The sequence below is a fragment of the Callospermophilus lateralis genome, chromosome 16 (assembly GCF_048772815.1).
Source record: "Callospermophilus lateralis isolate mCalLat2 chromosome 16, mCalLat2.hap1, whole genome shotgun sequence".
Lineage (NCBI taxonomy): Eukaryota > Metazoa > Chordata > Mammalia > Rodentia > Sciuridae > Callospermophilus > Callospermophilus lateralis.
The window spans coordinates 76115221-76187309 of record NC_135320.1 but is presented as its reverse complement, the minus strand read 5'-3'; the positions used below and the strand labels follow the sequence as shown (position 1 = coordinate 76187309).

General features: G+C 35.5%; 1 protein-coding gene across 2 annotated transcripts; it reads left to right on the top strand.

Annotated features, from left to right (window-relative positions):
• Positions 1 to 16535: 16535 nt before the first annotated feature.
• On the top strand, positions 16536 to 70135 carry Tmem65 (transmembrane protein 65). 2 transcript variants are annotated; one of them, XM_076835603.2, is made up of 8 exons: positions 16536 to 16918; positions 32043 to 32123; positions 46090 to 46134; positions 49091 to 49158; positions 53665 to 53719; positions 54584 to 54626; positions 59253 to 59358; positions 62678 to 70135. In XM_076835603.2, exons 1-8 carry the CDS (start codon positions 16627 to 16629, stop codon positions 62786 to 62788), a joined length of 801 nt encoding a protein of 266 aa, XP_076691718.2. In that variant the 5' UTR covers positions 16536 to 16626; the 3' UTR covers positions 62789 to 70135. The 2 variants fall into 2 exon arrangements, with proteins under 2 accessions (XP_076691718.2, XP_076691719.2); XM_076835604.2 differs by lacking the exon at positions 32043 to 32123.
• Positions 70136 to 72089: the final 1954 nt, after the last annotated feature.

The window sequence follows — 72089 nt, the reverse complement described above, 5'->3', positions numbered from 1 at the left end:
TTTCCTGAAATAAATTGAAGAGTATAGGTATTAGTTTTTCTTTAAAGGTCTTGTAGAACTTGGCCCTGTATCCATCCAGTCCTGGGCTTTTCTTGCTTGGTAGACTTTTGATGGCATCTTCTATTTCGTCACTTAAAATTGATCTGTTTAAATTGTGTATATCATCCTGATTCAATTTGGAAAAATCATATGACTCTAGAAATTTGTCAATTCCTCAATATTTTCTATTTTATTGGAGTATAAGTTTTCAAAAGAATTTCTAATTATCTTCTGTATTTCTGTAGTGTCTGTCATGATATTTCCTTTTTCATCATGTATGTTATTAATTTGAGTTTCTCTCTCCTCTTCATTAGCATGGCTAAGGGTCTGTCAATTTTATTTATTTTTTTAAAGAACCAAATTTTTGTTCTGTCAATTTTTAAATTTTTTTTATTTCAATTTTACTGATTTCAGGTCTGATTTTAATCCTTTCCTGTTTTCTACTGCTTTTGGTGTTGATTTGTTGTTCTTTTTCTAAAACTTTGAGATGTAATGTTAAGTCATTTATTTGTTGACTTTTTCTCCTTTTAATGAATGAACTCCATGCAATGAACTTTCCTCTTAGAACTGCTTTCATAGTGTCCCAGAGAATTCAATATATTGTATCTGTGTTCTCATTCACCTCTAAAATTTTTTAATCTCCTCCTTGATGTTTTCTGCAACCCGTTGTTCATTCAGTAGCATATTATTTAGACTCCATGTGTTGGAGTGGATTTTATTTCTTATTTTATCATTGACTTCTAATTTTATTCCATTATGATCTGATAGAATGCAGGGTAGTATCTCTACATTTTTATATTTGTGAAGAGTTACTTTGTGGCATAGTATATGGTCTGTTTTAGAGAAGGATCCATGTGCTGCTTTACTGAAGGATGAAATATTCTATATATGTCAGTTAAGTCTAAGTTACTGATTATATTATTGAGTTGTATGGTTTCTTTGTTTAGATTTTGTTTGGAAGATCTATCTAGTGATAAAAGAGGTGTGTTAAAGTCATCCAAAATTATTGTGTTGTGGTCTTTTGACTTGAACTTGAGAAGAGTTTGTTTGATGAATGTAGATGTTCCATTGTTTGGGGCATACATATTTATAATTGTTAAGTCTTGTTGGAATATGGTTCCCTTGAGCAGTATGTAGTGTCCTTATTTATCCTTTTTAATTGACTTTAGTTTGAAGTCTACTTTATTTGATTTGAGAATGGAAAACCTTGCTTGCTTCCGCAGTCTATGTGAGTGATATGATTTTTCCCAACCTTTCACCTTCAGTCTGTGGATGTCTTTTCCTATGAGATGAGTCTCTTGGAGGCAGCATATTGTTGGGTATTTTTTTTGGATCCAATCTGCTAGTCTATGTCTTTTGATTGATGAGTTTATTATTGAGACATGATTTGTATTCCCAGCCATTTTTGTTTATTTTTGCTATTTAATGTGACTTGATTTCTCCTCTGATTAGATTTTCCTTTAGTGTAATACCTCCCTCTGCTGATTTTCATCATTGTTTTTCATTTCCTCTTCTTGGAATATTTTGCTGAGGATGTTCTATAGTGCAAGCTTTCTAGTTGTAAATTCTTTTAACTTTTGTTTATCATGGAAGGTTTTATTTCACCTTCAAATCTAAAGTTTAGTTTTGCTGGATATAAGATTCTTGGTTGGCATCCATTTTCTGTTTTCTTTTTTATCTTTAATTAATTAACTTTTTTGTGGTGCTGAGGCTCGAACCTAGCGCCTCCCATGTGCTAGGCAAGCACTCTACCGCTGAGCCACAACCCCAGCCTGGCATCCATTTTCTTTCAGACCTTGGTATGTGTTGTTCCATGATCTCCTGGCTTTGAGGTTCTAGGTCGAAAAATCTGCTGAGATACGAATTGGTCTCCCCCTATATGTGATCTGATTCCTCTCTTGTGGCTTTTAAGATTCTATCCTTATTCTGTATGCCAGGTATTTTCATTATGATGTGCCTTGGTGTAGATCTGTTGTAGTTTTGTACATTTGGTATCCTGTAAGCCTCTTGTGTTTGGTTTTCCAATTCCTTCTTCATGCTTGGGAAATTTTCTGATGCTATTTCATTGAAGGGATTGTGCATTCCTTTGGTTTGAAACTCTGTGCTTTCCTCTATCCAATAACTCAGAGTTTTTTTTTTTGATGCTGTCCCATAATTCTTGGATGTTCTGTTCATGATTTCTTACTATTTTCACCATGTAATCAACTTTATTTTTCCAGATTGTATACTTGGTCTTCATTATCTGATGTTCTTTCTTCCAAGTGTTCTAGTCTGTTGGTGACACTTTCTATTGAGTTTTTCATTTGGTTTATTGTTTCCTTCATTTCAAGGATTTCTGACTGTTTTTTTTTTTTCAGAGTCTCTATCTCTTTGTTGAACTAATCTTGTTACCTGTATTTGCTCTCTTATCTGTTTGTTGGAGTGATCAATTTTTGCCTGTATTTGCTCAGTTAGGTCATTCTTTAATTCACAGATCATTTTAATTATGAACCTTATGAACTCATTCTCTGACATTTCATCAACTTTGCTGTCCATGGATTCTGTTATTATAGTATCCTGGTTTGTCTGGGGCACTTTCCTCCCTTGTTTTCTCATGTTGTCTATGTGTCTTCCTTGCTTGCAGTGTGGATCTGAGATATTACAGTTTCTTCCCTATATTCTTGTAGTACACATGAAGATTGTCTGCACCTCACCTTGATGTTGGGCTTCCAGACCCTACTGGTGTCCCTAAATGGATGCTACTGCATCTAAAGGTGGTGGCCGCAATAGTGAGATAACTCGAAATAATAGTTAAGGTGCCCCAAGATGGAGGCAAAGTCTTATAGAGATTGGGCTGAAAGGGTGGGCCTCACACTCCCTTTGGATGCCTGATCTGAGATGCAGCTGCTTCTAGGAGCTGTCTGTTGTCAAAAAGTTAGGGGCTACTGTGTGGGGAGGCTATGGCGATCACACAGAATCCCAAGATGTTAGTGGGTTAGGCTTAAGTTCCCAGGTGTGTTGATGGGGGCGCAAACTTGAACCTACCCTGGACATGGATCCTGTGCAAGTTGGTGTGGATGGATCTGAGCTGGGCCTGGGATCCTGGGGTAGTCTGCTCTTGGGAAGAGGAGGTCTTATGCCAGAGGCTGGGCTCTGGAGGTTGTCTTCTGGTGGAGGGGTGGACCCAGCCTATTGTGAGCCTGGGTCCCGCACAGCTGGTGTGGTTGGATCTGGGCTGTCAGGCTTGACCTCCTGGGGTAGTCTGCTTGTTGGAAGAGGCTCGTGTTTTCTTTTTAAATTATACCACATCTTTGTTCATCATGATGTCAACTTTCTGAATTCCCTGTTGTGGAGAGTGAATTCAGGGGAAATGGTGTGTGTATCTGTGTGTGTGTGTTGGGGGGGAGTTGTCTGGGAGATAAGAGTTGGAAAGAAATTCCTTGCTCCAGGATTCAGAAGCAGAGTCAGTCATGCTTGTAGTGAGGACTGGGCCAATTCAGAAAACATTTCAACGTGCTGCAAAGGCCCAAAATGCTGGGTCAGAGGCACACACTGAACCTGTGGTTCAGAGACGGGAACCTGATAGCCAAAAACAACAGGGCTGAGGAACATGGGTTGTGAATAAATGGAACTTGGTCTGGGGATCCTGCCTGAGAAGTCACGGCTCTCTTGAGTGTGCTTTTCTGTCCCAGCAGAGGTCATCAAAGTTCATGAGTGCCTGTATAATTAGGGGCTTCACAATGGCCTTTGGTCATTCCAGATGGCAAACAAGTGTAGTCTCTAGAGCAAATGTATTCCCTAGGAGCTTCTCTCTGTGGGATGGCCTTTGGGTTTGTTCTGACTCTTCCATTTGCACACTGGCATTTTTTATCCTGTCTCCCAACCCAGTCCTGTCTTTTACGATTATGGAAATAAGCCTCATACTTCCAATGGACTGCAAACTTCTTCAAGGAAAGAATGCTGTATATTTTATTGATATTCTTCATTTATTCATGTGTGTGACATTTATCGAGGTCAGAATTGAGACATGTTCTGGGGGCATAGCTCAAAGACTTTGGGGGGGCATTTATATATAAGAATAAAAAAAAGAGTGGGTCAAAAGGTAACTCCTTGAGCTATATCCCTAGCCCCATAGGCTTTATTTTTAATAGCTTTGTTGACGTATGCTTCATATACCTTAACATTCATTCATGCAGTATTCAATTCATTGTTGTAGGAGTTGGGATTTAGCTGTGAGCAAGACAGAGAAGATTTCTGCTCTCACAACACATCTCAGGAGGAGGAAAGAGTCCATAAGAATGTACCAATAAATAAACAAGATAATTCTGATGATGAAAATTGCTATGAAGAATGGAATCACATGATTGAGAATAAAGTGGAAGGGGCAATGAAGGTGGTTTGAAAAGGTGTGAAGAACAAAACAGTTGTGGGGAGGCGGCAGGAACAGTGGGCAAGGCCTGGGACAGGAATATGTCTGAGGGGAGCGGCAGTGGGTGTGTGTGACCGAGGTGCAGAGTAACGGGGAGGGTATAAGAAGATGGGGCCTCAGGTGTGGACAGGGCCAGGTAGTCACATGAAGCCAGGAGGACTTTATGAGTCTGGATTTCATTGAAAGTGTGGAGGAATATAAGTGTGAATGAGGCTCTAGTGGAAGTAAAGAGAACAGCTAGGCTGTCGTGACTGTGTGGACAAGACAGACATTTGTGCACCAAGATGTTTCAATGCCCAGCACAATGACAAAAAAACAAACAACAACAACAACAACAACAACAACAACAACAAAAACCACAACACAAAAGACCATGTATTCTGTGACCCCATTAATATAAAATGTCTGGAATAGGGAATCCAACAGAACCAGGAAGCAGGTTGGTAGTGGGGGGAGGCAGCTGAGGTCACCAGAGTGGCACAGCAGCAGTCAGAATTGAGACAGGTTCTGGAGGACAGCTCAAAGACTTTGGGGGGGATTTATATATAATAATTAAAAAAAAGAGTGGGTTAAAAGGTAACTCCTAGGTTTTATTTTTAGTGGCTTTGTTGACATATACTTTATATACCTTAATATTCATTCATGCGGTATTCATTGACTTCTAGTATATTTAAAGATTTGTGTCCCTATCAACGTGATCTAAGTTTTAGAACATTTTACCACCTCAAAGAAACCTCCTACCTATTGCAGTCATCCCATTCCAACCTGGGGCTTTCATAACAAATTACCCCACATTTTGTGGCATAAAACAACAGAAATCTTATTCTCTCGGAGTTGGAGGCCAGAGCCAAAAATTGAGGTGTTGGCAGGGCCTCACTCTCTCAGAAGGCTCCAGGGGAGATTCCTCCTCCTTTTCAAGCTTCTAGTGACTCCCATCACTCCTGGGCTTGTGGCTAAATAGGTCTAATCTCTGCTTCTACCTTTTCATGGCAGCCTTCTCTTCTCCTGTGTCTCCTCTGAGTATCTCTGATGAGGACACTTGTTACTGGATCTAGGGCCCACCTGGGTAAATGGGATGACCTCATCTCCAGATCCTTAACCTAATCACATCTTCAAATTCCCTTTCTCCGAATAAGATCATAGTCATGGATTCCTGGGGTTAGGATATGGCCATATTTTAAGGGGGGGCATCATTCAGCCCTGTACACCTATGCCATTACTAATCTATTTTCTATCTCTGTTGGTTGACCTGGTCTAGGACAGTTCACCTCTGGGATTGTGACCAAGAACTTGAGTGGATGTTAGTACCACTAACCTAGGGTTGGACTGAGGGTGACTGGTGCAGAATCAGGAGTTCTTCGCCGGTGTCATATTTGAAATGCATATTGGACATCCAAGTGAAGAAGTCAAGTAAATAGCTGGAGATGTGAATATGGACACATTAGCCTGGAGATGAAGATTCAGGAATCATTGGCCCAGAGGTGATATCTACAGCTGTGGGGCTGAACGGAATCACCTAACGTGAAAGTGTAAGTAGAAAGAGAAGCTGGCTGAGCATCAGTTTCTGGAACCCCAGGATGATGCAGAAGAACATTTAAACAAAACTTGGAAGAAGGAGCCATCAATGAGACAGTAGGGAAGCTAGAAGACTGTTTTCTTAGATGTCAACAAACAAACAAAAAAAAAGTATTTACAGAATGAGGAATAATTCACTATTTGAAAACTACCTCTTATACCTTTGAGACTTGGAGGAAAATCATAAAAGATAAATAAATACTGTGTTTGGCAATTGTATTAGTCAGGCTTCTCTAGAGAAACAAAGCCAATGGGTTGAAATTAATTATGAGAACTGGATCATGTAGAGACCAAGTCCACAGTACACTGGCTGCAAGATGGAGGATCAGGAGAACCACTGGTTTAATTCAGCTGAGTCTAGTTGACAGGTAACATTAACCATCTCAGCATCATAGCCCTCATTAACAGCCTTATAATAACAATTCCTGGAGAGGTTGGGGTAGAAGCCCAACTCAGTGGGTTACAGAGTATTGGGAGAAGAGGAAGTAGAAATGCTGATATTAAACCTGAAGGTTTTGCCCTGAAGAGAAACAGAAAAATGAGGCGTTAGCTGTATGAGATTTTTTTTAAAGGTGGAAGACAATGGAAAATACTTTTATGCTTATGGGGATGTTCAATAGAGAGATCTTGAAGAAGCAAGAAACAGGGTTAATTCTAGGAGGGATTTCCTGAGCAGACAAGATTGAAAGAGGGAGCATTTGGTATCAAGCTGTTGTAAAAGGAGAGAAGGCCCACAGGGGTAAGAAAGTTGAGCTAAAGTGATTGAGATGTTCTCCAGCCATAATTTATTGCTCAGAAGCAAGTCCATGAATATTCAAATTTAATCAGAGTTGATATTTTGCCAAACAAATAGGAAGGAGAGAGAGAGGAGAGAGAGAGAGAGAGAGAGAGAGAGAGAGACACGGACGGAGGGAGGAGGACAAATAAGTTAATATGTTTCAAAGGGAGGAATTATGAGGTCATGGGATTTGAGTTGAGTTTAACAAGGCCTAATGGATAAAGAGAAAGTGGTAGTCAATGGATTAGAGGTTATGATAGGGAAAACAATTATAGGTGATAAGGCCTAGGATAAGTGATCCAGAGGGGAAGGAAGTGATGGTCAGAGTGGATAAAAACTGAAGGTGTTGAAATGATTTGTGATGATCTGGCCATGTATGACCTCAGTAGCTGAGAAGAGGGAGAAAGATGAGTGCACCCAGAACCAGACTAGGCAGAGGGAAGGTCCCCAGTAGACAGTCACAAGTTACCAAGATCAAGATCCATTAATCCTTTCTAATACTTATTGTGTTTTGGTTGATCTTAATGAAACCTCTATTTGCTGTATTATCTTTATTTTTTTTTCCTAAAAATTATTGTCTAATGCTTCAGGGACAATATTACATGAAGAAATCATTTGAAATAGTTAAAAAAGGGCAATGATTAGGGGAAATCCAAACTGGAGATTAATCAAGTTTTAAATATGAAGCTAGTCAGGCAACAGAAAAGTTATTGAGTAAAGTTATTGAGTTGCCACTGGTGCTTTCAAAAGGAAAATTAGTCTTTTAAATTTGAGAGGCCTTGAAACTCATCCAAAGACAAGGTCATGGTAACTATGTCTCCCAGCTTTAAGGTCAAGGTGTCTGTGCCTGAACTTGGCTGGGCTTTTGAGGGGGAAAACATGAACTCTGGAGCCACAGAGACCAAAGGTTTGAATTTTCTCCATCATTTATTAGCTGTGTAACCTTGGGCAAGTTAGTTAACCTGTGTGTACCTCTAGTTTCTCATCAAAAAATGGAGGTTAAAAATAATTCCAACCTAATAAGGTTATACATGAAGATAAAGAGAGGTAATTTATATTAGGGATAGAATACAGTAGCTGCAATGATAAGCACACAATAATGGTGAGCTATTATTATCACCATTGTTATTATCTATAAACTGGAGATAATAAAAGGTACTTTGCAAGCCTCAAGAGGATTAAATGAGATGAATTATGCAAAGTACCTAGAGGTGGTATCTGTCATGCCTTGAATACTAAACAGTGGTTAGCTATTACTTGTGACTGGATCAGGAGACTTAATCATCTAACTCTTGCTAGTAACTAAGAAGTGATGGAGGGAGTAAGCAAAGCTCTTCCTTTCTTGAACCCCTGGTAAATACTTGTCTTTGGTGGGCTTTCCAAAGATGGAACAGAGACTCATGGTGATAGAATCAGGAAATGGTGGTCCTGATTGGGTGTGGAGAAGGTGATGAAGACTGAAGCAAGCCTGCCTTCATTGAGCCACATTCTGTTTGGGATTCTACAACTGCTGTCTGCTTGTGGTCAAGATATGGACCTTTACCCAAATAACTTTTTTTTTTTTTTTAATAATAAGCACTCGCTCCCTAGCTAATTTTCTTGTTCTTACTTGATTTTGTTGCTGCACTTGAAACTTTAGACCATTAGACCATTCTAGAAACTTTATCATCCTTGGCTGCTGTGGCCACAGTATTTTTTTTTTCCCTCTTGCCGTATCATTTAACATTCTTTCCCTGGTTCTTTCTTCCTCTGTGGCTGTGTGTCCTTTAAATGTTGTTATTTTCGAGTTCTCTCTCTTAAGTTCTCTTTTGCTTCTATTTACACATTTTCCACAGGCAATGTCACCCACTTGCATGGATTGAACCTCTTCCTTAGTGATGTCAACTCCCAATCTATGTCTGTGGCTCCATACTTACATAAAGCTGAGAAAGCAGACAGAGGAAAGAGGGCCCTGCCTTCCTATTCCTCAATCAGGCAGCAAAAAAATTTTGAGACCAAAACAGGTTGCCTTTTATATTAAGGATATGGCAAGAAAGAAGGAAAGCATTCAACTTAAAAGTAACAAAGGGAGCCCTGCAGGACCTGTATCAATCATGATAGGTGAAGTTTAGCTACAGTAACAAGCAATCCCAAACACAAATCCAACAACATAGAGTTTATTTCTCTCAGAGAGAATCTGCTGTTGATGAGCCAACTTGCCAGGTAGCTGTTTTTCTGAATTGGATCACCATTCAAGGTCTCTTCAATTTCATGGAAATTGAATTTCAACACAGGTTGTGAATCTCACCATGGTAGAAGAGGAGAGAGCCACAAAGTTGAGCATAAGCACCTAGAGGGACAAAATTCAGGTCTCTGTTCATTATCCACATTTTGGGCCCTGAGAATTGAATACCATTGGATAGCAGTAATTTATAGCATCAACAATATTTGCCCTTAAATAGAAAATTTGACCCTAAACACAGTATCTTTTAATTTTTGTACTCCCAGTACTTGCTTGATGACTGTTTCAGAGTGAGCATCAATATGTGGAATTCAGGTATATGTTAGGAGAAGATTTAACAAGTCTCTTTGAAAAGCTGTTCAGAGAAGTCTGAATTGGTATCTTACTTTCCTTTTCAAACAAGCAGAAACATTCAAAAACCTTCTTATGACCTTTCTTCTGGGGCAAAAGTTAGAATCATTTTTCAAAAATGTTCTTATGGTATCTAAATATTTGGAGCCCAAGACTTTGAGCTTAATGTTTGAAGAGAAGGCATTTCTTAGCCTTCTTGTTTATATTTACCTGGATCAAAATCCCTCCCCGGCTCCAAATTTGAAGGGCAGACTGAATGGGGGAAAAAGTTACAAAATATTGTGCTGAAAAAGTCAGGGAGGGCTGGGTGTGGTGGTGCTCATCTGTAATCCCAGCAACGAAATTCAGGAGGCTGAGGCAGGAGGATTCCAAGTTCAAGGCCAGCCTCAGCAACTTAGTGAGGCCCAAGGCAACTTAGTGAGACCCTGTCTCAGCACCTCTGGGTTCAATTCCTGGTACCTGCCCCCAACCAAAAAAGAAAAAAGGAAGGTAGGTATGTTTGTTTGTCTGTCTGTGTCTTTGTGTGAATGTGTCCTTTTTTTTTTTTTCTTTTGGTACAGGGGATTGAACTCAAGGTCTCACTGGGTTGTTGGTGCCTCGTCTTTGCTGAGTCTGGCTTTGAACTTGCGATCCTCCTGTCTTAGCCTCCCAAGCCACTGGGATTATAGGCATGCACCACGGCACCCAGCGTGAATGTGTGCTTTTTTATGTTTGATCATGGGTTAGTCACAGTCTTGTTTATTTACAGGCAGACAAATATGAGCCCCGTGAAGTTTGAAATGGGGCATGATGGATCTGAGCTCCAGTTGATAGCCCATTTCTTACATTTTTCATCTTACTTCCATGAGATACTATTTCTAGCCCTGTGATTGGCACTTTCCAACATGTAGATTAAATCTTTAGAAACACAGTGCCACAGAGGTAGTGGTATTACCACAGAATCAATACTGAGTGATTGATGTAGAGGAAATGCAAGTTCAAGATTTATTTAGGATTCTTAGGTTCGCACACCAAAAGCATTCCATAATGCCTTTCTTTAGAGTAAAGGTTTTGTTCAAATCATAAACACTTACTATGAACAATCCAAGCCAGGGAGATAAGTGCAAAGGAGGAAGTTGTAAAAATCATTTAATATCCCCACTATAAAATGAGGTGAGTTACACAAGGTGAGTTACACATCACTCCAACATATGAACAAAGAGGACAGTGAGCACTGTTCTCCTCTGATTCCCCCTACCTTGCTGCCTCGTATGTCTCTTGAAATTTCTCCTTGGTGAAAAGTACCAGAGTCAGACCCAGAACCTCCCATCAGCTCCTCTTTAATGATACCTTTAAATGATATCTGGATGCTGATGATAGTCAGGTCTATATAGCAGGTCTCATTTCTGGATAAACTGATCAGCTTAATTGCAAGAAGTTGGATCTCAGTTGGTTTCTCTTAGCTTTGAAGTTATAAGACACTTCTAGATATACTGTTCACTGCTAATACTTAATTCCTTAATCTTAATGACTTTTAATTTTACCTATCATTTGGTTAGCATGTACTACGTGTTAGGTAGCACATCGTGTTTTATATATGTTGTCTTATTCTATCCTCATGTGGGATAGATTTTAAGAAAACCAAACAATCCAAATAACCACGGCTTAGCTCGATAAGCAACTTGTCCAAATTGACACAGCTGCCAGGTGCAGTGGCACATGCCTGTAATCCCAGTGGCTCTGGAGGCTGAGGCAGGAGGATTGCAAGTTTAAAGCCAGCCTCAGCAATAGCAAACACACTAAGCAATTCAGTGAGACACTGTCTCTATTAATACAAAATGGGATGGGGATGTGGCTCAGTGGTTGAGTGCCTCAAGTTCAGTCCCTGGTAATTACCACCCCCCCGAAAAAAACGCAACCAAATTGATACAGCTAGTAGAGGTTAGAGTTAGGATTTGAACTCAGGGATCTGTGCTCTTTCTGATGTGCTTCATCCATTGGCATCTCAATATGAATTTTAGTATTAGTTTGACAATTTACATGCACACAGAAACACACAAACCCAGCTGCTTTGATTGTTATTGCCCTGACATTATAGATTTTTTGGAATGATGGCTAATTTTAATGTGTCAGCCTTATTGGGCACATCATTCCTGATTCTCAGGAACTTTGGACTTGGGCTTGGAACAATGTCAATAGTTTTTGAAGGCTTCCAGCTTGCAAACCACAGAGAGTGGGACTTCTCAGCTTCCATAAATCACTGTAATCCCAGTGGCTCTGAAGGCTGGGGCAGAAGGATTGCAAGTTTAAAGCCAGCCTCAGTCAATCCCTCACAGTACGTCTTTCTATATATCCTGTCTGTTTCTCAGGAGAACACTGACTAATATACCTGGGGAGAATTGACATACTATTGAGTTTTCCAAACTATTTCCTTCCAGTTATCAAAATCTTATTTAATTTCTATAATAAAATTTCATCATTTTCATTGTGAAGCAGTGATTTATTCACCATAACTCAAATGGGTTAGGGGCCTTCTGGGCCAGACATAGTGGGGCAAGAACTTACTGAGGGGTGTAATGAAGAAGCTGAAAGTTCAGAAGTGATGAAAGATTCCACTAAGTAAAGTAAGAGTTTCAAGAGTTTTATAGCGGGCAGCAATAGCCTGGTGCATAGCATCATAAGTGATAGACAGTAAGTAGCCTTGTGCCCAGCAGCAGGGATGCCAGGGATCTGCAGAGTGTTGCTGTGCTGCAGCCTACCATGTGATGATTATTCAGCAGCAATTGTTCATGAGGTCCTCCTCATGTGACTATTACTAAAGCATGATGTTGTCATCTTTAAATGTGAAAAGTGCATTGGGTCTGAACCCAGGCCAACTTCACCTTCTAGGCCATCCCTCTTTTCCTCCCTCTTCCATTTCTGGAAACTTCTCCAGCCTGCTAGCATGCCTTTTCAGCACCTTCACATTTAGTCAGAACCTCCTCTTGCCATCCACATCTAGACCTGCCTTATCCTATACTTCTCCATAGTACCATAAAAGAACCTCAAATCCTCCTCCTTCCCATTTCCTTCCTTTATTCTTACTTAGAGTATTTAGGTGTTCAGAAGAAGTGGATAGAGGATTCAGTCCATATCTAATAGTTAGGTAAGTATTTCTCAAATTAGGGGTGAAACATATAATCCTAGAGGTTTGAGAGGTCTATGGGAATTATATAATGATTGTTGATATTTATTGAGCACTTACTATGTGTCAGGTGCTATTTGGAAAGTTTTACTCATTGCCTTCACTATAAGCCTATAAAGCAGATGCCCCAATCTCCATTTAACAGATTAGTAAACTGAGCAACGTGTCCTTATCCCTATCAAACAGCTGAGCAATCACGGAAATAATGATTTATTGGCCCAATGTTGGACAATTAATAAATGATAGTGTAAGGACCCCTATCCAGGCAGCCTGTGTCTAGAGTTAATGCTTTCAATTACTTTGTCATGTTGTCATTTGAGGCTTGATTGGAGATGGATGGTTCAAGATGATCTCGTGCATATATCTGGCAGTTACTGGAAGATGTTGTATGGGACCTCCTCCTCCAAGTGGTCTTTCCAGCAGGCTATTTCAGATTTTTATATGGCAGCTGGATTCCAAGAGGGTAAATGTTATGTGGAAAAGTATCTTGATGCAATAACCGTACCACCAGTCTGGCTGTCCCAAAGGCCACAGAACAGATAGGTACATAGACCTAATTAAGATGCTTGAATCATATTATCTATACAGCAATTTTAAAACATGCCTTCACATTATTTGGCATTGTTCCCATTGAGAGGTAGGACTATATTCCTTTTCCTTGAGTCTGGGCTGGCCTTAGTGGCTTGCTTTGTAGCCAACAGAATACAATGAAAAGTAATGCTGAATGATTTCCAAGGATAGGTCAGAAAATGTCCATGAGCCTGGTTCTTTTCAGACTCTGGGGAGAAGCCAGTTGTCAGGTGAGAAATTTGCCATGCTAAAGAGGCTATGTGAAGGAACTTTGTATTTCCAGCCAGTTCATATTAACTGTCAGACACATGAGTGAGCCTTTGTATATGTCCAGCCCAGTTGAACCTCAGTTAATGTCTGATTGCCACTATATGAGAGACTTCAGTAAAGAACTGCCCAAAACAAGCCCTTCCCAGCTTTCTGAGCCACAAAATCATGAGCAAAATAAACTGGTTATTTAATCTGCAAAATGTTGTTGTAATATGTTCAGAGCAATAATAGTAATCAGAACAGTTACACACCAGTGTGTAAGAAGAAGTGCAGATTAACTCCAGTAAACATGGAGGGGGATTTCAAAGACAAAGAGTTCTTGTACTGCAAGAACTATAATACCTAAATTATGTTTTATGCAGACATCATATGTCTTGTCCTTCTCTGGTCTTCCAGCAAGCTGGGTTTTTGTTTCTGGAGAGTTGGAGAGTGGGCAAGGAGGTTCAGCAGATTAAAGGGCCTGGACCCAACATACATCTGTTCTGTGGAAGAGATGAGCAAGTGTGTCTGGCCATAACTGTAGCTGACCATTAGCTCAACTGTTTCTCTGCCTTTTTTTTTTTTTGTACTCACTGGCATTTAACTACTGAGCCACATCCCCAACCCTTTTTAAATTTTATTTAGAGACACAGTCTCACTGAGCTGCTTAGTGAGACTTGAGCTTAGCCTCATTTTTGCTAAGGCTGGCTTTGAACTCGGGATCCTCCTGTCTCAGCCTCCCAAGCCACTAGGATTACAGGTGTGCATCACTGTGCCTGACAGTCTGTGCCTTCTTAATAATTAAAGACCACTCACCTTTCTACTCCTTTCTGTAAAGCAGCACTCTCATCTGCTCCATTCTTTTTATCTATGCTCAACACATATTCATTTATTCTAGGTAAAACATTGCATAAATAACTTGCTTCTAAATTTTAGTTTTCTCACTGCTTTACAACAGAATGGAATATTCTTAAATAATGCAACAAAGGCATTGGAGTAAGCATGTGCTTATCAGATAAGGTTCATGATGTCTCATTTATTGGTCAAAGCAAGTCATGTAAGTTGACAGTTAATGTGGAAATGGACTACACAAGGGAGTTGATAACAGCACGTGGAATTCATTAATTCATCGGGAATTACTATTGTTCACAATCTACTATTAACACATGGCTAGGCAATGGATGTTCCAAGGATCAAATTTTCAGCAATCTGTCTCTGGACTCCACACCCTAACCCGATGTCCTACAGGCTGCTGGGAATGAGTTCTCACAGAGAAGCTTTTTCAAGCCTTACTCTCCAGGCCCCAACCCAAATCCAATGAATCAGAATCTCTTAGGCATATGGGGTATTTTTAGGTTGGATGAGGTGATAATCTCAGGTACCTGAGACAAAAATAACAGCAGAAGATCCAGTAAACATGGAGGGGGATTGCAAAGACAAAGAGTTCTTGTACTCAAAAAGCCATCCTTTTCTATAGAGTGCATTCATAATTATCATTATTACATAATGGAAGTGAAATTTTAAAAATTTGCTTTGCATGGTTTAGAGCAGTTCTCAAACTTTGGTGTGCATCAGTTTTACCTCAAGCATTTGTTAAAATACAGTGACTGAACTAGCCTACATACTTCAGATCATCTCTAGATTACACATAATACCAAATATGTGTAAATAGTTGTTATGCTGTATTGTTAAGGAAATGACAAGAATAAAAGTCTATATACATGCTCAGTGCTTTCTGATGCATCTCTTTCCAAATATTTTTTTCTGAGGTTGGTTGAATCTACAGATTCAGAACCCCAGATAGAGGCTGGCTGTATTGCACCTACATGTTTATAGCACATCTACTACACATATGGGCTGGGAGCATAGTGGATAAGGATGGGATTTAGATCTACATTACACTTGAGCAGATTTATTGTCTAAGTGGATTTATGCTCTAAGACAGGGTGCCTAAGTATCATTAGAAGCGATCTTCTCTTTCCCTGTAAGAGATAAGGCAAAGCTCCACGGAGCAGCAGACCCTTTGAAACAGGCCTTGAAGTTGCCTAGGACTCATGGAAATCATAGAGAATCACAGAATTCTTTCAGTCCTGGCATGGAGAGAGGGAAAAATCACAATCAACCACCCAAAACAGGTCTGTGACATTCTTGCCTCAGGCTCCAGCATTGGCAATCCTCAAGCAGCCCGCTGTCGTCAGACCAGGGAAGAGCGTTCTTCGCCTCAAGGTCTCCGGGCTCAAGCCCTCCTGGGGAACGGGTAGAACCGGCCTTGCCTTCTCTAGGGAGCACTCGGCAGTTGCCTCAGCGCCCTGCTGTCTGGCCGCGGTGGGCGCTGACCCGAAGAAGGGCGCGGCTCGGACGTTTCATTTCCCAAAGGCCTAAGCTGGGCGATGTGACCTCACCAGGCTCCGAGTGGCCAGTGCCAGGAGAGTGAGGCCGCACGCTGGGGCACCGCTCAAAAGGCTTCCACATTTAGGATGGTGGTGGGGTGGCCCAGGCGGCAGTTGCACAACCGGCTGGCCAGGGGCCCCGAACTCTTTTTCCATGCGGTGGGTTTCAACGTGGCGGCTGCCAGCACACAGTGCAAGCCCGCCTTCTTCCACCTCCACGCACCGAGAAGGTAGGGACGCGTGTGCGCATTCCCCGAGGCCCCCCCCAGCATGGCTTGCGAGCCTGCGCTGCGCCTGCGCGGCCCCGCCCACGTCCTGCCCCTTTCGCTTCGTCCCGCCCTGTTACCCCCTGTACCACCACTAGGGGTAGCGGCGGCGGCTGCGGCCTGAGAGCGCGGCTGCTTTGAGGGCGCAGGAGCCGCACAGAGTCGGGACAAGGGAAGGCAAGAGGGTGGTAAAGCCGGCGGGAGAGGAGGGCGGTGCCCGAGGAGGGCGGCGCGTGGCTGACTCATCCCTCTGGAAGAGCAGACTGACAGACACACACTAGCCGAGCCCGCCCGCGCCGCTCCTCCTCAGCCGGGAGGCGCCCGCCCGCACCACCCGCCCGCCCTCTCCGGGAGCTCTCCGGGCCCGGCCGCCTCGGAGAAAGTTTTTCTCTTCGGAGAGGCCGGAACCGTCGCGTGTCTTTTGGAAGGAACGGGGGGACGGAAAAGGAGGCGACCGCCGCGCGGGCCCGCGGAGTGCATGGTGCCCGGCGCCTGGGCTGCCCGTCAGGAGGACCTCGGGGCGGGGTCGGGCTGAGCCAGCTCCCTGCTCTCGACCCAGCCTTGTCAGAAGTCGCCCTCCGGGACTGCCGCGGGGGTCCCCGCTCCTCAGCCCGCCATGTCCCGGTTGCTGCCGCTGCTGAGGAGCCGGACCGCGCGCAGCTTGAGGCCGGGCCCGGCAGCCGCCACCGCGCCCCGCCCGCCGTCCTGGTGCTGCTGCGGGCGGGGGCTGCTGGCGCTCGCGGCCCCCGGAGGCCCCCGGAGGCTGGGCACCCACCCCAAGAAGGAGCCCATCGAGGCGCTGAACACGGCGCAGGGCGCGCGCGACTTCATCTACAGCTTGCACTCCACCGAGAGGAGCTGCCTGCTCAAGGAGCTGCACCGCTTCGAGTCCATTGCCATCGCCCAAGGTAAGGGGGCGCTTGGGGGACGGGCCTGGGCCGGGCACCCTCCCTCCTCGCCCCCCCCGCCCCCCCGGGAGCCCATCCCCGCCTGCCACCCTGGCCCTCCTGGCCTCGCGCCTGGGACGGCCGAGTGGGGGGGGGCACTTTCCACCTCCCGAGTGTCCCCAAGGCAGGTAGGACGCGCGCGGATGGTGCCAGGCAGCTGGGGCCAAGTCTGACTGGTTTCTCCCAAGCCTCAGAATCTAGAGCTTCAGTCTAGAATGCCAGCCCACACCGTTGGGATTTTGTTTTGATTTGCCCTGTGCCACCCCTCCCCAGCCCTCCTGCCTAAGGCCCTTGCTGCCTTCTTGGCGAACGTGCACCCATGCAGGTGGCATGCCCTGCCTGCCCGAGAAAGTGCTGCAAAAGACAGGCAGGAAGAAACTTTGCTAAAGGGTTAGCAGAGAAGATGTATAGGCTCTCCCCCCCACCCCCAAAAGGGGTGTAGCTTCCCAAGGCAGTGATGCTCTCAGCTGCTTGTTTCCACATGCATCTGGTTGTATTAATCAATGTAAGCAGACGAAGGAAACATGTTTCTGGGAAATGGAAAGAATGGATCAAATCAGCAACTGCAGTTGAATTAGAATCCCTGGGAGGTTCAAGTTTAACTCTGGGTTTTGTTTCGCCAGAGTTCAAATGACATAAATAAGGTATTTAGGAGGGGGAGAAAATCTGTAGTTCTACAATAAAAAGCAGATTTCTGCTTTAAAATATTTTGGAAGGGTGAAAGCAAAGCTATTTTTAAGCAGACATGTTAAAATAGGATATTTTTAAAACAAGTGCAGCAGTGGTAGGTCAGAATTTGAGTCTAGGTGAAAAGGCTAAAAGTTCAGACAAGCTAAAAGCTGAGAAAGTACCAAAGGGTCAAAATGGGTTCAGACTTACAATACTTTGGCCACTTGAATACTCTTATGTACACAGCAGCTTGCTGTTATTTTCTATTACATTCTGATGTGTTTGAAAGCTTTTAGAAGTTCTTTAAAAAACTTTTTTTATATGATAGGCATATAAACATTCCATAGATTCTTAAGTTTAGAGCACATTGAATTGGAACATGGCATTTGATTTGCTAGAGGTGCTTCCAAGTGTATCCTCGGCTGATGTGCATGACTTATCTTTACTACTACAGAAACTTTTTATTGTACCTTTTAACCACTTTTTTTTTTTTGAAGGGGGAGGGCTTAGTTTGTGGAATTGTGGACCCATGTAAAGTATCGGATGATAGTCAAAGACTATTTGAACACACATTTTGCCTTTTCTTTTTTTTTTTTAAAGGTCAAGTATTTTATTTTTTAAATTTTTAAAATTCTAATTTGTTATTATGATAGCAGAATGCATTACAATTCATAGTACACACATAGAACACAACTTTTCATATCTATGGTTGCACACAAAGTAGAGTCAACACCATTTGTGACTTCATACATGTACTTAGGGTATTTATGTCCATCTCATTACACTGACCTTCCTACCCTCATTCCCCCTCCCTTCCCCTCCCTCACCTTTGCTCTATCTAGAGTTTGTCTAATCCTCCCATGCCCCCAACCCCAAGCAGCCCCGTTATGAATCAGCATCCATATATCAGAGAAAACATTCATCATTTTGCCTTTTCTAAGAAATTTCTTGGAAATTCTGCATTGTCAATATGTTGCTGAATTGAAATGCCCTATGAATATAATCTTTTGACAGTTATTAAAAAGCATATACCACAGTATGACTGGTTACATTTTTATCTCATTATTGTTTTTGCACATGCTTGCATTCTACATTTTCATAGGCATTCTACATTTTCCAGTGAAGATAATATTTTAAGATTTAACATAGTATAAAATATTCTAGAAAGAATCCCCAAACTTCAGTCAGTGGAGACCATTAGCATAAATTAGACTGTGTGTAGTTATATGGGAAAAAAATTGGTTCAGGAGAAACAAGCAACTTCATAGGAAACAATGTAGTGGCCTAATGCTCTTCTACTGTTTAGAAGCTGAAGAACTTCAAAGGTTAAATCGGCTATTTTCCCTTATGTTACTGACTAAATTATTACCTTTTGAATTAAGTGACACTTAGAGATGTGGCTGCTTTAGTTTTTAGTGCAGTCTTGGTGTTCACTTATTATTTTCAGTATCAAGACATGTAGTAATTATGGAGATAAGTAGAATCATCGTTTAGTAAATTACCTTATTCATTAATTATGTAAGGTTAAAAGGATTTTACTGTGTTGGGAATGCATATCATTCATTTTATTGCTGAAATCAACATTTTTTTTCTCTAGCAGACAAAAATTCTCATATTTCTTTTGTTTTTGCTTTTTGAATAATGTTTTTAAATACCCAACTAATATACTAAATGTATGTGTACTAAGTACACTTTCTAATGAAATACACTATTTGTTAAAAGGACTGTTTTTTATCATAGGAAATTTTTATGTCCTTGGAAAAGGTGCTTGTGTGATCTAATGAAGTGTTTTGATTTAGGTATGGAAAAAGAAAAAATCATCTATGCTGTGACATGGTCAATAAAATCTGAAATTTGGTACATTTACTCTTATCTTTTTACGTATTTATCAGTAAGCATTTGGTATAGTTGGTGACAAAATAAAGTTTTAGAATCAATTTGTAGTAAATAAGGCAGACTCTGTGGGATGTCTTATAGTTAAATAGGATATTGTGATTTTCAAATTACAGACTGATTCTCTTCCCAATTAAAACAAAAAGTGTATGTTGCCCTCTTACTTTACCTGCTCAACTTAATTTCTTTCCTTCCAGAAACAGACCATATTCTGCTGAACGTCCTTGGTTCATTGTTACTACAAGTAGGACTGGCGAACTAAGATTTTCAGAGCTGCCTTTCAATATTAACCAAGATTTTTAAAACACATTTCCTAATTTTTGTAATTAATAGTTCAAAAATTAAAAAAAACAATTAAAATACAACATTTTGGTTCTGAAAAATGGTAGTGCACATTGTATTAATAGTTATCCATTGCTGTATAACAAATTATCCCTAAACACAACAGCTTAAAACAAGCATGTATCATCTCACAATTTCTGATGTTAAGGAATTCTAGAGCAGCTTGGTTGGGTATTTCTGGCTCCTAATCTCTCATGAAATTGAAATACAGCTTCCGCTGGGGCTGTATCATATGGAGTCTTGACTAGGGCTGGAGGATCCATTTCGAAGCAAATCTACATGGCTATTGGCTGAAAGTGTCAGCTCTTTGCTCGTGGGCCTTTCTACAGGGATACCTGAGAGTTTTCTAGCCATGGCTGCTGTTTATCTAGAATAAGTGAGAGAGATCCTAAGCTGGGAATTATCTTTTTTAACACAGTCTTAGAAGTAACAAAGCTTCTCTTTCACTGTGGCACATTGTGGCAAGGTACTGCACAGTGTGTGAATGCCAAAGGGGTGGGAATCCTTAGGGGCTGACTTGGACATTGGCTCCCACAGTTACATGAGATTTGTAATTAATGCTTATCTAGAGAGACAAGAGAGACAAGAGTTGCTGATTGGGGTGGTACAATGAGATACGATTTGAAAGAAGTCTCTTAGCGAATATTTTTGTTAGATGTGCACTAAAATACCTTAATAAAGATTATTTTTACATATAGCAAATAAAAGATGTATTGAAGTGAATAGAGAAGTTTTTCCACCAAAAATAGAGTTAGCTTTTTTTTTGTTTCTCTGTGTAAGTTGTAATTTTGTACTTAATTTTTTTATTATGTCTATATCCATATACATTAACCATAGAATTCTGAACTTTAATCTTGTAGTTCCCATTTCTTGTGATTGTTTATTTAAAGATGGGATGGGAAACTTTATAACTTTTAAATTTTTCATGGAGTTCTGATCCATTAAGAATGTTGACCCTTTAACAGTGGTGTTGTTATTTTTCTCAGCCAGGATTATGTGAGAAAGAAGCAATTCTTTTAATCTGTTAGCCTGTGTAATGGATTGGGCATTATCTTGACTTTTGCTCAAAGAGAAAAATATACCATAGTCCAAATTGAGATATATGAATGAAGATATTTTAGTATTTTCATTGAGACAATACAAGAGGAATAAAGAAGATATAGCCCCAACTAGGCCTACCAAGAGGGGAAGAACCAGGATGGGCTGGTCAGAGGATCCAAGATGGATTTACCACATATGGCCGGGCTCAGTTGGTACTGTGGACCCAAGCAGATGTGGTCTCACCAGCATGACAATCTCAGAATAGCTGTAACACTTTGATGATATGTCTGGACTCCAACAGAAAATGTTCTAAGAGGGCTAGGTAGAAGCTTTAAGACTTTGTATTAGTTTCCTGTTGCTGCTATAACAAATCACATATTTAGTAGCTTAAAACAATGCAAACTATTCTCTTATGGTTTTGGCTGCCCAGGGTCCAAAATACGGCCTAAAGGACTAAAATCAGTGTCAGCAAGGTTGTGTTCTTCTGGAGGATTCAGAAAGAATCTGTGCTTTTTGTCTTCCAGCTTTTAGCACTCCTTGGTTCCTGGCCATATCATTTGAATCTCTGCTTCAGCTGTTGCTTTATCTTCTTTCTCATTGACCTTTTTGCTTCCCTCTTACAAGGAATCTTATGATGGCATTTAGTGCTCAACTGGATAATCAAGGGAACTCTGAAAATCTTTAATCACACCTGGAAAGTCTCTTTGCTATATAAGGTAACATTCACAGGTTGGGGAATTAGTATGTGCACATCTTTGGGATCCATTATTCAGCTTATCACAGATTTGTTATGGCCCAGTCTTGGAAGTCCCCAAAATGTCATTTCTGCTACATGCTATTAGTCAAGAAAGTCACTAAGGCCAGTCCAGGTTCAAGGGAAGGGAAATTAGGAGATGTGGCATTTCATGTAGTTAATCATAGTTTGTTCCATTTTATCAGTACAATAAAAATAATTTCTATTGGAAATTTTGTATTATATTTTATTAATGCAGATCATTAAGATTTTTTTTTTTAATTTTTTAGGATAATGGCCCTCAATTTGAACGTTTGTTCCTGTACTGGGTGCTAGTGCAGTGATTCCTTATGGTTATTGAGATGTATAGCGATCTTTCTTCTATGTCAGGATTTCTTACCTTCAGCAATATGGATATTTTGGACTGTGATTCTTTGTTGTGGGGATTATCCCCCACACAGAATATTTAGTAACATCCCTATCCTGCTTGCTAAATGCTGGTAGCACCCTTTCACCCTTTCCATCTAGTACTAACCAAAAATATCTCCAGACAAAGCCAAATGTCCCTTGGAGGGGACAGGAATGGGGCCTATTGGGGAAGAGGCTTAACATAATCAACCTGGTTGAGAGTCATTGCTCTATATGAAATATTATAAGCTGTTTCTTTAGTTGCTCTGTCCTGTCTCCTCTTTTGTTATGTATCAGTTTGCTATTATCAGTATATTGTCTTTGCTTCTAGCTCATTGATTTATTGTACATATATTTATCTCTGGATAAAGACAGATAATTCTACTGGACTTCTCTCCTCTCTAGTGAATAAATGAATTTTGCGATGACTATTTTCCTTCACTTCTTCACTAAATTCTGAATATTAGAATCTTAGAAAATGTGGCTTTCAGATAAGCCAAACACTGCTTTAGTTTAATTCACCAATGTAATTAATTTCGTGTTTTCCGCCACAGTAGTCACTTGTTTCTTGTTTGTTCTAGCAGTTATGACAAGTTTTTTTTTTTTTAAACAAATTTGTGGCTAAGAAAGTTGAAATAATATAAAGTCAGTAATTTATAAGGTTATCCAGAGGGCTGGGGATGTGGCTCAAGGTGATAGCGCGCTCGCCTGGCATGCGTGCGGCCCGGGTTCGATCCTCAGCACCACATACAAAACAAAGATGTTGTGTCTGCCAACAACTAAAATAAAATAAATATTTAAAAAAAAAAAAAGGTTATCCAGAGATCTCATGGAACTAAAAGATAATAGATGATCCTGAATGTTGAGGATGATCTGATAATGAACCATTATTAGTAGGCATTGTTTTAGTTTTTCTAAAAATGATGATTTGTTTGCATAACTACACTGTTGTTTGGTTTTCTTTGTTATGTCAGAGTATAAAATAACTGGAACAACTGGGGACTAAAACCCTGAGTGCAGATTTTATTAGCATCTTGCTCATGTCAGCTGAATTAATTAATATGTAGCTTTATAGGATTCTAACCTTGTCTTTGATTCCTAAGTTTATGTCTGCTTTAAGTTATTGAGAATGATCAAGTAAAACAAGTAGTTACATGTTAAAATTACCTCAAAGGATCTGATTAATGAGAAATTCTTATAGACACAAGATTTTATAGGGAAACTCTGAAATATGTATTTAGATGGCTTTTGATGGCAATATATTTGAACATATTGCACATTTTCTCTGCCTTAATTAAAGGATTTTGAGAATGAGCACAATCTTGCCTGTACCAGATGTCAAAATCCTTATATATTGTATTTTAATGCAGTAATTTCCTTTGGGGCTACTTCTGTTTGTAGACATACTAGTCATTATACCAAATGCCTCCTGAACACTTCTGTTTCACTTGGCTTGCTTTTTAGATTCTATCAGAGTGATAGTGAAATGTGTTGGGTTTAGTGTGTGTGTGTGTGTGTGTGTGTGTGTACGCGCGCCTCCTGCCCCCATCATCCCCATTGCTTTCAGACTATTCTCTATTCTCATTCATTCCTTGTGGTTGTGGTAAACTCTCTTTTCTGCTGTGTAAGGAGGTCTGCTTCCTGGCATTCTGTTACTGTTTCTAATGTATGCCCTTCTGCTATTTGTCATTCTTCATAGTATTTTTAATTTTCTTTTTCTTTAGTTTTCTTTCTTGCTTTTTCAAAAACATTATTTCTCTTCACTCTCCACTTCTTAGTAGGGTCTAATCTTGAAAGACACTTCAAGGACCATTACTTCTTTGTCTTTCCAGCGAACTGTGGCATCTATCACATTGTTATCGATCTTCAGTTCTTACAGTGAAGATATTCCTTGTATATTTGCTAATATCTGGATTATGGATGTATTATTGTATTATTGTATTATTGTTCTAAGCATCTAAAAAGTAGTTGGCTGAGGCTGCTATTTATGAATTAAAATTTTAGGGGAATTTTAGTGTTTTAGTCAGCTTTTTCACCACTGTGACCAGAAGACCTGAACAAGAACAATTTTAGAGGAGGGAAAGTCTGTTTAGTTTCAGAGGTCTCAGGCTGTAGATGACCAACTCCATTGCTCTGGGTTGGAGGTGGGGCAGATCATCAGGGCAGAAGGGTGTGGTGGGGTAAAGAGCTTAGGACATGACAACAAGGAAGCAGAAGAGCTCTGCTACCCCGGACAAAATGTAGGACCCAAGGGCATGCCCCCCTTGACCTGTCTCCTCCAGCCATACTCTGCCTGCCTGTAGTTATCACTCAGTTAATCCATTTAGCTGGTTTAATGCAGTGATTAGGTCTAGGCTTTTGTATTCCCTTTTTGATATGCCCAGTATCAAATTCTTTTGTGCATATCATACAATATGCTCTGTTTTGGATATTTTCTTCCTAAATCTGGTAATATGTGTTCTTCCATTAGCCATTAAAATAACACAATTAATTAAGCTTCTGTTTCAGTGCTATCCAGGTCATGCTGATGTTTGTAATTTTTATTTAATTATCTAATTTTATAGAAATCGTGGTCACAATGTTGGAAGATAAAGCAGTACTATTTTAATACATAGCAACAGTCGACAACCAAAGTCAGAGACTTTGTTAATGTTAATTATTGATAATGTTCATTATTATACTGTACTTAAGTTATTACTTAAGTAATATTACTAGGAGTGATGTAACATTATTAGGAGTTATGTTCTATAACTGTGAACTGTCTGTTATTGTTATTGACATTAGTGGCTAAGGAGGGAAGAAAAGATCAGTGGTTCCAATTAAGGAAGGGAGATAATCTATTCTAGATCCATTTCATACTAGAAAATGTATTGATTTTAGCCCCGATTTGGGGGGCTGTTATATGGGTTGTATACTTTTTCCTCAACCTTCTTTACCTATCACTAAAAAGAAACTTTTTGTATCCCACAGAAAGATTTTTTTGGATGTAGATTCTTAGCACTGAAGCAGCCCCTGGAAACTGGATGGCTGGTCCAGTTTCTGTCCCCTAAGGGTGACAACATTTTTGCCCTTCTTTTGCAGATTACAGATTTTGATTCATCAGAGAAATTGAGAAAAGGAACGAGGTAGCATTTCATGTCTTTCTGTGCAGCTGCCATTTCCTTCCTCTAGGTCTCGCTAAGATGGACATTTTCTTAAGGCCTTTTTAAAAAAAAAAAAAAAAATCTTTCTTTGTGTATCTGGTAAGATTTGGGGTAAAAACCTGCAAGAAGTTACGGACACCTCTAATTAAGTGTTTTCTAGTGGCTACATTGGCCCTTTGACTTATCCTGTTCTACTGTTTAGCTGCATTCTTCTTATGGTGCAGTACAGTTGCATCTATTCCAGGAAAGCAATGCTAACATCTCTTCTGTCCTTGCAGGTACCTGCCTCTCTTTTGATTGAGGGCGAGTTGTTTTCTCTTGACTTCTATTCTCTTATGGGTTCAAAATGTCTTGAATTTGACTTTGTTTTATAGTAAAGGTGGTATACTGATCCTTGTAACTCTTCACATCTCAGTGGAAACTTGGTTTCACAAAGTTTAATGTGCATACATAGTCTGGGAATCTTATAGAAATGCAAATTGTTTCATTAGGTTTGAAGGGAACCTGAGATTCAGTATTTCTAATAAGTTCCCAAGGATTTCAGTGCTAGAGGTCCATGGACCATATTTTTGAGTAGCAGTGTTATAAAAGGTTATTTTTTGGGGGGGGGCTATGGGAGAGAATTGCAGTAATATGTATCTTAAACTCAGGCTTCCTTGAGTTGAGGAAGGAAATATGTAAACATGATTTTAATAATATAAGATGTGGTATATTTTGTGAACTGGTACAATTTTTGTGTATGAGGAAGATTATGATTTAGAAATATTATCCTAGAAATTTTTTTTGTTGCACATAAAGAGCTTGTTAAAAATATTAGAAAAAGGTGAATTGTTATTACTTATTTTATAGCTATACATAATTATCTTTGAAAAATAAATGCTGTGTGACAAATGTCCGGTCATTTGACACATAACAGTGTTTTAGTTAATGAGTCTATTAGTCAGCTTTGGGTTACTACAACACAATACCGGAAGCAGCTAATTTCATGAAGGGAAAAAGATTTTTATTTAGTTCACAGTTTTGGAGGCTGAAAGTCCAAATAGCACAGCTCAGGCTCGGCAGCCTCCTCTTGGCTGCATCACCGCATGGTGCAGATAGCGATGGTGGGACTGCATGTCAGAGTGAGTAATCACATCATGGCGGAGGTGCATTTGTATGGAAGAGCTTATGTCTTCAAACAGGGAGTCAGCAAGAGAGAGACTGGAGTCCCATAATCTCTTTTGGGGGCATACCCTCAGTGAATTAAGGACTTTCACAAGACCTCAGCTTACAAAAGTTCCATCACCTCACAATAGCACCACCCTGGGACCAATCCTCTAATTATAGTGGACCTTTGGGGTCACTGAGACCATATCCATACCATAGCATTGATGAACTTAATGGTGATCTTTAGATATAAGATTATGTTGCCTGGTGACATCATAACTCTTTGTTTAAATACACTTCACGTCTTTTGCATAACAATATCACCTAACAATGCTTTTTGAAGATGTAACTCTCTTAAGTAATGTGTGACTGTATTCCTTTTTGTACATCACTTTTCCTTCCCATTATGACCTAGAACATATTCTCCAGTGAAGTCTTATTTCTTTAGTAAACCATGCCCCGGTCGTACTTTTTTTTTCAGGTTATTCTCTTTTGTGCTTTCCCTACTTTTTAGTATTTTTAAAATTTTGAAACAATTTCAACCTCACAGGAAACTTCCTAGTAAACTTTTTTTTTTCCTTTTCTGAATTGTTAGAAAATAAATTTTGACTCTGTTCTTTGGGAAGCAGTCTCTGAGACAAAGACTGATTTATAAGAAACTTATTGGGTAATGCTCTTGGAATCCTCACTTTAGGAAGGGAAAGGAAGGAAACAAATTTGGGCAGGGGTAGAAATTCAGTTATTCTGGTTTGGATGTGAGGTGTACCCCAGAAGTTTCTGTGTTAATGCAGGGATGGTCATAGATGAAATGATTAAATTACGGGAGCTGTAACCTCATCAGTTCATCCTAGTTTGAATGGATTAATTGGGTCGAACTGCAGACAGGTGGGGCAGGCAGGAAGGCGGGGCATGCTGGAGGAGATGGGTCACTTCTTCCAGGTGTGCCCTGGAAGGGTTTGTTTTTCCTGTGGCCACTTTTTCTTTTTCTCTCTGCTTTCCTACTGCACTATGGGCTGAGCATCTCTCCTCCTCCAGGCCCTTCAACCGTGATGCTCAACTATGCCTTACCATGGGCCCGGGCAGTGGACTTGGATGACCCTGGATTGAACCTCTGGAACTATGAGCCAAATGAACTTCCCCTTTTTTAAGTTGTTCTTGTGTCAGGTTTTATGGTCACAACAATGTAAAGATAACACTGTTGTCGCACAGTTTCAACAGAAGACTCAGCTGACCCTGCAAGGAGTGCTAGAGTTGGATGACCCTTCCTATTGTTATGAGCTGGGTGAGATTACTGTACCTCTCCTCTGTGATTGCCCTGGACAGGGTGCAGGGGCTTGGACCAAGCATTCTTCAGCTGAGGTAGTTCCCCCAGATAATTGGCCACTGAGAGCTGTGTCTTGGAAAGACTTCTACCAACTAAGAGTCAGATTGTGCACCATGATGTTCATTACAACTGGAGTTAGTTGTTACATATCTTTAATTTCTTGCCAGCTGAAACAGTTCCTTAGTTTTTCCTTTTAGTATATTGTGACATGTCCTTCAATTTAAATTTGTTTCATGGCTCATGAACAGATTTCAGTACTACATCTTTAGCAGGAATATCACAGCAGTGTTATGTTCTTTTTAGTCATGTCAGTTGACCTGTGATTTCAGATTTTCCCTGGTGATTTTATCTTTGAACATTTGACTAAAAGCTGTTTGATTTATCCACTGTGAAGTAATTATTTTCCTTTCTGTGATTTTTAAGTATTTTGTGAAGTAATACTTTGAGTCTATGAAATATTCCATTTTTCATCAATTTTCAGTGTATTAATTTACATCAATATATAATAATGGATTTTTATTTTATTTAATGGGTTGTGGTTTATTATTTGATCTTCTATCTGTTCCGTATTTGACTAGTGGAAACCCCTTCAAGTTATCTCTGTGTCTTTTTGACATGACTGCTTACCCATTACTTGTTGAGCATGTCCCCTCTTTCAGGTTTGGACTTAAAAGCATTTCAGGAATTAAATAACTGTGTGGAGAGGGGATGCTTCCCTTTTCCTTCCCATAAAAATTCAGTCTAAAAGCCACAGATGGAATTGAGGTAGATGTCTGTGTAGGGGGCAGGGAAGTCACAGTAGCCACAGGGATTCCAAGTTTGTCTTGCACTTTTTCTGCCTCAACCCTGAATCAGCTATTTCTACAGAGAGCCTAGGTTTCTTTCAGTGTAGAATGGTATTTAGAAACCAAGATTTGGGTATTAGGTGTGTTCATAACTGGTAGGGTATGGCTACCAGGCCCTCACAGTTAACAGAGCTTGTGAACCAAGGATTGTATGTATTTATATACATAATTGTTTTAGTCAGCTTTTGCATTGCTGTGACCAAATTATCCAACAAGAACAACTTAAAGGAGGAAAAGTTTTTGGGGGCTCTCAGTTTCCGAGGTTTCAGTCCATAGTTGACTGACTCCATAACTCAGGGCCCAAGGTGAGCCAGCACATTATGGGGAAAGGGCCCAATGGAAGAAAATTGCTCAGCTCATGGCCAGTGGGGAAGCAGAGAGGGCAGGGAAGGACCCCCAGGGAATATGCACCCCTCCAGGGTATACCCGCAATGATTCACCTCCTCTAGCCACAGCTACCTGCCTGCAGTTACAACTCAGTCCATCCATTCACACCAATAAGGACTGATTAGGTTATAGCTGTCACAATCCAATCCTTTCATCTCTAAATATTCTTGCATTCATAAGAGCTTTTGGGGGATCCCTTGTGGCCAAATCATAACAATAATTTATGTCATTTCTATGTATCTGTCCCCCCTCTTTCTCTACAATACTATATATTATAAAATAAGAGTTTATAACAATTTCTCCAATACTAATTCAATACCACAAGGTACATTTTAGTTTTTTCACTTTGTATTTTTGTATTTATTCTCCAATGGAGAAATACCTGCCTCCTGTTACATTTAATATATTTCTTTTTTGGATCACTACTTTAGTGTGTCACCAATACCCCTCTCCACTACTGCTAAAGTACTCCTGTCCAGATGTTCTTCTTACTGAAACTTGGACACTGACACCCTGTACCACAATCCTCTCCCCTCTACTATGGAATCCTTTCTCATTCCAATTGGGTTTTGACACTTTGTGCCAGATGGACCCTCCTATGCCGAAACACCCTCACCCTGCTTGAACTTTGGACCCTGCTTAGGCCACTGTGACTTCCCTCTCTCCTGAACAGATACCTACCTACTTGACTCCATTCTACCTCACAGATTTTTGATTGCATTTTATGGGAAAGAGGGGTTCTCTCCATCCACTTATTTAAATTTAAATTGGTTAAGGCCAAACACAAAGCCTTTCTGTTCTCCTCTTCTTCAGGATGTAATTTCTTTCTTCTGGAAATTTATATTTTTTTCTTTTTTCATCTTATATCTGTTTATACATGCTACTAACTCTGTGTAACTCTTTGAGATCAGGGATGATTTTGTGCAAGTTTTTTTTTAAAACCCTTTAAATATATAAATAAATAAATATATATATATATATATATATATATTTGTTTAGCAATGAATACAGAGGCAGTTAAAAAAACCTGAGTTGATCTATGAAAAGGTTTCTCTTATTTTTAAGCACAAGATGTTTTATAATTGAATCCTACTTCACTATAGATCAGTAAATCTTTGGCTGATAGTTGAATAATAATAAATTCAAGTAAGTGAAATGGAAAACATTTTGCTTCTAAGTAAAAGAACATTATTCTCTTTTATTTTTTATTAATTTGTATATGTAGAAAATAGTGTGTATTAAAATCTAATGCCCTGTTTTGTTGATTTATTATGCACATTTCATTAAGTAATTATGGAAGGCAGTCCTTGTGTTGCATGTTTCCCTATGCATGAATTTTAATAACCATGTTTTAGTTAAATAACAATTTTCAACAACACAGTTTAAAATTTATTTTATCTCAGTATATTAACTTTGAGTATGCATAAAGTGCAAACTTAACTGTAAACTTTGCTTCTATTTCCTGAGTCCACAAATCACTATTTTAAAAAAAGCTGTGTATCATGATTATGACCAATCCATCTCTTCTTTCACAGCCTGTTGTTATTTGTCGGTGTGTATCTATTCAGTTGACTCACAGAAAAGTATTGATAAACCCATGCAGTGTTTTACAAGAAGTGGATCAAATGGAAAATAAAGGCCAGGCATGGTGATACATGCCTATGGTCCCAGCTACATGGGAGGTAGAGGCAGGAAGATCATTCAAACACAGAAGTTTGAATCCAGCCTGGGCAACATACTTAGACCCCATTTTAATAACAAAAACAATAAAAAGGGAAAGTATTTCATTATAATAATGCAAAAAATTAAGACTATTATTTTTTGCATTATTAAAATGAAATACTTAAGACTGTGTAACTTTATATTTAAAAGAAGTGTTTGCTTAGCTCATAGTTCTGGAGACTCATATAGATCTGGTGATGGCCTTCTTGCTGGCAGAGTCCCAAGACAGTGCAGAGCCTCACGTGGCAAGATATTTGGGAGTGTGTGTCTGTCTTTACTCTGGTGTTTTTCTTTTCTCTCTGTATAAAGCTACTATATTCAGTCATTCAGTCTCCTTATAAAGCTGCTAGGCTCCACCCTCATGACTTTATTGGATTCTAATTACCTCCCAAAGGCCCCACTTCTAAACACCATAGTTGATTAATTTTTCCCTCAATACCTCATAATGGGGATTAGCTTTCAACGCATGCTGTGTTGGGGGACACACTCAAACAATATCCAAACCATAGCATTGATAACACTATAGTGAGATTTCACTCAGATATAAATGCAATACAGAAGAAATAGCTGAATGTGAGAATGTAAACACTGGAACTGAACTGCTGCCATTTAAGACTTGAAGTCTGCTGCCAGCGGAGCTCAGGGGAGGCAAATTTATGAATGTAAATGAGGAAAGTGGGAGGTTGTGATGAAAAGATGATGTTCTAGAGGAAGTGACCCTGGCAAAAAAGTTCATTTTATTAAAGGAACTCTCAGAGATATTTCAAGACATTGAAAATACAAAGGATAAATTGTGTGTGTGTGTGTGTGTGTGTGTGTGTGTGTGTGTGTGTGTTTCTAATCCAAGACTTAGAAAAGAATGTGATAATTCAAGGTACAGGAAGGATGCTTTATATTGTTAAGTTATATGATGAGAGATAGTATGAAAAGAAGAGGACTAAGACTGTTCAAGTTGCTTTACTTAAGTACAAAGAAATAAAACATTTTAATTGTCTGTGTTTCTGTTTTAAAACACAGTATACTGAATTAACATTAATTTTGCTATTTTCAAGATTTCCCTTTGCATTTATACCTGTGAGAGACATTTTTAGTGTTTTGAAAAATTCTTGAAGGTCACAGAATCATTGAATTTTCCCCACTGCTTATATATTTATTTTATAGTGCTAGGGATTTAACCCAGGGCCTCAAGCATGCTAGGCAGGTGCTCTACCACTGAGCTACCCTCCTACCCCCACTGGTTATTAAGACTGCCTGTACAGTTGAAGCTTGCAGTGTAATTGTACAGCCCTATACTACCGAATAAATCAAAGACTGCCTTCAAACTAACATGTGACACTTAAAAACTTCACATACATTCATGTACTTTTAAAAATATTTACACATTGTAATTACTTTATTGCTTAAATACATTTTAATTTTAAAATATTTTTAGCATGCAGATATCCCAAACCTGAGATTGTCATTGTGAAGCGTGCAAAGGAGATATCATCAGCAGAGACCCCTGATAATTTTGGTATAGTATAGTACATTCTTATGGTGTTGATTGCTTGTCACATGTTCATTGCAAGTAGCAAAGCATCTACTTGATGGAACTTCTTGCTTGTTTGAAATAGAACTAATTAAATTTTTTATATTACTATTTTAGACTGTCTGCAGTATTTATTTCTGTCATTTAACCCTGGGATTTGTGGATATGATTGAATAATAATTGCATGATTAACTAAACTGAAGTATTATATTTATGACCTTAAGACAAAATCACTTTTATTTAATTATATTTAAATAATATATTTAAAAATTATAAAATAACCATAGCAAGTAAAACATAAGAAGCAACAAAGGCTATGAATATTTTTAAGACTACGTAGGAAATAAGGACCACATACAGACATTTCAGAATATTCCAGAGACAAGCTGACAAGCTGTATTTAAGTAACTGAACTTCAGGAACTATTCAGTGTATGTATACATGCATACATAAATATGTAATACATATACAAATATTAATGCCTGCATGAATATATATGTGTGTGCATGTATACATAATTTTTTTCAGCACTAGGGACTGAACCCAGGGTTTTATGCATGCTAGGCAAGTAAGTATGCTTTCACTGAGTTACAACGCACCTCACCCTCAGTATTAAATATAAAGATATAATCTTGACTGGTTTGAAAGCTTTATATATGTTTATTCAAGGCCCTTAATAATATATTTTTTTTAGATTTATCTGCCATACAGCTTGCTGTCTAATTTTAGTTGCATGCTGTGGTGGTAATGGAATTCTCATACACACAAAATACATATATCTCTGTCCTTATCTATTATTCAATTTAAATATGTTGTCTAAGAAATATAATGTCGTGTCTGAAAAGGAATCTGAAGTATTTTGTGGTTTATGAACATTGAAATTATATTTGGTTAAGGGTTAAATATGATGTCAAGGGCAAAAACCATGTCATAAGAACTTAAGAGAAATGTCTTACGTGTGTAATATATGTGCACACACATATTAATGTTATTACATTGTAAGAATTCTTCAGTCTACTCTACCAGTTCTTAGGTAATTCTAAAATTAAAAAATTTAAATCCAGTAGGTATAAACATTTAATGCTAATATCTTTTGAAGAATAGTTTTGATTTTGAATTACTTTGAAGATTGATTTTTTTTATCTCTCATTTTTGGAATGATATAGGGAAAAGAAATGATAGTAGATTATGGTAATCAATATCATTAGGAGGTACAGTGCTGATGAATGATTGTAGGGTTTACCTGTAAGTGCTCACTTTCTGAGAATCAGTCTTTAGTTATATCTTTAGTCATTATAATGTTCTTTCTCATGAATTTTAGGTGGCACCCCTCTATATTTAAAATATACTGGTATGCAGTAAAGAAGAAATATAAAATTAAAGCCTTAAAGGGAATGAGAGAACTGAACCTCTCATTTAATTTGTAACATGAAAAATGTGTTTAGGATTTGGTGACTAATTACATATTAGGGGTAGGGACTTGTGTCAAGTCCTTTGGGGTTTTAGTTTAGTGCTCTTTCACAATAATGGATTTCTTCAGGGTTAGCAGTAGAGATTAGTCCTAGACTACAAGTATCTAGTTCTGAAACCATCAGAAATCATGTAATGCCACTGTTCAAGAAATGTTTTAACTGGTAGCCATGATGAATCATTTGTTTTATTTCTCTTTCTTCTAACTTTGATGGATTTTAAAAAAAATGATGTGTCTGAACTAGAATTATTTCTTGGCAAAGAAGGGGAAAAAGCAATTTGAAGAGGATATTAGTATTCAAGTTAATTGCAGTTTTACTCCAGTTTCAAATATTAATGCAGTAGTTTGTTTGATTGTTTGATGGATGGGTTGACTGGCACTGGGAATTGGACCCAGTTACATACTACAAATGAGCTACATTCCCAGCCTTTCTAAGGTTTTTCTTTTTTGAGAAAGGTTTTCACTCAGTTGCTTAGGCTGGTCTTGAACTTGCCATCCTCCTGCTTTATCCTTTCAAGTCACTTGGATTATAGTTATACCCAGCTTTGACAGTATTTTATATATTCACATATGATTGATATTAGTTACTTTTAATTTAAATTGAGAACTTATTGAATGAAAGAGAATTGGAAGCTAGAATATGGGTTCTGGACCTACCTGTGCGTTATTAAGTCACTTTTAACATCTGAGTCTCCATCTTCAAAGTGAATTAAGTCAGTATTTTTCAGTGGGCATGCTACTGACATTTAAGCTGGATGAGTCTTTCTTATGAAGGATTATTTATTGTACTGTAGAAAGTTTAGATTCCATAATGCTAGTGGCATTTCCCAGTATTATTACATGTAAAACAACCATACATTTCTAAACTTCCTTTGGGAGAGGTCCCATATTGAGAGCCACTGGCAGTTTCTAAGATTCCTTAAAGCTCTTACATTCTATGAAAGAATTCTTATTTGGGAAATAATTGAAAGAGAAAAGGTAACACATCAACTGAAAAATCTCTGTTGCTTCTTATATGTTAAGCAATGTTACTTTAAAATGAATATCTTTTGAGTATCTGTGTAGCTATACTCATAGACATTTAAGCCATTCTATGATTATTTTTTTCTAATTCACTTGAAGATATATATATATATATATATATATATATATATATATATATATATATAATGTATATGCATATATATATTTGTATGATTTTTCAAAACTAAAGATATCTTTATACCAAATAAATGAAAGTAACAAGATCTGTCTTTAGCTGGGCATGGTGACATAGGCCTGTAATTCTAGTGGCTCGGGAGGCTGAGGCAGGAGAATCCTGAATTCAAAGCCAACTTCAGTTCTTGCTTAGTGCCTTGCCACTAAGCAACTCAGTGAGACCTAAGCAACTCAGTGAGACCCAGCAACTCAGTGAGACCTAGCAACTCAATGAGACCCTGTCTCTAAATAAAATACAAAATAGAGCTGGTTATGTGACTTAGTGGTTGAGTGCCCCTGAATTCAATCCCCAGTACCAAAAAAAAAAAAACCAAAAAAAACCCAGATCTATCTTTAAAAGATACTCTATTGTTTCAATATCTTAGCCTCTTAAAAAGGAATATTATTGTACATAGTAATTATTTTCTTTGCCTTTCATAGGCATGATGAAAGGGAAGTCTGTGTTAAGTAATATATATAATTGTTCCAAGTATACAAGTTTGGCATGTGGAAGCAACCACAAATCAATATGTTGATTTGGTTTTCCTAAAAATAAATGTTTGGTTATCCTAAAAAGAAACCTACCATGAAATAAAGGAAGAAAAATTATTGTATCTCTAGTATTTACTTTCACTTAAGCCACAGTTAATTAATGGGTTTTGTACATATGAGTGATTAATTGAGTGCTACAGCTATGCTATCATTACCATTGGCCAACTCTTGTCTAACTGTTACACCACTGGCCTGCACCTGCCCAGAAATCTGTTAGTTTCTTCTTGTTACCCACCTGGATTGCAGTAAGGCCCCAGGAGGCACATTAGTTCACAGGAAGTTACTGAGGTGACACTGTTAGTTCTTGTGATCTAAGTAGAAATTTATTTTTTATATAATGCATATGTTATATAAAACACCTTTAAATGCTAAACAGAATTATAAGATCACACTCAAATTATAAGATCACACTCAGAATTATAAGGTCACATGTACTTTAAAAATAATTATAAATCCTTTTACAATTAAAATATTTATTTACAAATATTTGTTATTTGAAACCTACTAAATTCTTTGCTGCTTATAAAGTGTTCATTTTCAATTTTGAATGTCATTTTTTGAGAGTCTATTACTGACCTGTATTTACTTGTTTGTGTAGCTTTTAACCCCCTTTTGGTGCATGACTTTTTGGCATTTTACATGATTTGCTTAAATTATTTTGCATACAGCATTGTTGTATTTTAAGTTCTTATTATTTATTGTATATTTATTGTAAATTTCACCTTACCCATTTGATTTTGTTTCTATTAGAAGACTAAGCACTTATTTATAATGTTCAGAAATATGGGCATCTGAGACCGGATACCTAAATTATTGTTTAAATGTACTAGTTTTATCTTTGTTCTTTTAAATAATCTCTTATTAGGCCAGACTTTGCCTGCTTCCTTTACTTTCTCAGGGAAGATGCTGTGGTGGGTTTGGAGGAGATTTTAGGTGTTCAGAAATTCAGAAACTGGATAATTGGGCTCTTAAGGATTATTGAGTTATTTATCATAAAGGAATACTAGGTGTTTTATATCACCTTAGAGTGAAGTTGTTTTAATGCTTTTCCTAAGTTTATTGTAAATGATTTTTAATTTTCCCCTTAGTTTGAGATCTTATTTTGGTATTTCTATACATGGTAATAGGCCATGTTATTGCCATGTTTGAAGTAGAATTATTTCTTGGGAAAGGAAGGGAAAAAACAATTTGAAGAGGATATTAGCATAATAGAAAATGGACAAGATAAAACTTTTCTTTTTGATTTTCAGAATTTATTTTGTTTCACTTTGGAATTACACCTTGTAAAGTAGGATTAATTTAATGGATTGCTTAACAGTGAAAATGACAAATTATAGTTTCAATTAGATATTATAATAGAGTGCTGTAATGAGTTCTAGTTCTGTTTTCATTCACCATCATTGTTGTAAATATGTTTTGTGATTTGATAATGGAGACGAAAATGTAGACTGTTCCACTTATACTTCTTTTATCAAAATGTTTTGATTTTCAATTTAAGATGTGTATCTTAGTAGAGTATTTTATTTAAAAAAGAAATGTATTAGGCAGCATAAATTACCCTAAAACTTTTGTTAATATTGGACTAATGGTCTAATGGTTTTTAATAAAAAGTTAATCTTTAAAGGGATTTATAATAAAGAAGAGATACATAGTTAAAATCTTACAATAAACTTCTCAGACTTGTCTTACCTAATTTTGTGTGTGTTGGAATCTAGTTGTCATTTAAAATTGGCGATTACAGCCTGAAGTTTTCTCTGGAATTTGTTTTAATGTTATTTTGCTTATATCCTGAAAACATTCCATGAAGTTTGCATTAAAAAATAAAAATGAAGCAAGGTGGGTTTTTTTTTTAATGGCATACTTGTTTCAAGAGACATAATGCAAAATTTTTAAAGTTCTATAAATACATGTTTTGTTTTATTTTTCAATTCATTATAATTATAGGAATCTACCCTAAGGAACTTACTGAGGAACTCAAAAGATTTCAGAACAAATTAGTATTATTTCTAAATATGAAAAAAGAATAAGTACTTTAAATACTTAGTAGTGGGGAGTTCATTAAGCTACTGTACATCATATGATGAAATAAAATTCCTTCAAAATTTTGAAGGTTTGGGAAAATATTCATCATTTGATGCTTTTTGAAAAAGGAAAAAATAATTTTGTGTGAACATCTTTATAGGAAATAGTCAAAGGGTAATATAGCAGAATGTTTATTTCTGATAAGTAATGGATGATCTTCTTTTCATTTTCTTCTTTTTCTCAGTCTCATTAACTTCCTTGAACTTATTTGTACAATCTTCATAGTGGAGAAGTGTGACATTCCTTTAGATAAACCAAAGGAATTTACTATTTTAAATGTTACTTTTTAATTTTTATTTCAAAATTCCTCTTAAGTTAAAAAATATACTTAATAGCTTCATCTTTTTAATGTAGGTAAACACGAATGTATAAATATGTGCTATATATATATATATATATATATATATATATATATATATATATATAGTGTGTGTGTGTGTATGACTTAATGTAAGATATTTGCAGTAAATCCTATTATAGAAATCAATTTTGACTGAACAGAATGAAAGGGCACATAGGTTTTGTTAACTTCTTCAAAGTAGGTGTTTTATTCAAATTTGTTAGTATTTGATTGTGCTCTCTAGTTTTTTAACTCCCCAGTGTTTTAGTTTCACCTGTTCAAGCTAATAGAAAGAAGAGTTCATATTCAAAATTGGTGAATTTTATAATAAAAGATAAATTTGGCAAAGGAAGATAGGAAATAAACAGGTATTGCTTTCTCTGTTTTCCAGTTAACATTATCAGAGATGGCTATATTTTATATTTTAATATTACCATGCTTTTACTCTGTATTTATTTTACTAAAACTTTGCTGTGAGTATAGACTTATATACTTTATTCATTTTTGAAAGCAACAAAGCACATGGTCTTTCTACTACTTTTGAATAAATTATTTTGGATCTGCTTTCAGAAAATTATTTATTCAAATAAGGTAAGGATTTGGTAGTTTCATAAACACAATTAATTTTTTAAATTTATTATAATTTGTTTTATATGATAGCATGATGCATTTCAATTCATATTATACATATAGAGCACAATTTTTCATATCTCTGGTTGTACACAATGTAGAGTCATGCCATTCATGACTTTATTCATGTACTTAGAGTAATGATGTCCATCTCATTCCACTGCCTTTCCTACCTCCATGTCCCCTCCCTTCCTCTCCCTCCCCTTTGACCTGTCTATAGTTCATCTATTCCTCCCATGCCTCTTCATCCCTATTATGAATAAGCATCCTTATATCAGAGAAAACAGTTGGCATTTGGTTTTTTGGGATTGGCTAATTAGCATTATATTCTCCAACTCTATCCATTTACCTGCAAATGCCATGATTTTATTCTCTTTTATTGCTGAGTAATATTCCATTGTGTATATATACCACATTATCTTTATCCATTCATCTACTGAATGGCAGCTAGGTTGGTTCCACAGTTTAGCTATTGTGAATTGTGCTGCTATAAACATTGATGTGGCTGTGTCCCTGTAGTATGCTATTTTTAAGTCCTTTGGGTATAGATCGAGGAGTGGGATACTGGATCAAATGGTGGTTCTATTTCCAGTTTTCCAAGTAATCTCCATACTGCTTTCCATATTGGCTGCACCAATGTGCAGTCCCACCAGCAGTGTATGAGTGTATCTCTTCCCCCACATCCTCACCAACACTTATTTTTGTTTGAATTCATAATAACTGCCATTCTGACTAGAGTGAGATGAAATCTTAGTACTGTTTTTATTTGCATTTCTCTAATTGCTAGAGATGTTAAACATTTTTAAAAAATATTTGTTGATTGATTCTGAGAAGTGTCTGTTCAGTTCCTTGGCCCATTTATTGATGGGGTTACTTGGTTTTTTTGGTGCTAAGATTTTTGAGTTCTTTATATACCTTAGAGATCAGTGCTCTATCTGATGTGCGCATGGTAAAGATTTGTTCCCATTCTGTGGGCTCTCTATTCACCTCACTGATCGTTTCTTTTGCTGAGAAGAAGCTTTTTAGTTTGAATCCACCCCACTTATTGATTGTTGAAATTAATTCTTGTGCTATAGGAGTCTAATTAAGAAAGTTGGGGTCTAATCTGACATGATGAAGGTTTGGGCCTATTTTTCTTATGTTAGGCACAGGGTCTCCAGTTTAACTCCCAGGTCCTTGATCCACTTTGAGTTGAGTATTGTGCAAGGTGAGAAATAGGGGCTTAAATTCATTTTGTTGCATATGGATTTCCAATTTTCCCAGCACCATTTGTTGAAGAGGCTATCATCTTTCTAATATATGCTTTGGGTGCCTTTGTCTAATATGAGGTAACTGTATTTGTGTGGTTCGTCTCTGTGTCCTCTATTCTGTACCATTGCTCTACAAGTCTATTTTGGTGCCAATACCATGCTGTTTTTGTTACTGTTGCTCTGTAGTATAGTTTAAGATCTGTTATAGTGATGCCACCTGCTTCACTCTTCTTGCTAAGGATTGCTTTAGCTATTCTGGGTCTCTTATTTTTCCAGATGAATTTCATGACTGCTTTTTCTATTTCTATGAGGAATGTCATTGGGATTTTGATTGGAATTGCATTAAATATATATAATGCTTTTGGTAGTATGGTAACAAAATTAATATTCTTCACTAGAGAAAATAAAAATCAATACAGCTAAGTATAATACACATGACTGTATTATACTTACAGTGGCTTGGGAGGCTGAGGCAGAAGGATCACAAGTTCAAAGCCAGCCTCAGCAAAAGCAAGGCGCTAAGCAACTCAGACCCTGTCTCTAAATAAAATACAAAGTAGAGATGGGGATGTGACTCAGTGGTCAAGTGCCCCTGAGTTTAATGCCTAGTATCCCCTGCAAACAACAACAACAACAGCAAAACACCAGATAACTATTACCTCACCCATAAGGGAGACAATTTCCTAGAAACTGAGTGACTACAGCTAATAAATACTTATGAAAGACCAGAATCTTTGCTTTCTCATGTCTTGATGGTATGATTGTGTGTGTATGTGGCTAGCTGAATGGTGGAGTTTAAAAAATAATAGCTTTGGGGTTTGGGGAGGTATGTGTGTGTGACCTGGTTTCCTCTTGAGAGGAAAAATGCTGTCTTAGTAACTGACAACTTTTTGTTACATTCCAGCTCCCTTTCCAGAAAGTAAATGCCATAAATGTAGTGTTTGCTGGTGGGAGGTAGATTTTTGTTATAGGCACAGTTGTTTTTAGTTCGGTTTCTTACAGGTAAATTTTCTAGTGGTCAGTCAGTTGAATTCTGGGCAATTTCTTTAACTTTCACTTACATTGGTGTTCTCAAAGAAGCTTTTAGTCCCTTTTTTCCCTACTTATCATTGACACTAAAATTTTAATTATTTCACAAGGCAGTTTTTATAATGTATACCACAAATAGTAATCCCAGATTTATCTGTATCAGGGCAGTAGAACAGGAATCTGTAATCCTATCATTTCAGACCCCAAACCTTATGCATTCTATTTCTGTAATAAGCACTGAGTATCAATTATGGTATTTCCTTATAAAAAGATGAGTGACCAAGCAAGACTTAAGATTGATGGGAGCACAATTAAACATGGTCAAAACTATAGATATAACCTAACTCAGGCATGTATGCCTAGGTTGTAGGCAGTTATGCTACTAGAGCTTTGGTTTTAAAACTTACATGTTCCTGAAAAGTATAATTTAAAATAAATTTCTACTTCATTTTGAGTTTTAATGTAAAATTTTAAATTTAATATGCCAAAATTTAGTAGCATTAATAAAAATAATTTAATGTAAGTCATATTTCAGTTATGAAGTTTTCTAAAACATTTTTGATAAAACCTTGTAGGAATTTCCTAGGATAAAACCATATGGTTAGTTGTAAAATGGAAATATTTTTTCTTATATGACTAGAGATAATATAGTAGTATAGACTTGCCTTTAGGATTGTTGTCCTAAGTCTGTTTCTTTGGAAAAACTTTGCCAATAAAAAACTATTTTTTGAATACATTCCAGTAGGAGAATGAAAATTCCTGATTAACTGGAATTCATCTTATTAAAAACTACAGTTGGCCAATTTGTTACCACAGATGCTACCTTAACTTAAAATTAAGAAAAGGGACAATAGTAAATAAATAATTAGTCAGGAATTTATCTTATACTCTCCGCATGACCAGGAGTACAAAAACCTTCACAGCAAAACCTGGGAATCTCTGGCATAGTTGGAGGTGATTTCTCTTCATCTGTTGTTCTAAGGGAGCTTAGTATTGGGTTCTATATCTTTGCCCAAACTGAGTCTTATCCAAAGATGACAAGTTCAGACTACTGTAGGTGAACCAACAAAACAAACAGTAGAGAGACTGAAAACCCAGTTCCAGCAAGGAATTCTCCCAGATTGGAGTTTTATTCTCATGTGACCTGGGAGGCTTTCTTTTTAAATTTTAAAATCTCTGCTTAAAAGATATTTTTAATGTTTTTATTAGTGCATTGTAGTTATATATAATAGTGTGGTTCATGTTGACATAATCACACATGAATGGAATGTAATTTGTTCCACTTCAGTCACCAGTGCTTCCCTTTTCCCTCTGCATTTGTTTCTCATCTTTTCTTTTTTACCTGTTATGTTTCTCATTTCTCCCTTTTGTCCTTCTCTTCATCTCTGATTTCTCCTTTTCTTTAAGTAAATACAGTATAAAAATATTTCTACATATATGGGATAAAATACAAAATGTAGCTGAGTTAAATGCATTTTTATTTCTGAAATAGGAGAAAAAAAGAATTATGTTCTCTTCAGACCCTCTTAAGTCTTTGTGACAGCACTTCTCAGTTTTATATCTCTTAAATATAATAATTGAAGTTTAAGCTGATGAATATAATGTAATACAATATATGAATCATTAAAGAAACATTGTTTTTGAAATTTAATATTGTTCTATTTAGGCAGAAACAGTATTTTATGAGCTATGACAGTTTTCTGGTTGCTTGAATTATTTAGAAAACTAACTGAAATACCTCTTTTTGTACTTAAATTCATTTAAAAAATATTTTTAGTTATAGATGGACACAATATCTTCATTTTTATTTTTATGTGGTGCTGAGGATCAAACCCAGTGCCTCATGCATAGTAGGCAAGTGCTCTACCTCTGAGCCACAACCCCAGCCCCAGTTCTTAAATTCATTTAAAAAAATAAATTAGCTTTCAATATTTAAATTGTTTTCTCTAGTGTTCCTGGATTACTGAAGCAAAACAATATGTTGAAAGTGTTGAAAAATCTTATATTAAACATGCAAAACATTTTTCTCATGTTTCCAGGATTGTGATGAATGTCTGGAGTATTTTATATTAGGAAATATCACCTATGTATTATAATAACTGAATGTATATAAATTCTCAATGACAAGAAGAGTCACATTTCAAATATTTTTTATTTGATTTGATATAAAATAAATGATCAGTTTGCAGCAATTATCTTTTATTTACCTTTCAGCTAAGAGTTTTTACAATGTGAAATCTAAAGCAAAGAAATCCTATGTATAAGTATAATCTCACAGATTCTTATGGGGTAATTTCTCTATCCTATTTCTTTCTAAACATGGACTCCTATTAAAGGTCACTTCTTTCAAAAATGAGAACTACCTAAGAAAGGGGGAAAAATGTGATGAAGTTTGAATGTTATTTTTACCACTATTATGAGTAAACACTCATACTTTAGGAAGACAACAATTATCATTCAACTAAGGATTTTTGTGCTGTATTCATGAAGGATATCTGCAATTTACTATTTTTGATAATTTGGTAGGATTTGGTTTTAGTATTATTCTCTCCTCATAAAATAAGTTGGGAAGTATTTCTTCATTGTAAGTTTTTGGGAGGGCTTTTTTTCTTTAAATCCAAAGTGAAACTATGTGTGCTTGGGGTGTGTGTGAGTATGTTACTATTTGTGTTGTGATTGGGGGCCTATTCTCGGCCTGAAGGTTGCAACAAACAGGTAATTAACTCACTTTGTATCATTTCTTTTAAGTGCTGATTCCCTTCAGAATTAACCTGTTGCAGTCATTTTCTAGTGATTCTGAAATTTATTAACTCTATTTTGTCTGTAGCTTATTCTATGTAGGAGGACTGATTTGATAAGAATTTACTTAGCCATTATTGGATGAAGATCCAGAAGTTTTGAGCTAAAAGAAGTCAGCAAGTATGGTATGATGAAGCAGAGTTTTAACAGCTACCTCATTATTTTAAAATACACAGAAAAGGGAAAATGTATGATATCACTCACACACACACACAGTCAGGTCTACTTAGTAAAACGTTAGAGTAGAATACATTTTTATGTAATTATAGATAATTTACCATATGTCAAGGATTCTTTTTTTTTAAAGATAGAAGAGAGAGAGTTTTTTAATATTTATTTTTCAGTTTTTGGTGGACACAACATCTTTATTTTATTTTTATGTGGTGCTGAGGATTGAACCCAGTGCCCTGCACATGCCAGGCGAGCGTGTTACCGTTTGAGCCACATCCCCAGCCCTCAAGGATTCTTTTTTTGGGGGGAAGGGTATTAGAGATTGAACTCAGAGGCACTCACCCATGTTGTCACACCCTAGTCCTATTTTGTATTTTATTTAGAGATAAAGTCTCACTAAGTTGCGTAGTGCCTCGCTTTTTGCTGAGGATGGCTTTGAACTCAAGGGTACTTTTCAATAAAACTGTCATGTTCTAAAAGAATGTTCCGTTTATGATTCTTCTTGTACTCCTTAGGTTCTTTGTGAAGCAGGATTTTGATTTTACTCTGATATTGTTCTAGTGATTTTCCTCCCTGTCCTGTCCACAGTACTTATGTACTTCATTTATTTGGTACTGCGGATCCCAGGGGAACTTTACCTCTGAGCTGCATCCCCAATCCTTTTTCAATTTATTTATTTTTTTTAATTTATTTTGAGACAGGGTTGCTAAGTTGCTGAGGGCCTCACTAAGTTGCTAATACTGGGCTTGAACTTGCCATCCTTCTGCCTCAGCCTCTTGAATTGCTGAGATTACAGGTCTTTGCCACTGTGCTGGGCCTATCCATTATTCATTTGTCTAGGCTTTATCCTTTCTTAGGATTTGTAGGATATTCTAAATAATTTGTTCAATGTATAGGGAATTTGAAGAAGTAAAAGAAAGTGCCCTATGTATCCTAACTTTATTGGGAAGGTCCTGCTTGTTGAGATTTTAAGTATTTCAGAATGTTCCTGTCAGCTAACAAGGACTTCTCACAGTGATGATAATAATGTAACTAACAAATAGTTCTGATATGTATCCACTTTTGCATATTTACTTCATTAGAAAATTCTCTGGAGTACAGTGGTGTCCTATATTCCTAGCTAAAAATTTGAAAAGCCATTTGCATGCTTTCAAAGTAGATTTTTGAGATAACAGTGCTAATCAAAGAATGGAGACTTAATTTTGTCAGATGTGGAATTCTTCAAAAATTAATATATCTTTTTTAACAAGGAAAAAAGTAAACATTCATTCTTAGAACATTCTGAATAATACAATGATTCAACTATAGGTTTTATTGTTTTTTTGTTTTTTTGTTTTTGTAAAGCCATTGTGAGACTATATGCAATTTTAGAAAACACTAGTCACAAATATGGACCACATTGCTTTTTGTATAGATTATCAATGGAAATTTATTTGCTTTTTACTTTTTAAAACAAAATTTTTCAGTTCTTATATTGTCAAAAATTATCAATAAATATCTTAGAAGATATATATCCAGTTTTTAATGTGTTTCCTGAGACAATCTGGTTGAACTAAATCTATTGGAGAGTGAGCCATTGCTAAGGTTCTTTCATGTGTCATCAATTAATTCTATCTGATTGGGTGAGGATAGGAGGTAGAATTTTCTACCTTTTTAACTTACACAGGTGGTAAGATGGTTCTTGTTATGAAACGGTAGTTTTTTTGGTAATAGTTATTTTTTACATATAATTTTTTGTAATAATTAATTTTACATATATTGATGACTATTAAAGATACTTAAATTAATACTTGGGGAAACATTATGACATGTATTATACTTGTGCTTTTGAATAATAGCATAGTTTTTTGATTGTTGTATTAGGCAGAGTATTATCTACTAGTATAAATTTCAAAAATCAAAATATTCTGTATATTATCTAATGGAATTAAAGAACCTTACCTAATCTAGTAAAATCATTGTTGTAATTACATTGCTTTAGGATATTATCCTATTTTTAAAGGATATCTGGGTGTATATGAGTATTTTCTGCTATCAGTATTTATACATATTAAGTTTTCTTGAGATGTTACCTTAAAAATAGTAGCTAAATTTCCGAAGTGTTTTTCTACTGTAATTAGTGCAGATAGTCTCATTATGTAGATACAAGAACTTAAGTAAAAGAAATACGAAAAACATGATTTACGCAGAACCTCGGGGCCCAGGGTAGGCTTATAACTAAGGGTCAGTTTTGTTTGCTAACTTTGTAGTTTAATCATAGCAGTTAATGTTCTTTTAATAGATAACTGTTGTCCATTAACCTAAATATAATTTATGAATAAACTCTACTGTTCTTCCATGTTGCATGTCTACCAGTGTTTTCTTCTTTGTAATAAAAAAAATCATGTTATAGTAACTAATTCTTGCCCCCACCCTTTTTTTCTCCTTTAGAAAAATTGGAAGCTCTGCCACCTACCCCAGGACAGCTGAGATATGGTAATGGTTCTATAATTGTTAAATATATGTGCATCTATCTTTTGGACTTGATATAACTATATCATTTATTAATAGCACAGAAGAAATAGTAAATTAATCTTGCTAGAAAAAGTAGATTATCTTATTTATTTTGCAGAAGCATTTTATAAACTTAGTTTGATGTTATCACAGTACTATGGTATAGCTAATATTGTTTAATAGCTAATATGTCAAGATATTATTGTTGTCTATAAATATAATTATACTTATGATAGAATTTTTCTTAATTCCAGGAAAAAGAATGTATTTGAATTTAAGTGCGATAACTGAAGAACTAGAATTTCTAGGCTCAAAGCTAGATAGAACTCTTCTCTGATGCAGAAAATACTTCCTGCTTAACTGTTTGTAAACAGTGAAAAGTAAAGTTCATTGAAAACACCAGGAAGAATAACCTTATTAAAATGCTGCTTTTCTATCTTTTCTCTATTATAATAGGAATAAATATATTGTAGGACTAACCTGGAAGTAATATAAAACAGTTAAGTACTATAAGAAGAAGAGAATTATCTAATGATATAGCAAATTTGAATAGGTTGTAAATTGAAGCCATATATTAAATGTGATTTGCTAACAATTTCTATGTTATAGTGTTTCCCAAAGAAAATTGAAGAAATCACATATTAGTAGGAGATAATTATATACTAGAAAGCAAATTTATATCATTAGAAAAAACTATCTAATAGCCAGCTCTTTTTTTTCTTATAGGTAGAGTAAAATTTATATTAGAAATTAGTAACTTAATCCAAATGCCAAAGAATTTCAGAATTTTTAAGACTATTCTTCCCACCTGGGAAGACTCTTTCCTTATTCTTCCATCCTAATTCATACTACCTATATTGACATCACCATATAACACTGTTAGCTTTTTTTGTAGTTCTTGTTTATATAGATATGTCACCCTACCTAAAACCTTTGTTTATCTTTGTAGCTCAAGTTCCCAGTTGAGTGCCTAATATATTATTCATTTTCTTTTTAAAAAAATTATACTTTTTCCTTTGGGTTAAAAAGAAATTTTATTTATAGGACTTTTTTAAAAGGTAGAAATGTAAAAGCATAATGTATTTTATAGTTCAAAGTGATTTCTGTAGCAGTGTGCCTTGGTTTTACTGACCAAGTTTTTACAAGAATAACAATTAGACTAATCTTAATTTAATCTCCTTTATATTTAATATTAAGATGTTTGTATCGCAGACAGTTTTAGAGATGACATCAGGTTAACCCCAAATGCTGAGTAATCTTAACTGATTTCATCATTACTCTGCCAGATGTTTCAAAGAACTTGGGAAGATGATTTGCAGTTATACTTAAGTAGCTTTTTATTTACTGTACATATTTCACTTGATGAATTTAAAATTTTTCATTATATTATTTTAAGCTATTTGTACTTTACTTTTGGAAATTAGGATTGTGTATGTTTCTTATAAAATTTAGAATGCTCAGTAGATAAGCAATTAGATAAAGGCAAAAAGTCGAAGAAGTAAGGCTAGACTCTGAAAAATCCCATTTCATTAATATGCTATTTTATTTTATCATCTTAATAGCTTTTAAAATAATATTCATAAATAAATATTTTTCTCTTAATATTGGACAATTCTACTTAATAGCAAGAAGAAATCTGAAATAACTATTATATACCTATTATGTACTCTCTTTTTTATATATAATAGTATGCATTATTATATTCTATATATTCTTTCCCTTTATCTTTGATAGTGCCTTTTTAAAAACTACTTATTAGCTTTCCCTGATTGGTGCAGAACTCACTATAGTAAGATTAAACTTTCATAACTTCTAGATAATATTTCAATTATATTTTCTATGGACTTAACTGAATTAAAAGAAAAAAGACTCTAAAATCACCTAACACATATATAACCAATTAGTTTAAGGGACTGTGTTTTGGATATAGTATGAAACTGGGTTTTGACGTTTAGTGAAGAAAGCCTTTAGTTGAACTGATATTGACCATACCTTGGCAATTTTATAGTTTTAATTAGAATCAAGTCTTTTACCTATTCCCAGCTTTTAATCTGTTTCACAGTCTGCCTTCAGTTCTCTCAATATGGAATGCTCTTCTTTTCCAGGTTAGTGGCCCTCAATTATTATTTATTGAGCATCTATTATGTTCTCAGCATTATGTAATGTGCTGAAGATGCAAATATGAAAATATGAGCTAAATGTATAAATAAGTTTTAGTTCTTCCAAGTTGCACTTTTAATATATCACTTCATTTATATTATGCACCAGATAGATGAGGTTAGGTGTGCCTTTGGTAGGAAGGGTCAAATTATATTTTGATTCAAAACAAATTGATTCTTTATGGTTTTGTAGTAGGATTTAGGGATACTGATGAATTGTGAATGGGAAAGGACTGCATATAGATGTCTACAATATATGTTAATCATATTTTTCAGACTGTTTTTCTTTAAAAAATTGGTTAGTGAATAAAAGCAATCAAGTAACTTCCCTGAAATTTGATTCTGGGCATTTTTCAATATTTCTAATACAAAGATCAATTTTATGATAATAGTCTTTAGGCATAAAGAGAAACAGATTGATGTTGTAGCAATTAATCAGGTACAATATAGTATTTATATGTTTACTAAGTTGTTCCATCATTAACCAAATGTATATTTATGTGTGGGTGTGTCCATATATGTGTATTGCCAGTAAGAAAACACAAAAGACTAATACAACTGTTGTTACATGTTATATATTTTTTGTTTTGTTTTTTCCAGTATAACTTTTATCAAGTAGTTAAACTTACAGCAATAGCAGAATCTATTGACCATGAGGGATGAGAAACAAATTGTAAAGATTATCAAGTCTACTGGAGACTTTAATCATATGGTCTGTTTTTTTTCATTCTAAAGTTAAATCTTAAAATCTACTTTTTTCTGTTTTTGATGTTTTTCAGTATTCATCCACAATGCGATACCTTTCATAGGGTTTGGCTTTTTGGATAATGCAATTATGATTGTTGCAGTAAGTTATTTCTCTCACCACTTCTATTTTGAGTTAATAAAGAAATTATTGTGATCTATATTTTCCAAATAATTTGTATAATATAGCTATTAATTTTAATTAACATCATAATGATCAACACTATTTTATGTTTCATGTTAATTAGATTAGCTCAATTTTAAGGCACGGTATATGTTAATTATTAAGACTTTGGCAAAGCATTTAGATAAGTCATTTAGGGTTTATATCATCTAATCATGTTTCAACACTTTGAAAGAAAAAAGCATGCAAATTTTTTTTGATATTCTTTAATTGTGTTAGTAGTTGTCATCACTTATGTAGGTTATTTGATTAGTTCATTGTTTAATTTTCTCACTCAAAAATGTTTCAACAGATGTTTTGATATACAGTCTGAGCTTTAGCCATTTAACCCAGAAATTTATAAAGTTTCATTTCAGAGCATTGAATATATTGCCCTTTCTGCTTTTGTTGCATTATAGTAGTCCCCTTCATATAGTCATTTAAATGTAAGGATGCCTCTTAAAAGTGTATCCTAATTGATTGATATGCATTTCTTATTAGTAGTAGTGCCTCTTGGCAATGTATACCAACATTTGGTCCATATTTGTAACAGAAATAGGTCCATGATCAAAATGCAAGTCTTCAAAAACCGTCCAGTGTTCTATTCACTTTTCTCTTATTTTGTCCAAATGGAATGGATTGATCATTGTAAGGTAATAACAACTTTTAGTACATAGTTTTAGAATACTTAATGTGAATTCTTTCTTCTCAGATGTTAGAAGTAAATAGATTGAAGGTCTATTATCTATTTTCTGTGAGGTGATAAAAGTAGCAATTATTTCTGGATACCAATTTAAGAGTTCTCAGGTAGGGGTTTTACCTGAACTCATTTGAGAAAATCAAAGTGCTTCTTTAACTTAGAGCTTAGAGAGTTTGTTGTTAATTTCAATGACTCTTAAAAGTTCTATTATCTATGATTAATACTATAAATATACTACATTGTAGGAGACTACTGAAAAAAAATAATCTTACTATTATTGACTATGAAGAAATGACATGAGAGATGCAGGGTTTCTTTTTGTGTTTTCGAGTTCACTAGGATTGCAAGTGAATGTAAATACAAGATTTGGTTTCAAAGTAGATATTTTTAAAAGTAATTCACATTATGTAGATTATAGAAGTTGCTTGAAGAATACCTAATGTTGGTTCATTCTAGAATAGCTTTGTTTGCTATATAGTCTAGCTCTGATGTCCATATTGATGTAGATTAGCCACTCACAAAGTTCAGCCATTCACCTGGTGGAGGAGACTCACAGGACTCACACAGCACATGGCATCCTGCTGCATAAACCATCACAGAAGATGCTCTGGCATGCACACAAAGGATTCTTTAGTAAAGAAACCTGGCAAGATCAGATTTCTATAGGCTGACACATTTAGTGAAGGCCTTAAAATAGAATTCCAGAATGCTAGTTTTTTTAATTGTTTATGACATCTTCCTAATGTACACAAAAGAATAAAATTGGTCTATTTGCGTACCTGTGAATGTGAGAGATTTATTCAGCTATTTAGAACTGCACTGCTTTTCTGAAGTGACTAAAATCTGAGTTGTCTAATCAGAGTAAATGTAAATCAAGTCTAATTATAATGAAAACTCCGTTTTGTTAAATTTGTAAGCTGTAGTTAAAACTTCATGTGCTTTTGAGTAGATTGTGCTCCAAGATTCATGTGCTCATGAATAGAAAGTCTCTGTGGTAAATATTTCTTTCAGTTTGGCATGGTTTTATTCAGCATTTTGGGTTCTCTTTATTGATAGCTAGTACCCATGCCACCATCTTTATAACCATTATGTTTTTCACCACAATAAATACTGAAATGCTGAAAGAGTATCCTTGTTACAGGGAATCGTGTGATATATTTTGCAGGAAGAGGGGTATAGGAGTATTTTGAAGAAAGGTCAGAATAGGGAAACTTTTAGTTTCTTAAATTTAGAATAATACCTTCACAGTATGGTCGTCATTTTTAAAAAAGAATAAATATTTAAAGTAATAGATATCTGTGTTTAAAAACAGCCACCAAAACACATTCAAAAGTCAGATTATTTTAGGGTTGATTATTATTTTGTGTTACTCAGGGCTGTGCCTTGTTATTAGTGTAACTGAGAGTAGACTAATTTTTTTAGGCCTAAAATGTTTAATTCCAAATTTGTAATAACTCCTTACTCTGTTTTATATTTAAACCCGGCTTCAGGGACGAATCACTGTGTTTTACTAAAATAATTATTTTAAATTTCCGCCTTAAACATTTGCAAAGAGTGATAGGTGTGGCACAGATGCTCTGCAGACCAGTTCGGAGACTGACAGGACAGTTTCTGGTGAGGCATTTGTAATAAACTGCTAAGACTCAAATGGATAAATAATATAACTGTAATCTGTGGAAAGGAAACTAAGTGATCATTACCATTGTAAGAATGTTTTTTACCTTTTTTATTTTTTAAAATACTGATTTTCTCTTCATATTATAGAACAGCGGTGACTGTTTTAAGACTTAGTAAGAAGCTCCTTGTTTATTTTGTTCTCTCATGCCATATCTTACCTACTGTCTACCGTGACATTTGACCTTTTCTGCCTTCCTATTAGATGTCCTTTTCTGGCTGCTACTTTTGTAGTCATAAAAGCAGATTCTTGTATAATTGTTTGTCATAAATTAAACTTTTATTATTGGCTGCTATTAATACTAATCCTTGGGTTTCATAGTTCATTATATTTTTGTATTATAGAATTGCTTTTTATTTTATTTTATTATTTTAAGAAGTGTGGATTGAATCTAGGGTGCTTTACCATTGAGCTACATCCCCAGCCCTTTTATTTTTTATTTTGAGACTTGCTAAATTGCTGAGACTGTCCTCAAATTTGTAATCCTTTGACCTCAGCCTTCTGAGTTGCTGAGATTACAGGACTATATCACCTTGCCTGATTTTTTAGGATTTTATAATTTATATTTTAATGTTTTTTGAATGACTTTTAATTAGGATAGAACATTTTAGAGTCTAGAATAGATTAACTGTATTACGGTGATGAGCCAGATATAACTTTAAGACAACTAGTGTTAGATTTATTTATAATTTTTACCTTGCCTATTAATACAAAATTTGACATAACTATGACACAAAGTAAAGAAGTGGAGGGTCAATTGCTCTCCTCAAACTGTCTTTGAATTTACATGAGTCTTTTCATGGTCTTAGAAGGACCCAAATATGTTTAAGTTCAACCAAGTAATTAAGCATGAAAATATTTTTAAATACATGTATTGCAAAGATTAATCGCTCTTCAAGGTGCTGTATATATTTATTATATGCTGTAGCTGTGAGATGCTTCTCTTCTAGTGTTGCTCCAGTTCTTTTACATTCACATATAAAGATATGCATCTTCATTTTTATTTCTGTGCCTGTTTTTTCCTTACTTTTTTGTTTCCTTTTTCAGAAATCTGTTTCTTTGGGTGCTTTTAGAAAGCATGTCATTTTAAGTGCCGGGGAGACTTGTATATCAGGCACATCCATGTCTTAAGGATTATTATTTTAGTTTCTTTTCAGTTTTGTAAACAGTGGATAAATAATGCAATATTTCTATATAATAGGACATTTTTGTATCAACATCATTGAGATTTTAAAAAAAATTTTAAAGAAATTTTCAAATGTCAGTGTTATTTAAGAGGGCTCTTGAAAATTAAGTCCACCTGTTGCAGGCTTGCTCATACATTAGAACTGTACTAGCACAATAGATCCTAGAATTTCCTCTTTGTTCTGTTTTAAATAGGCCATTAGAATAGTACAATCTTCTTTATTTCAAAGTGAAGTAGCTTTAAAAGTGAAAGTAAATATATGAGCTTTATTCCCCCCCACCACCAGTGGAACAATAATAGAAATATAGAAAATATTTAACTGTCTATAAATAAATTCAGTGGAAATGCATTAGGGTCTTATTTTTATTGTTAGGTCTATTATATTAAATGCTGTTACTATTTATGAATGAATCATATACTTTCACTACTTAATGGATAAAGAACTAAATCTTACAAGGATAATTTTACAAACTTCAGTTTCTCTAGGAACTGGTTTAGTCTTTTTAATCTTTCAGTAAATAGCAATAGTAGAGATATATCATTTAGAATTTAATTATGAGAGTCTTTGTGTTCAAGGAGCTTTAAACCATCTTTTTCTGTTACAGAAAAATAGAAATTCTAGATTTTTAAAATGATGAATTATATCTCTATATGGGCTATTATTTTGTTTTTAAAAGACTTAATTTTAATAAATAAAATGTTATTTCTGCATGAATGAATATATTTAATAATTAAGTGAAATACCTCATAACATGCATATTTCTCCATATTTTGCTACACTAACATGTTGATTTAACTGTTTTACCCATTTTTATTAATAGTTTGCTATTCTTTTACAGTCACTTTGTTTTAATTTTTAAGATTTTTTTCTTAATCATTTTTCAGGGAACCCATATCGAGTTATCTATTGGAATTATTTTGGGAATTTCAACGATGGCAGGTATAATAATAATAGCAAATGTTATTATTCTACTGGGTATGTATTTTATAGAAGATTTCAGTAGGTTAGGTTTAGAAGATGATAATTTATTTGAAATGAATTTACTAATTGAAATATCTGTTCATCTTCTTAGTCCTAATTGTCTGATTTTTAGTTTTCTATATGTAGCACTTTGTTCCAAGAAATTTTAGATATTTCATGTTAATTAATAGGTAACAGTTTTCTGTCATATTGTCTATATTAAAACAAGTTTGTCTGGTAATTCATGGTTACCCTCAGATCTGTTTATCCTTTGTCTCTATTAAATTATTTTCTAGTTGGTTAGAAAAGCAGAAAAGCAGAATACACGATTGAACCCCTTTCCTTCTGCCTCTATTACCACTTTGCACATGATAGTGAAATTTTGGAAATGGTTCCTTGTTGTTTATTGTGTGAAAAGCATGAGGTCAATGAGTTCCTGATAGTAATGTTTCTTTTCCTTGACTTCCTTGAATTCAGAGCTGTATGTATGGCTTTAGTCTTTAACTTCCAATTATGTGAATATGAAATATACATTGTATGAAAGGTAAAATTATAAAATATTATGTATGTGTTTTGGCATTGAAACCAAAACAGAAACTGGCTACTATTACAGAAAAAAAGAAACTTATTACTATATAGAGGTAGAATATTATAATTTCAGAATCATACTCTATTTTGAACTCTTGAGACTGAAAGCTTTACAATGAATTTCTAAATATATAGTTTTTAATAGTTAATGTAATTACCCTCCTAGACCAGTGCTCTGTGGGTCACATATTGATATATTATATAATTTTTCTGACTTTTATGTAACAATATACATGTCATTTTTCAAATTTTTAGCTGCTGCTTTGGGAAATCTTGTGTCTGATTTAGCTGGACTTGGGTAGGTCCATTTATTTATTCAATTGTGTCCTTATATTCTTTCTTTGCTCCATTTTCCTTTAATTGAGAAGCATTTAAAATAAGTTTTCTTTGTGTCTTAGAACTAAATTTCTTAGTTGAATATTCTTTTTTCTTAAATTTTTTTATTCTAATTTGTTATATATGGCAGCAGAAAACATTTCAATTCATATTACACATATCTCAGGTTATACACAAAGTTTAGTCACACTATATGTCTTTATACATGTACTTAGAGTAATGTATATGTCTTCATACATGTACTTAGAGTAATGATGTCCATCTCATTCCATATGTCTTTCTTACCCCCATGCTCCTTTCCTTCCCCTCCCACCCCTTTGCCCTATCTAGAATTTGTTAATCCTCCATGCTCCTCCTCCCAACCCCACTATGAATAATCCTCCTTATATCAGAGAAAACATTTGGCATTTGTTTTTTTGGGATTGGCTAACTTCACTTAGCATTATATTCTCCAACTCCATCCATTTACCTTCAAATGCCATGATTTTATTCTCATTTATTGCTAAGTAATATTCCATTGTGTATATATGTCACATTTTCTTTATCCATTCATCTACTGAAGGGCATCTAGGTTGGTTCCACAGTTTAGCTATTGTGAATTGTGCTGCTATAAACATTAATGTGCTGTGTCCCAGTAGTATGCTATTTTTAAGTCCTTTGGGTATAGACTGAGGAGTGGAATAGCTGGGTCAAAAGTGGTTCCATTTCCAGTTTTCCACGTAATCTCCATACTGCTTTCCATATTGGCTTTTTTTTTTTTTTTTTTGGTGCTAAGATTTTTGAGTTCTTTATATACCATAGAAATTAATGCTCTATCTGATGTGTGAGGGGTAAAAATGTGCTCCCAAGATGTAGGCTGTCTCTTCACCTGATTGATTGTTTCTTTTGCTAAGAAGAAACTTTTTAGTTTGAATTCATATCATTTATTGATTCTTGATTTTAATTCTTGTGCTATAGGAGTCTTATTAAGGAAGTCAGGGCCTGAACCAACATTATAGAGATTTAGGCCTACTTTTTCTTCTAATAGGCACAGGGTCTCTGGTTTAATTCCTAGGTTCTTGATCCACTTTGAGTTGAGTTTTGTGCATGGTGAGAGATAGGGGTTTAATTTTCATTTTGTTGCATATGGATTTCCAGTTTTCCCAGCACCATTTGTTGAAGAGGCTGTCCTTTCTCCAGTGTATGTTTTTGTCACCTTTGTCTAACATAAGATAACTGTAATTATGTGGGTTAGTCTCTGTGTCCTCTATTCTGTACCATTGGTCTACAAGTCTATTTTGGTGCTAATACCATGCTATTTTTGTTACTATTGCTCTGTAGTATAGTTTAAGATCCAATATAGTGATACCATCTGCTACACTCTTCTTGCTAAGGATTGCTTTAGTTATTCTGGGTCTCTTATTTTTTCCAAATGAATTTCATGACTGCTTTTTCTATTTCCATGAGGAATGTCATTGGGATTTTGATCAGAATTGCATTAAATCTGTATAGTGCTTTTGGTAGTATGGTCATTTTGACAATATTAATTCTGCCTATCCAAGAACAAGGTAGATCTTTCCATCTTCTAAGATCTTTATTAATTTCTTTCTTTAGCATTCTGTAGTTTTTGTTGTAGAGGTCTTTCACCTCTTTTGTTAGGTTGATTTTCAAGCTTTTTTTTTTTTTCTATTGTAAATGGGGTAGTTCTCCTCATTTCCCTTTCAGAAGATTTGTCACGGATATACAAAAATGCCTTTGATTTATGGTTGTTGATTTTTGTACCCTGCTACTTTGCTGAATTCATTTACTGGTGAAGTTTTTTGGGTGTTCTAGTTATAGAATCATATCGTTAGCAAATGGTACTAATTTCAGTAGTTCTTTTCCTGTCTATACCCCTTTAATTTCTTTCATCTAATTGTTCTGGCCAGAGTTTCAAGAACTATGTTAAATAGAAATGGTAAAAGAGGGCATCCCTGTATTGATCCAGTTTTTATGGGGAATGCTTTCAATTTTTCTCCATTTAGCATGATGTTGGCCTGGGGCTTAGCACAGATAGCTTTTACAATGTTGAGATATGTTCCTGTTATCCCTAATTTTTCTAGTGTTTTGAAGAGGAATGGGTAGTGTATTTTGTCAAGTGGTTTTTCTGCATGTATTGAAATGATCATATGATTCTTATCTTTAAGTCTATTGATGTGATGAATTATATTTATTGATTTCTGTATATTGTACTAATTGAATATTCTTATGTCAAGAACATTAAATATTTGTGTGCATCATTTATAGGTGCCTGGGTTGTACTTCAGTCATGCAGAATTAATGTTTCTGGGGATGGGGCCCTGGCTTTCTGATACATGCCAATATTTATACTAAAATTAGAATAATGTAAGCAAAATGGAATTTTTCATTCACTGAAGATACATTTTGTAGACATCTCTAAAGGGTAAGACAGGTTTAAAAGCAAAAACTTTTATCATTATTCCACTCCAACACTGAACCATGAATCCCAAAGATAAAAAATCTGGCCCAAATTTGAGGATACTGACTGAGCTTGTTTGCTATAAATTGGAACTTGGAAAGGAAATAACGGCCAGAACATGTTTGTATGTGTATATATATACAGAGTTTGCATGTATGCATGACTGAAGTATAACCTAGGCACCTATATTTGACACAACCCAATGTTTAATACAGTTGCCATCCCAGAGGCTCAGGAGGCTGAGGCAGGAGGATCATGACTTCAAAGCTAACCTGAGCTACTTAGTGAGGCCCTAAGCAACTTAGCGAGACCTTGTCTCAAAAAATAAAAAATGAGGTTGGGATATAATTAGTTGGATAAAGTACCTCTGGGTTCAATACCTGGTACAAACAAAAACAAAAAATATAAACTATTGCCTTAGAAATATTCAATTAGAAAATTGAGTTCTAGAACACCAAGTGTGTATGTGTGTGTGTGTGTGTGTGTTTGTGTATAAACACTTATACATATTTTATGCATTTAAATACAATATATACATACTTTGTGTATGCTAAACATGTGTTTTTCTACTAAGCCATGCCCTCAGCCCTCAAATTGGGGCCTTTTGTTCTGTGTTTCATGTGGCAGGAATGATGAAACGAACTGCGGGTGGCTATTTGGAAAAGGGCAGCTTTCTCTCTTTCAGGTGCCAAATCGCCTGGGCTGCTTTCTACATTAGGGGAACCCTAAGAAATTGGCATTAATTATTATGATAAACTTCTTGCTCTGTCTTTGATTTTCTGCCTTCCTTTGTTGGCTAATTTGAGTGTCCTTTTTTTTTAATACCTTAATTTATTTATTTATATGTGGTGCTGAGGATTGAACGCAGGGCCTCATACATGCTAGGCAAGTGCTGTACCACTGAGCTATAACCCCAACCCCTTGAGCGTCCTTTTTATTTTTTTGTAGTTGGACACAATTCCTTTATTTATTTATATGTGGTGCTGAGGATCAAACCCAGCCTCACACGTGCTTAGTGCTCGTGCTCTACCACTAAGCCACCACCCCAGCCCCCTTTTTATGTTTTGAGGTTTGGATATGGCTGAAGTAGAAGTCTACTTCACCCTATAATCTAGGCAAAGGTAGTTTTATAAGTGGTCTAACCTTCTGTATTAAGGCTTTTGTAGAACAGTTTGGGGCCAAAACTACTGTTAAAAATGAAATTTCTTTACTTTAAGACCATGATCAGAATTTCTGTTCCTGGAATTTGTGACATAAATCTATCATGATATCACCTCTTCAATGTTCCATTTTCCAGTTTTCAAGTTTAAGGTTAATAATGATAATGTTATCACTTAGAAGCTTTTGATATATTTAGTAGATCCAAATGATCTGGTAGATTTTATATTCATTTGATTTTAGATTGTTATCATAAAAGTTTTTTTTTTTAAATTGGAGATGAATCTTTTACTAGGATTTTTTATATTTAAGCACTGTTTCCCTTCTGTCTTATTTTTACTGCCACTAAATAACAGATCTACATTTTATGGGTTCTTAGGTGCATAGTTTTTAAAAATTTAACATATCTGACTGATATCAGGATCCATTTTATGATTGATGGTATGCATAGCCTAATTGGCAAACTTTTTATTTGAAGTTCAAAAACTTATATCTTTAAAATTATATCTTTTAAGTGATAGCAACTTAGAATTGATAAAACACTTGAGGTTAGCCTGTCTTAGTATGCAAATATGATGAATTTAGAAAACCTTTTTGTTTCTGATAATAGTTATTAATTTATACTAATTAAGGTACTTTGCTTTGATTTTTGGAACAAGTACAGAAATTGTAATTATTTGTAAAAAAAATTATTTATCTTGAATAGGTCTTTTTAAGATAATGATGGAGAATAATTGCTTTGAGTCAGTTTACCTATGAAACATGTTAATATGAAAATATTCCTAAACTGGGTATATTTATATATGCTAAAAATAAAAGTTGCAAGAACTGTTTTGTCATTTCTGTAGTGCCAGGTACACATGTAAAATTATCTTGTTTCTCTTTGCAATAATTATTGTTTTATTATATGAGGACACTTGCATGTCTTTTTAAAAACTCATTTTCTGTTCTCTTATCTTGTGTTTTTTAAAGACTTGCAGGCTATGTTGAAGCTTTGGCTTCCAGGTTAGGCCTGTCAATACCTGACCTCACACCAAAGCAAGTTGACATGTGGCAAACACGTGTTAGTACACATTTGGTAAGTAATTTATATGATCTATGACAATGAATTTGGGTAGACAAAGAATGACACTAAGTTTAGTATCTTGAAACTCTGAGACTAAAGTTGATTTGAGTAAAGTCAGTTAACAAAAATTATACAGGCCTTGGAAGTCTTTATAAAAATAAGTATTTATGTGTTGGCTCCTTATTTTTTATAAGTAGACTTGATTTTTTTTATACAATTCAGTTAATTCTAAGGAGTAGTATCTGTTATGTGCCAGAGATTGGAGAATGTAAAATGAATAATTAACTATAGTTATCCTTAAGACACTCGTTTAGGTAGAAAGACATGTAGAAAAATTATCATTTAGTATGACATATACAGTAATAGAATTATGTACAAGGTATAACAATAGCACAAGAAGGAGAAATAACATTTTTTGGGGGATTGTTTTTTGGTAGGGAGATTTCTTGGTAATTCTTGATTTTAAGCTATTTTTGAGTTATCAATGAGACATTTACTAGATAAAACAGTTGAGTTCTGAGTATAATGTCTAGCAAATAAAAGGTATGATAAAGAAAAAGGGAATATTCAGAGAAATACAGAAAATTAGGAATTTTGTGACTGTACTATGTAGTAGTTGTGGATAGAGTTGTATTCAAAAACAGCACTGGAGAAGTAAGCATGAACCAGACAGGGAAGGCACAGTATATGCCCTGCTAAGGAGCTTGTACCTCACACACGGTGATAGTCAGCCAGTGAAGACTTAACTGGTAGCATCCAACTTCCTTCATATTTAAGTCAAGAAAAGGAGGAAGAGCAAGATGGGAAGGGAAGATGAAGAATTCTGCTTTTGACCTATTGAGTATAAGATGCTAGCAGGATATTCAAATGGTGATACTTATTAGGGTTAGGGTTAAAGGTAAGAGTTAGAGAGGTGTGAATTAGAGATGTTAGGTGTCATCATCGCACTCATTTAGCAAACATTTATTGTTCACCTACTATGCACCAGGTACAGATCTCGGAGTTTTGAATACATCAGTTAATAAGAGTTTTTTCTTTCTTTCTTTCTTTCTTTCTTTCTGGTAGATCTTGTGTTCCAGCAAAAGAGGAGACAAGACAATAAAAAGACATGATAATTTTTTTAGTATATTAGAAATTCATAAACATAATGAGAATTAAAAACAAAAGTATTGGGAGTGCTACAATAGAGTCAGGTTAGAGTATTAAATAGGAAAGTCATGGAGACCCCACTGAAAAGTTAGGTGAGAGTTAAAACCTTGAGAAATAGTAAGATTTTATAGGTCAGTGGTTGTCAAAGGATGGTGCCAAGATCTACAAGATCAACTTTATGTGGGAACTTGTTAGAAATGTAAACTCTCAGGCTCCTATTTATGCCTATGTATTCATATATAAAAAATTACCATGAATTTGGCAGCTTATAACAACACGTATTTATTACCTCTCACTTTCTTGGGTCAGGAGATCAGGCACAGCTCAGCTAGGTCCCATAGAAGGCTGCAGTCATTGTGCAGCCAGGACTTGGTTGTTGCCTGGAGGCTCAGCTGGAAATGATGCACTTCCAAGTTCTCACAGTTCTTTGGCAAAATTAATTTCCTTGTGCTGTAAAGGTCCCAACTTCTGGCTATCTTTTGGCCAGAGGACAGCCACGTCTCCTAGAGTCCCATGGCCTATGGCCCTCTCCATAGACCCTTTCACAGCATTGCAGCTGTCTTCTTCAGAATCAGCAAGGGGGAGAGAAATGAGTCTGCTGGCAGGAGGGAGTCTTATAACCTAATATAGACTCTAAAGATATATCAGTGAATACAGATGTTGAAGTCAAATAAGAATTAAGGATTAAACTTTTAAATTTTGTCTTGCTAAAACTTTGAAGGAGTTATACCTTTTAAAATTTTGAAATAATGAAAACGACAGATTTGACTATTAATATAAAGCATGGGCATACAACTACTACCACAACCACCACCAATAAAAAAAAACCCCAAATAGCAAAAGTTGAAAAAAATGTTATACAAGCTCTTGTTGAAATAATGTCTACTATTAAAATTTATTAGAAAAAATATAGGCTCTAATAGAAGAAGACATTTTATTCAGGACTGTAGATTATGAAAATATCATAACATCTATAGTGTTTGACAGGACATTTTTTGTCTTCCTTTGTATACCTAATGGAAGTTTCTGGAAAAGAAAGACAGACTACCTCTGGCCAGGCCCCATCTCCTTGGTATACCCAGGATGGAGTCTGACACATAGTAGATTTTCAATGCTTGTATGGAGAACTCAAACTTAATTGAACAATGTTTAAACTTGACAGTCATAGAAATTCAGATTTTAAAAATAATAAATGGAAGCAAACAACTTAAAATTTTCATAATGTAGGTGAGATTGCAGAAAATTTATGTATATATAAACATACACATATAATTAAATTTATATATATATATATATATATATATATATATATATATATATATACTGAATGCATATGTAGTTTTGTCCAGGGTAGACAGCATGACTATAGCCTTGAAGATGCACAAATGTTCATATTTGATTTTTAAATGAATTATTGGGAAGAAGTAAAAACAGACATATTTATTGCTGTTCACTTGTAATGGCGAAAAACAGTTTAAATAATTTTTTTATGGCAAGGAAAGCTTTAAGGAGATTATAGACCATCAATTAAGTGGCATTTAGAAATCTGCATATTAAATGTATGTAACAGTTTAGAAAGTTTATTGTAACAGGGGTTGCTCTAGAGTGTGAAGTGAAGCAGAGAATAAAGCAATGTTTACATAATTATTTTTTCTATAAGTAATTGTGTATACATGGGAATAAATGTAGAAAAGAAATATATACAAGATACAGCAAATCCAAATATTTTGAGAGTAGTTGTTACAAGTTTTTGTCCTACCTTCCTATTTTCTGACCTTTATATGTACAATTTTTAAAAAGTATTGTCAGTGTGAATATTTCTTTGATGATGTTTTTAAGATGATTAAGATGATTTTCCTGGTTACTTTGAACTTTGTTTTTAAATATTTATTTATTTATTTATTTATGTACATATTTATTTGCTTGCTGGGATTGAATCCAGGACCTCGTGCATGATAGGGCAACATTCTACCAGAGCCACATTTCCAGCCCTGCTTCAAACTTTAAATTGACCTGTTCTGGAATATTTTTGTAGCTTTTTAAAAATATTTAAATTACTATGATCAACTGATCAAGTTAAATATTTTAGTACATGGTAATTGTCTATTGTAATAGATACTTAAGCAAGTATACCTCTTTCAGGGATATAGTAACTTTCAAATGTTCTTTTGTGTTTCCTTAGGGCAAAGCTGTTGGGGTGACTATTGGCTGCATTCTAGGAATGTTTCCTTTGATTTTCTTTGGAGGAGGTGAAGACGATGAAAAACTGGAAATGGAAAATTCATCCTCTTAGAGTACCTATAAAAAGATGTAAACTAATGTACCTCAGTTATTAAATATATGCTGTCACAACATTTAGGAATTAAGACAGTAACAGTGTATAGATATGGGATCAAATAATTCAGCATGTGTTATGGAAAACACTAACTTATTGTGGCTTGGTCTTCTTAAGACATCTTTTTAAAAGAAACTCTTTTAGTATCATTTTGTGTAAATTGTTGAGATGCTTTTTTTCATCAATGGCTGTCAACAATTTTATCTTTTCCTTCTCTTTCTTTGTATATCAAAATATTATTTAAGTCTCAGTTGTTGATGTACTGTACTGACTTGGGGTTTGCTTATTTGTTACTTAACATGTATACATGCATGAAAGCTTTTTTTTTTTTTTTTTTGCGCTGTTGTTCCTTGATAGTTGCACTTCAACCTAAGGGTATTTTCCCAAATTATTTAAGATGTTTAATATCAGTTAAAATTTTTTTTTACTCTTTTTGGCAACATCAATTTTGTACTCTTTCACAGTAAACATTTACAATATATAATTTCAGTCATTTTCTTAACTCTCACATCTATTCAAAATAAATACAGGTTTTAAGTATATATTATTCATTTTAATTTTCTGACCATACTGTCTTAAGAGCCAGGGGTTAAACAGAGCAATTACAGTCTCCCTCTTTAAAAAAAACATAGATGCTAACAAGTGTACTTATTTATGTTTTTTTTTTAACCTTTAATTTCCTTATTGTGAATAATTACGTCACAGGTTCAGACTCTTTAGGGGCAGAAAATTATTATTTTACAGTCTTTTAAATTAGGGATTGTGGAATCAGGTGAACTAAGGAATTTGACATGATACTTAGAAATTAAGAAGCTAAAATTTCTTTTTTTTTAGAGAAGTAGAAAATAGAAAAGTTTGTGGTTTAAGTGTGAAGTTTATTTTTGGAAGTTTAATGAGATACAAATTATTGCTTAGGAAGGATTTCCATCCCCCACAAAGTGGTATCTTCTCATCTGAATACCCCATCCTTATAATCCTAACCTTGTTATATTTTGTGTAGTGAATTTTATTTCTGGATAATTTCTTTTGAAGTGAAAACTGAATATTTTATATTTTGTTTTTGTTATGTAGTCTAGTCAAGTTACATGAGGTAAAATCCTTTCTCCCGTTTTTAGTGTTTCTTTTTCTTTTGTGGCATTTAAAGCATATACTTGGTTAAAATCACTTATTTTCACTCTTATATATCTGACCTAAGTATACCTGTGTCTGAATCCTAAATTTTAATTTTTGAACTGTTAAATTTTTTAGCATGTAGCTTGTTACTTGTGCTAAAAATTACTCTTATTTGTAACAGAATAATTAAATACATCATGGAAGAAAAAAATTGAAATTTACTATTCTGGTTTTGAAATTATGTTGCTAAATAGATGCAAAAGACAAACTTGTAGGATGACTATATTTAGGAATCTTATTTTGAAGTTTCATTTGCACATAATTACTTTGAGCTCTCATTTTCAGGGAGATTTTTTTTTCCACCAGAAAATTTGTCATAAATTCTCTTCTCTGTACTTCACAGTAATTTAGTGCTGATATCCATTAATCATAGATTTTGAGGGAAGAAGGAAAATATGTAACATAAAAATAAATATATAAAATTCTTAGGCCAAGTAACATGACATCCTCATTTGATCAAATTCAGATTTTACAACCTGATATCTTGAAGAGAATTATCTTAGGATATAATATTGTATCTCACATGGACACCAAAAATAATTTTTTAAAAAATTTTAGATTGCTAGGATTAGAGTGCTTATTTAATTTTTTTGATAAACATATAAGTGCTTTTGTCCCTAAATTATATATTGATTGCTGTCCTGTTTTTTTTTAAGTATTTTATTATGGTGCTTGGCTTTTCTTTTTATTAATCAAATCTCATCTCCAGAAAATTGACCTATAAGTTTAGAAAGGGCTTTTTTTGTAACTGGGGATTGAACTCAGGGGCACTTGGCCCTGAGCCACATCCCCAGCCCTGTTTTGCATTTTATTTCAAGACAAGGTCTCACTGAGTTTCTTAGCACCTTGCTTTTGCTGAAGCTGGCTTTGAATTTTCAGTCCTTCTGCCTCATCCTCCCGAGCCATTGGGATTACAGATGTGCACCAACGGGCTCAGTTTAGAAAGGACTTTTGATTATTGATTTCCTTTTTTTTTTTTTGCTCTTGAAAATAATCCAGCCCTGTCATTAATTTAGTTAATAATGGAATCTCTAAATTTAATTGAAAATTAAAATTCAAAATTATTTAAGTGATCAAAACATGGAATATAACCTTCACATTGTAAGATGTTTTAATTTATAGTCACAATAAAAGTTTGAATCATTCAGGTAAATGATTTTCAAAAAATGAAACCCTTTTGACATAACTGAAGGTATACATTTTTTTTCAAGGTCTTATTCTGCTTTAAGGCAGTGCTTTGCACAAAGTGATTTCTGAGAAATGGTTCTCTTTAAAGTGATAACTCCATGTGATCCTTATTTTGTTACTTGCCACAAAGAATCCTATTTCAGATTGAAACTGGAACTCTTTGTTTCTCTTGTGTTAACTGTTTCTCTATTAGGAATACTAGAGCTGTGGTTAATGCAACATGACCTGCTTCAGTATTGTCTGCTTGAAATTCATGTTGTCCCTGTATTATGATTTATTGACTTGTTGATGCATGTAAACTGAGTGCATTTTGTTGCACTGTATGTTAAATGGTGACCAATGTTTTTACAAAGGAATTGAACAAAAAAAATATCTTTTAAGAAATTTGGAATGTGGTTTGATTTTAAAATTTGATTTTATTTCTAATCTTAGAGAGCCTTGGTTATTCTGTCACTAAAGGGAATTGATTAATAAATGCAGATTTGTTACAAGGTGGGAATAACATCACTGAGACAGTAAATGGAACTGCTGATGACCACCTCTGATATCCACAATTGGCATTATCTCCTTACAGAGTATAAGAGAAGAGTGATCCCATAAAAAAGTTGCAAAGAGGTTGGATAAGTCACACTGTTTGGGTGATTACTACAGAGATATCCAAACCATTTATTTAATAATGCCTGGTTTATTTTATTCTTTTTCTCTAGAAGGTAAATTTTGAAGACAATGGAAGTTTATACTTTACATCAAAAAGATCGTATAAACTACTTGGAAGTAAACCTGATTAATTTAAAATTATTTTTTCTTCAGTGCTGAGGATTTTATTGTGGGCCTCTCTCATGTAGGCAAGCACTCTTATCACTGAGCTACACTTCCAGCCCCTCATTTTAAAATTACATATTCTTCCCATCTGAAAACAGTATATTAAAGGTAATACAACTTTTTTCTTAGTGGCTTGTCATCTTCTTCATGGATGTAATTATTGTGCTATAATGTATTATTACCTTGGGAATCTAGTTTTTGTGTTTTTCCATCTTTCCTGCTTTTTTTTTTTTCCTCTTGCTTTTGGCAGCTGTTTTATTTCTCCAGTCTGCTTCTTTTTCAGTTGCATGAACTTAGAAAGTAGATAGCAGTCTTAACCATAAATTAATTGGGAAGTATTAGAAAATAGGCTATGGAACCTATGTGGGATGGTGGTAATGATATTAACAACAGTATGAGCTCCCTTTTATTAAACACTTATCTGTTGCTGTATACTTAAGTATTTCACACATTACCACATTTAATCACCATAATAACAACATTTTTGGTGCTATTACTATCCCTATATTATAATGAGTAAATGAGGCATAGCGAGGTTATTTTCCTAATGATGTCACTATTACAAGCAGATTGGAATTCAGCTTTGTCTATGTGTAAAGTCTGCGTTCTTAACTACTATATTAAAGGAATGTCAGTTTCAAGGACTTTATCGAATACATTCTCTGTTTAGGTTTCTTATTGTCTCCATATTCAAGGATCATCTTCTCATTCATGACCTAGGGAAATTCTATTTATAATCTCAAGATTCCTTTAGCAGGTTCTGTGATTTGAATGCATACTGTATGTTAGGAATAGCCCAAGGCACTAATATCTCTATCATCATGAAATTAGTTTTATGGAATGCATTGGAAGGGCAAGAGGACAAAGAAAAGCAAATCTACACTTAGGTGTTTTCTTTTTGTCAGATAATGGTGAGTTCTGTGGTGATGAATGAAACAAGGTGGGTAGAGGGTGGCAGTGGTCATAACTTGGAGTGGTCAGGGAAAGCCTGAAAAAAGTAAGAACATAAATGATACAGATACCTGTGGAGAGAAGGAATCCTGCTAAGTTCTGTAAGACTGGTATTAAGAAAATCTCATACATGTGAATATATTTCACTTTGGAATGCTTTGTTAAATGTTTACTTGTTTGTTTCTTATTGCTAATGTCTGAATTAAGTCTAAAGATTAATACTTAAATGTTAAGATTAATACTTGTTGGATATTTACTGATAGCAGAAGAAAATAGTCCAGAAGCTTGAATTAGTGACATTGAAATTCAAAAAGTCAGTGGATATTCATCAGCAAAATCCAGAGGGTTCGTTTTGTGAAACCCAACAGACCATTTGTTTTTACCAAAGCAATAAATGCTTTTGGTGTATGAGTTCTAACTAACACTGAAATTAGTTTTTTCTTCTCTAACTTTTAGAAATGGAGTAGTAATTCAGAGACATGTACCATTTTAGTTTTGAAGTGTCAGAATTTGGGATTCCCTGATTTTCCAGTCTGGCTCACAATTATATAAAACACATGGTGTTTTGAACTGATATTCAAATGAAATTTTATGACATCAAACTCTGAATGCCATTGATATGTTTACCTAAGTTTATAAATAAAAGAGTTTGAGCAAACCTTTTTCTGCGCATGAAGACTGAAAAGCTAAAGTAGGCCTTTGAGAAATTAAATTGTTTAAGTAAATGAAATAGGGTTGAAGACTGAAGACTTAAAGGAACTCCTTTTGGGAGAAGATGAAGAAAATTCTCAAAAACAGAAGGATCAAATAATTTTCTATGAGAATTGTGAAATTCAGTAAAGACTTGGCTTTTGCTAATAATATGAAAACTAAGCATTTATATAGTTTTTTCATTTATAAAGCACTTATATAGATGTTAGCCATAAATGGGGTTTAAAAGATGATGTTAAGCCAACCCAATGAACTCAAGAGATACTGTAATTAGAATCACAGCTTTTTCTTTCTTGAATGCCGGTTCCCCCAGCACCACTGTTCTCTGCAGTGTCTCAGTCTTCCGCATCTCTTTCATGTATTTGCGTTTCTTCTCTTCCTTATTTTTTCTTTTTTTCAACCATAGACTTATGGGAATAGTTATCAGAATGCATTTTTTTGTCCCATATTGTTATTTTAAAAGCACGTGAATCAAGTAATTTTTCTTCTTCACCCCCTACTTGGGAGAACAAATCTAAATTAATTTAGTTCATTTTTCTATTATTAACAGCTTTAATTGTTCTTTCTTTCATATTAACTCAGGTGAAGAGTCTGCATTTTATAAGAGGACAAGACCTGACAATGCTTGATAGTTAGTCCTGTAAAAGATGACATCTCCTCTATTGTTATGGTTTGGATATGAGATGTTTCCCCAAGAGCTCCTATTAGTGCAGGAATATTCAGAGGTGAAATGGATTATGAGAGTTGTGACCTAACCAGTCCATCCTAGTTTGAATGGACTGACTGGGTGGTAATGTAGGCAGGTGGAGTGAGGCTGGAGGAGGTGGGTCACTGTGGCGGTGCCTTAGAAGTAGGTATCTTCCTTATGATTTCTTCCCCCTCTTTCTGCTTCCCTGCTGCCATGAGGTGAGCAAGGCTCTTCTGCAGGCCCTTCTGCATGGAGTTCTGTCTCACTTTGGGCTAGAACAGTGGAGCCAACTGATCACAGACTCAATCTCTGAATCCATGAGCCAAAATAAGCTTTTCTTCCTCTAAGTTATTCTTGTCAGGTATCTTGGTCACAGTGACAAAAAGCTGACTAACACATCTCTCTTGCTTGCCTCTCTGTTTAATGCTCTGTGCAGCACCTGGCATGTGGTAGATGGCTCAGTGGTTATCTGTTTGATGAGTGATCATTGCTATCCAAATCACTGATTTCTTTCTGGACACTTGAATTCTGGCCTGACTCTCAGCCTGTTCTGAGTCAGTACTACGTACTGATTCCTGTGTAATACTGTGTACCACTTCTGAACTTGGTCACATTTTGCTTCAGGCAGATTGGTTAATCTACTACTAGTTCTCCAGACCATTATTTTATAACTGATAATCAAATGCTTAATGGGAAATACAATATGTTCATGATTTTTTTTCAACCAATTAGCAGGAAAATAAATATTCCTTGGTGTGACATGATTTATTCTTAGTGAACTTGTTTTGGGAGCTAATGGTTTCCATACTTTCTGTTTAATCTATCCTAACATTTTCCCTGAAGGTTAATATGAAAGAATTTGTCTACAATTTCTAGAATCTTTCTGTCTCCCTCTCTCTCTTAACATGGTATTATTTTCCCAACTCTGGGCTTTATGGTACTTTTACTGCTCTCCTCATGTTCTCATGAAATACCAGCTTTGCAATTTTATCTCAAATCCAGTATCATAAGCCTAAGATTTTTTTAGCTTTTTGGCCTCAAGACTCCTTTGCTTTTTAAAAAAAACCTAAGGAATTTTGTGTCTGAGTGATATATAAATATTTATTATATTTGAAATGAAAACTGACAAATTACAAAAATTCATTTACTAATTTAAAAATAAACCAACTTCATGTTGGGCTGGGGTTGTGGCTCAGCGGTAGAGTGCTTGCATAGCTTGTGTGAGGCACTGGATTCGATCCTCAGCACCATATAAAAATAAATAAAATAAAGATCTATCAAGAACTAAAAAATAAAAAAGCCAACTTCATGTTAACAAATATTTTATGAAAATTATTTTTCAGAAATATAATTTGGTGAAAAGAATGGCATTATTTTATATTTTTTGCTAATGTCTTTAATGTTTGCCTTAATAGAAGACAGCTGGATTCCCATATCTGTTTCTGCATTTGATCTGTTTGATATGTTGTTTTGTTTGGAGTAAATGAAAATTCTGCTGCATACAGATATGTGGTTGTAAACTGGAGGAATATTTTAATAGCTTTTTAGTATGACTGGATTTCTGTAGTTTCTAAAAGGTTAGTTGCCATGGAGAATCAGAGACCCTATGCATGAAATTTTGCATTGAGTTGCATTAACATCCATTGTTCTGTTTGTACTTTGTAACTTTTTCTCTGTGATTTTTGTAACATTTGGAATCACCAATTCACTGGGTATGCAGATCTTCCCAAAATAATATACTTCAGAAAATAAAAATTTTAAATCATGTTTAATATGACTGGCAATCTAATTTTCAAAAAGCCTTTTAAATATTGAGACATTGTCAAGATCAGATGGCAGGTACACATTTTCCAAAATTCTGATTTTTTTCAGTTGAAAGCTTAAATTTTATCATTGGTAGCAAATACCCTTAGTTTTCCTTACAGTGACATTCACTTTATTCATGTTTGAGAAAATGCCTGTCAGGTACCCATGTCTGAATACCCTAGCTTGTCTCACAGTTCAGAACAGCCTCACAAGTGCTTTTCCTCAAGATGGCAACCATACTTTGTTATCCCCAGAAGTACTTTGTGCACACTTCTCATTTCTTCATGCAGAATATTCAAGAGTCAAGATTTAAAATAAGTAAATCCACTGCCTTATGAAGAACATTGAATAAAACTTTTCCCCTTCAACTGCAAGGAAGACAATGACATTTTCCAGCTGACCATGAAGAAGAACACTGTGGCTACTGGTGCCATGATGGAATCTCAGATGCTTTTATCCATCATTGCTTTTTCCTTTTTCCTTGTGAGGTCTTACTATGTTGCCCCAGGCAGGCCTTCAACTGCTGGCTCAAGGGATCCTTCTGCCCTAGCCTTTGGAGTAGCTAGGAGCACAGGCAGACACCACCAGATCTTGAACTCCATCATGGCTTTGTGCCGTCAGTGGGCATGTCCTTAGTGGAAAAGGTAATACCACCTTAGTACATTATGACAATGTGTTGACTTTGCCAATCCCATAAACAAAAACAACAACCAAAAAACTGGAAGTCTGCAGACCATACCTCTGTACTTTGAGAACTCTTGTCTTAAACTTTCCTGATTAGTTTAGATTTAATTGCAAGCAATGAAACCCCCAAATAATAGTGGCTGAAACAAAATAGAAACTTGTTTCTCATGGAAAATTGTAGCATTTATCCAGAGCTGTTACACTCCAGAAAGTGGTCAGAGGTCTAGATTCCTGTCTTGCTTCATCATGTATAGCTTTCTTCTCAAAAATCACTTCATAATGGCTGCTTCAGCCCAAGTCATCACATCCACATTATACCCAGGAAGGAGAAACCACAAAGAAAGAAAAAGGGGCTTGGAGCAACTTTTAAATTGCCACACAACGTATCTGTCAGACTTCTGACAATGAACACATTGAGCTAAAAAAAAAAGTCAATACCTCCATTATGTATGGCTAAGTGTATAGCCAAAAGCAAAAGGAATCTTGGGTGATAATTAGGTGTCTATTACAGTTTACCATGTTAGCTACCAAGTATTCATTCCTTACCTTTCCCCCACTGATAAGACACCTATCTGTTCAAGTTTCCATGCAGTGACTGCATTTACCTCTGGAAATGCACCATTCTCTCTATTCAGTCTTAAAGTGACCACTTGGTATTAGATGACTTATAAATGAAAAAATATCTGCCCCTATATACCTAGTATGCAATAACGATTTCCATTCAGACAGGGAAAGAATGGGTAATCCAACTGTTAGTAGTGCCTAGCAATAGTCAAATCCATTACCACCATCCCCTAGCAGAAAAGCTCAGTAAAATACAGAACTCATCTGCTTAAAGGAAGTAGAAATCCAACGAGGCACATCACCAAAGAGGAGCAGACATTTTAGAGTTGAGCTGACTTCTATGGCTGCATTTATCTTGAGGGAAAAATCAATTCTCGTTGCAGCCAGGAGGCTAGAAATTTTGCTTCTGTATTTTGTAAAGCTAGCTGCTAAGGGACAGAAACTAAGCGAGTTTTTGGTAAAGATATGGGGGAGCCTCAAGCCTATGTTATTCCCCATGAAAAATTTTGTAAAATTGTGGAGGTGTTTAGGATGGAGTACAGAACATAAAGCCTCACAAAACAAACATGATTCGGGACCTAGCAAGAGAGGTCTGGAGACACTTAGGTGATCTTTACTAGGGAATTTGGGGCCAGAGACAAATCAAAGGTAGACTGAAACTTCTGCCAAGAT

Excerpts from the sequence above, each read along its gene's own strand:
- Tmem65 (XM_076835603.2), top strand. The coding sequence starts at position 16,627 with ATGTCCCGGTTGCTGCCGCTGCTGAGGAGCCGGACCGCGCGCAGCTTG. Across the intron at positions 49,159-53,664 it reads ATGCAATTATGATTGTTGCA|GGAACCCATATCGAGTTATC; the intron begins GTAAGTTATTTC and ends ATCATTTTTCAG. Across the intron at positions 54,627-59,252 it reads TCTGATTTAGCTGGACTTGG|ACTTGCAGGCTATGTTGAAG; the intron begins GTAGGTCCATTT and ends TGTTTTTTAAAG.